At 40.1% G+C, this 57620-nt stretch overlaps 6 protein-coding genes and 1 long non-coding RNA gene across 7 annotated transcripts; 2 read left to right on the top strand and 5 right to left on the bottom strand.

Moving 5' to 3' along the window:
* The first annotated feature begins 1717 nt into the window (after positions 1 to 1717).
* Positions 1718 to 4936, top strand: LOC135643239 (uncharacterized). Its single transcript, XR_010498178.1, has 4 exons — positions 1718 to 1980; positions 2306 to 2418; positions 2583 to 2756; positions 3428 to 4936. It is a non-coding gene; the product is annotated as an uncharacterized LOC135643239 (long non-coding RNA).
* A 2098-nt stretch (positions 4937 to 7034) lies between these two features.
* On the bottom strand, positions 7035 to 8727 carry LOC135642752 (WRKY transcription factor 71-like). Its single transcript, XM_065159155.1, has 3 exons — positions 8112 to 8727; positions 7551 to 7694; positions 7035 to 7473 (listed from the first exon to the last, which is right to left on the bottom strand). The coding sequence occupies exons 1-3, from the start codon at positions 8690 to 8692 to the stop codon at positions 7116 to 7118; spliced, it is 1083 nt and encodes a 360-aa protein (XP_065015227.1). The 5' UTR covers positions 8693 to 8727; the 3' UTR covers positions 7035 to 7115.
* A 6614-nt stretch (positions 8728 to 15341) lies between these two features.
* LOC135642316 (uncharacterized protein ycf23-like) lies at positions 15342 to 19065 on the top strand. Its single transcript, XM_065158359.1, has 9 exons — positions 15342 to 15587; positions 15658 to 15723; positions 15804 to 15878; positions 16719 to 16781; positions 16870 to 16929; positions 17620 to 17709; positions 17804 to 17911; positions 18244 to 18366; positions 18708 to 19065. Exons 1-9 carry the CDS (start codon positions 15357 to 15359, stop codon positions 18834 to 18836), a joined length of 945 nt encoding a protein of 314 aa, XP_065014431.1. The 5' UTR covers positions 15342 to 15356; the 3' UTR covers positions 18837 to 19065.
* A 5891-nt stretch (positions 19066 to 24956) lies between these two features.
* LOC103992814 (large ribosomal subunit protein eL20z) lies at positions 24957 to 28081 on the bottom strand. The gene is made up of 4 exons (XM_009412668.3): positions 27734 to 28081; positions 26811 to 26889; positions 26545 to 26659; positions 24957 to 25171 (listed from the first exon to the last, which is right to left on the bottom strand). The coding sequence occupies exons 1-4, from the start codon at positions 28017 to 28019 to the stop codon at positions 25112 to 25114; spliced, it is 540 nt and encodes a 179-aa protein (XP_009410943.2). The 5' UTR covers positions 28020 to 28081; the 3' UTR covers positions 24957 to 25111.
* Positions 28082 to 28998: 917 nt separating this feature from the next.
* LOC103992813 (persulfide dioxygenase ETHE1 homolog, mitochondrial) lies at positions 28999 to 35237 on the bottom strand. Its single transcript, XM_009412667.2, has 9 exons — positions 34741 to 35237; positions 32516 to 32644; positions 32201 to 32308; positions 30813 to 30947; positions 30018 to 30059; positions 29871 to 29930; positions 29746 to 29799; positions 29479 to 29503; positions 28999 to 29374 (listed from the first exon to the last, which is right to left on the bottom strand). The coding sequence occupies exons 1-9, from the start codon at positions 34987 to 34989 to the stop codon at positions 29286 to 29288; spliced, it is 891 nt and encodes a 296-aa protein (XP_009410942.2). The 5' UTR covers positions 34990 to 35237; the 3' UTR covers positions 28999 to 29285.
* Positions 35238 to 36747: 1510 nt separating this feature from the next.
* Positions 36748 to 40005, bottom strand: LOC135643011 (uncharacterized). The gene is made up of 2 exons (XM_065159507.1): positions 39211 to 40005; positions 36748 to 37012 (listed from the first exon to the last, which is right to left on the bottom strand). The coding sequence occupies exon 1, from the start codon at positions 39929 to 39931 to the stop codon at positions 39263 to 39265; it is 669 nt and encodes a 222-aa protein (XP_065015579.1). The 5' UTR covers positions 39932 to 40005; the 3' UTR covers positions 36748 to 37012; positions 39211 to 39262.
* Positions 40006 to 42824: 2819 nt separating this feature from the next.
* LOC135643010 (auxin response factor 3-like) lies at positions 42825 to 50915 on the bottom strand. The gene is made up of 11 exons (XM_065159505.1): positions 50347 to 50915; positions 50187 to 50243; positions 49730 to 49912; positions 49481 to 49565; positions 48843 to 48933; positions 48596 to 48760; positions 45611 to 45730; positions 45452 to 45527; positions 44216 to 44378; positions 43974 to 44120; positions 42825 to 43865 (listed from the first exon to the last, which is right to left on the bottom strand). Exons 1-11 carry the CDS (start codon positions 50668 to 50670, stop codon positions 43159 to 43161), a joined length of 2118 nt encoding a protein of 705 aa, XP_065015577.1. The 5' UTR covers positions 50671 to 50915; the 3' UTR covers positions 42825 to 43158.
* Between the last annotated feature and the right edge of the window lie 6705 nt (positions 50916 to 57620).

The following is a 57620-nucleotide window of genomic DNA, read 5'->3' as shown; positions in this document are numbered from 1 at the left end:
TTTTTTTCCTTATCCATAAGTTGATGAACGAGTCTTGTTATAATATTTTTATACAACAATAACTTAGATTAATTATTTATGAAAATTATAAATATTATATTAATATCTTTTACAAACTCATATGTACTATAACAATATAGTATTTTAGAATGTTTATATTGTATATATTTATTTAGCTCAAATAAACTAATACTAACAACAGTATACTGACGTACGTCGAGTCGTTTACTGTTTGGAGGGATATAATGTTATACTAAAATTTATAATTGCAAGGGATGTAAATATAATGTATGTAAAAGCTTTTCTTTCATATTGCTTCCAAAAACTAGTCCATAATCGGCCCCGCCCGGCTTGCAATTTGGCCCATCCAATCCATGAGAAGGTCTGAATCGAACCCAAATCGATTCGAAATTGGGATTGATTTTTCAGCAAAATATGAGAAATTAACTGTTCTATTTCAATGCCTAGAAATTGAAATCGAAATCAAAATTAACTGTTCTAAACTGGTTAAATATGAAAAAAATAAATATAAAAGATAAATATGTGTCACGGGTTAATACTTCATATTTGGATTTAATCGGAATTTTAGTTGAATTGAAACTAAGCTAGTGATTTCAAAACCATTATCACCCCTTATTTTCTTTAAAAATATAATAACAACATTGAAACCCAAAGCGGTTGGATTGTTAATTTAAATTTTTTTATAATTGTTAACGAACTCTCGAACCCCATGGTTCGATCTGACCCTCGATGTGCAAAATTGTCTATGCGGCTGATTGTTGGATGATGAGCATTTGTCGAGTCGGGTTGAGTTTGCGCCTTATCCCATGGGCACGATCTTCTTCCTTGATTAGTGGCTTGCTTCTTCATAACTGGGTTCCTACACACATGCCGAGGTTGGGAGGAGGATTTTCCGACTCAACCCCTTGAAAGTTAAGTGAGTACGAAGTGAAGTTTTTTTTATAAAAGGAAAGAAACACCCCGACCCCTCGCTTGATGTTGATCATGAGGCTTTTATACTTGTGCTCGAGGGACGATCGTATATGATCTGACGACGGCGATCGACTTCTCGGGCGATCAACTTGTACCTTTGTGCGAGCACCGATCGACCTGCACTGAACGACATCACCTCGCACCGTTCCGAACTTTTCGAAGTGACCTTCTACCGTACGACGCTGTCTTGTGCGACTTTGGACAATACGAGAAGGGGCGACCGTCGTCCCGAGTCTGAGGTGGTACATCCGATGTGACGCTATATCTTAGTCCCGAGGCTCCATGTCCGCACTAACGTGTTTGCTGCTGATTATATATCCACGAGGATGATACCAGAATATGCCTTATCAATAATATATAATAAAAGTATGATTTGAAGTATGAAGTCTAAACATGAAGTAAGATTTCTAAGTTATGCCTTGGGTAAGTATGAAGTCTAAACATCATTTTCATTAGTTGGATGTGGATGCAAAGTAGAAAGCTGACAAAGCAATTACTAGTTTGAGCCAAATGGTCTATATCTTAGTAATCAAAGTATAACAAACAAGAAGAACAAATATATAATAGTAGAATCCACTGATCAAATGAGACATGATGGCCACCTTCTTAATGATCAACCAACCACTTTAATCAAGTAAAAAGCTTATTAAGGGTTCTGATTAGTCACTTTAATTGTCTTTTTCTAATCAAAATAAAGTTAAATTAAGAGAGAGAGAGAGAGAGAGAGAGAGAGAGAGAGAGAGAAGAGAGAGAAAGAGAAAATGAAGCCTAAGGTTAGAGGGCACAATAAGAATCCAGCCCTTAGGGTTTAGCTGTGGCCTCAGCTTAAAAAGGAGGCCATAACCTAAGCCTGGACTCTAGTGGTGGCCTTCGTAATCTGGTGCTGCGCCTCGGCTGAGGAGCTCTTCTTTGATTTCGTCCCTAATTCGCTGTAAAACTTTGGATTTTGAGCTCGCCGTCATCGTTATCGTCCTTGGTTCGTTCTCCGTAAGTTTGTAACTCGGTATTCCTAACTTTAATGCCATCGCGGCATGTTTCCTCTACTTCTTATATCCATCTGTTCGTCGTTGTTTTCTTGTTTGTTTCCTTGGATCCTCTATGACTTTTTATTAAAGGTTCTCTCTTTTTATTACTTGGAGATCTGGATGTCCTTCTCGATCTCGCACATCTTTTTTATCAAATGTAGCGTATGTCTCGGTTTGTCATCGAATTATGTGTTTCGTCTCTGTTCTTCTGTGAATTTTTCGTGGCATGGAGGGTCTGGTTTTGACTTTATTATAATACGAGGATCTTCACTTTGATTGTTGACCAGAATTGCTGGAAAGACGTGAGGTCAAACATCATGCCGTGGGTGTCGTCCCTCCCGATTCATTACGACGGCAATAAGAAGCGTGCTTGCCTAGTTGTCTTTTCCCGTGCTATTGTGTATGTCCCCGCTTCTTGCTTGTTTTGATCTATGTTGAACTTTTTTGCGGAAGAGGATAAAGGTTGAATTTTGATTCTTTGTTCCTTCTCTCCAATTATCATAAGATTTACGTTGCTATTGTAAGATTCTTTCTAGTCGTATTTTTATGCATACTTTTGTGCAGGTAACACGAACTGAAGCCAATTGTTTGGTTTAATGACTCAATTATATTGGATTTGAAGTGGTGATAATGTACATTGAGCTCGACTTAAAGAGATACTGCACTGTGGAGGAAGTTGGGGAAATCATAATGAACGTTAGAATCATTGCTTTCTATCAATTGATGCAATTTTGTCAGGTGATTCCCTGTTTTTTCATACTCCTTTGCTTTGGTTATACTTTATTTTGTGCCCATTGCAAACTGTAGTATGTATCCTTTGGAATTGTCCTATGTTATGCATCTTGTCCTGTCAACACAAAATGTTATTAGGTTCTGATCCATTATTATGATTTCTTCTCCACTTTTGATTCCTTTTAAGGGTTATGCTGATCATTGTATATATTAATCCTTCATGATTGAAATTATTGACTTCCTCTTAATTCATATGAGTATTGTTCTTCTATAATCATAGGCAAACAAACTAAATAGTATGTAGAATTAATTATATTTCGTGATATATCATGTCTCATGACAATTTCGGCTTATATTGCTGAAATGCAGACAACTGTTTGCTTTTTTGTTTGATGATAGTTTGGCCAAAATGAGCTTATTTAGAAATCAGTTCATTAGTGAAATGTGCTTATCCTTACAAAGATATTTTGATTTGTGCTATAGTTTTTTCTATTCTTTATGTACATGCTATATATTACTATTTTTATATTTATAATGTCTATAAGATGATCCTTGTCTTTTGTTTGGATGTCTGTATGTATTGGATAGTATATTTTCTTGGTTCGTACTCTTTATTTCCTTCTTATTTGAGCTCTTATATATTATAACTCTATTGATCTTGTCCTTCCAAATGCTAGGCTGAGTACTTCCGCCAGTTGCTTAAGCCTGTAACGTAGTTTCAAAGTAAGCTGGGCTATAATATCCTCTTTAGTCATCGATCTGCCATAAGAATAATGATAGATGCAAGATTGGGAAGATAATACATTGGTGACATATAATTTGCTACCACACAATCTTTTCTAAAGTGATAATCTGGTAAGATATTCGGAAGCACATAGTAACTTTTGGAGACACAAAAGGTGTCAACTAGCTTAGTTGATAAATACTTTGATAGTCTATCGCAAGGTCTTGAGACTGAATCCTGTCTTGGTCACTTACTCAAAAAAAGAAAAAAAGAAAATTGGAGACACATTTGAAAGCCATATACTTCTGCCTGCTGAAGACCATCCAACCATCCCCATTTCGGCAGCAAAGGATCCAATAATCTTTTGTCTCCATGCACGGAGACCCAAGATATTTTGCTGGAAATGTACCACCCGCTCATCCATATGAAGTGGGTGGCTACACCTATAACATCTATACCAATGGTGTTCCTACCCTTACCTTTGGTGCTGCTCAACCTGGGAGAAAATATGAAATTCCTGGTACATTTAGTAGATTCAAGCACCAACTCTCTGAAACCTGCCCCAAGAACTTCATTTTTAATCAGATGGACAACACAAATCGGGTCATGTCCCGCCCTGCTCTGGTTCACGAGTTTGGTTCCTCAAACTTCGATGTTGGTGCTGCATGTGTTGAAGAATATGGCAAAATCATTGGCAGAAATACTGATATTAAAGAAGAATGTTCATCATCTTTCAAAGAAGACACTGAAGATATTAATGCACTGCTTAGTTCAGAAGAAGAAAATGATGAAGATGACGATGTAATCAGCACCGGTAGGACTCCTGTCTACAACCAGGATGACAATTTCCCAGACTCACCACGCTTCATGGAAGATCTGGGATGTCACACATTGGGAAATGCTTCCAGTCACAAGTCAACTTTGAACAGTGCCGATAGAAAGAGGGATAGGATGAAAAAGATGGTCGAAGCTCTCAGGGGCATTATACCTGGAGGAGATCAGATGGACACGACGGTCGTCCTTGATGAAGCTGTTAGATATTTGAAATCCCTCAAGTCAGAAGTTGAGAAACTCGGAATACAGGACCTTGATGACTAAATTCATCGGAATTCTGATTATCCCAGTTCCATTGCTAGAGAATAAAAGAAGATGCATCGTATTGGAGTTCCATATAACAAAGTAGCCATATTACTATTCTCTCTCTGCAATGCCTATCCAAGGAAAGGACCATCTTTTTTTTACTGTGTTGGTGGGCCTTTGTTGTTGCCCATGATGTTATGATTCTGAAGTGTGAGGTTTGTGTTCTCAGAGGTGTCTTTGTGTCTCCCTCCTTTAATATGTCTTTATGTTCTTAGGATGTTGTCTGATGTTATCATGTTGGCAAGTACTTTCTGATGTCTGGTCATAGCACTCCCTATATTTATAGCTCCACTTCATTTTAAGTGGGCATCCTTTTCATTCATGTTATAAGTGGCTTCCTTGGGAATATGGTATCTTTGCCATTTCTTTTCTGCTTATCAATATTATGGATTTTGGTACTCGTATACAGGTATTTTAAGATTTGAGATCATCAATGTGTTTTGTTATGTGAAATGTGTATCAGTAGTTGAAGGAAGGAAGTTGATTATGATATCCGAGGAGTAGCAAGCTTTGCCTTCTGTTTCTTTCTTTATGCTGTTCCAAGGGCTCAAAAGGAGGAAAGGATGACCAGGAACAACAAGCTTTTCAGAAGCCTGTGCTGTCTGCTCTGAATTCTGAATTCACCCTAATTGTAATTTAGATTCCCTTGGTATTTCTTTTTCCCTCTCCAAGGGTTTGTTTTCCAGATGAGCCTCTCACCTAGTTCTGTTGTTCCTTTAGCCAGTCTTCAGTTATAATTATGAGTTGCTTTTTTGTCATGATATCTGAAGTGCTATTTTTCTTGTTAAGATCATAGGGTATGTGATCTTTGAGTAATTTGCAAACTAATCATACATGTCTCGAGCCATGTGAACAGTTTTAGGATTAAGTTAACATATTCATTACTTTTGCTTGTCAAATGAGAAGGCAAGGTGGATGTTTGATAGTTTTGTTTAATCCAGAAAGCTACTCGATGCAGAAGAAATGCTGTATTGTTATGTTTGTGTTTTGGTTCTTAATTTACATAGTGAAGCTGTGGTGAAACATATGAGGAACATTAGTGGATTCTCTTTATTGTTTTCACACTTGTTTCCTTATGCAAGCCAGCTTTCCTTTATTCTTTACTCAATGTTTCCATTAATATGCTTCATGATTTTTCTCCTTTTTATTTTTTTGAAAAATAAGATCTAATACACAATAAGTTCACATTATCTAATATAATTAATATGTTGATAAGGGACATTTGGTCCCAGTCGGCCATTGGTGCGGCTCTCGGCCATTGGTGCGGCTCTTGGTTTTCGTATTCCTCAACAAATGTGAGATTAAATGATTTTATCAGTATATGGCTCGGGAGCTAGTTTGCTCAGTCGAGGTATACGCATTTAGGTCGATCGATCATTGGTGCGGTTCGGAGGTTCACGCATTTAGGTCGATCGATCATTGGTGCGGTCCGAAGGTTCTGAGCTCCAAAATGTACCTTTGAGAGTAAGGGAGATATCATTGACTCCGGATCTTTTTATCATCCAAATATAAAGGCTGTGACTCAGGTTTTTCACACAACCAACCATGTGGGTCCACTTTTATTAAAGCAAAAACACCCAACACACCAACCATGTGGGTCCACTTTTATTAAAGCAAAAACACCCAACACTGTGCTGATTCCAAAGTGGTACCTGAGTCACCCGACACAACACTCATGAACATTTCCACTCTCTGTCAACAGTCCCTCTAGTGTTGTTCAGCATCCCAATAACAGTCTAGAGAAAGCAGCCTTGTCCATGGTTTGCACTGCTGAAATAATTGCATGTCTTCCTTCCATTGTCATCTGTCTGAGTAAATTATGGGCCTCCCCTTCTCATGCTAGTGCTACTTGAGAAAATGGAAAAGAGGGATGCCTATTTGGCTTTCATCAGTTCTTGAGATAAAAAAAGACTTGTACTTCATGGTAAGTAGTAAGAATGGTGGCTTTTACAGTGATAGCCAAGAAAACTGTGGTCGGACTGACTGTGTTTCGGATTCTGTAACATATGAAACTCAGAAGAATATGATGTGGAAACGATTTTAAGTGGAAGAGACAGAGTACTACTAATCCTTGCACTTGCAAAAACCTTCAAGAAATTGCATCTGCATGGTCACAAAAACTAATTAGAATTAAATGGATTTTTAGTTTTTGGAGAAAGTACAATCTTTCCAAGTGTCACTGCAAAGGCCATTTGTTTCCCAGGGAGCTCTTGACTTGTCCTGTCGTGGAGACCACTGACCGGATCGTCTTTAGGCTTGTGGTTGCCATCCTCGAGGCAGACGTCGTCGAATAGCATAAAATGCCTTCTGTTAGAAGCCTTGAAGATGAAGCTATAACCTCAAAATTAGATAGGCGTTCCTTTCACGGAGGGATTCTACTGGTGCATGAGGATTTCATTTCACATGCATGAAAGTTACTCTCAACCCGAACATCTCAATGCACTTCATGTCCGACAAAAGTTGAGACCACAGAACAAGAAACTGCATGCGACGAAGCCATATCATGGTTGGCTGCCGTCGACCAAGGAAGGAACGATGTCCTGCAGGAGACCGTAGTCGGGGAAGTGAGACTGCTGGAGCGAAGGCAGTAGGCTCGCGAGGAACACATTAGGGTTCGTGTTCCCTTGCTGGGTGTCGATCCTGTTAAGTTGCGGGATTTGGTGCATCATGAGCTCCTGGCAGAAGCTGGTCGACATCGTGGGAAGAGATGCTATCAGGTGTGTGCTCCCTCGAGCTGTTGCAGGGTTCTGATGATTGTGTTTGCCTTCGTAGGTGGTAATCACGATCGTGGGATCTTGATGGGACCTCTCCACCCTCTTCTTCACCGGGCACTTCTGAGTCGTGCAACGATAGTAGCTTCTGTACATATATGTTGATTCGGCGGTAAGGATGCGACCAAACATGGCACGAGCTCTCATGCCTACGGTTTGACTTACCTCGGATAAGGGTTGTTCTTGACTGCTTTCTGGCCATATTTCCTCCACCGGTAGCCATCGTCGAGATGATCAACCTCGCTTTTGGTCACGAAGGCGAAACGGGGCTGCCTTTGCCTTTTCTCTCCTTTCTTCTTGGTTTTATTCCTGTTGCATCCAGTTTCAAGCGATCAGACCGTAGGAAGCGAATGATTCAGCTGCTACAGTATCGGAATATAGTTGGATGTTCATGCATTGATGATCCCCGGTTGCGCCCCGAAAGCTAAAGACCTCAAGGGAAAGACTTTGGGATCGAAGAACAGAAACAGGCAAGACCTTAAGGCTGGCTCGAGTCAAAAAGCTTAATGTGTCGAAACATAGAGGTCGAGATCACACAAGTGAGAGAAAAAATCCCAAAGAGATTAGGATTTTTCATCATACTAGTAGAAGAAAGATCTCTGCCAAACCAAACCCCATCTACGATTGAAGTTGCCAACGTCCAACACAATCAAACCTTTAGGCAGAGCAGAAAGTGAAAAGCAGGAAAAGGCAAAAGGAGACTTTTCAGTTTTCATGAGAACTCACACTTTCTTAGACGTATCGCCCCCTTCATCATCATCCTTGGCTTGTTGCTCCTCCTCCTCCTCCTCCTCATCCTCCTGCTTCAGCTGATCCTTCTTACACCGTTCTCCGTCCTCTTCGCCTGCTGCCTCAGTGGACGATGAAGAGACCGAAGAATTCGGTGTCAGCGGGGTCGCACCTCCACCGCACCCGTAACGAGCATTGTCGTTACCACCAGTCATCAGCTCACGCGACGCCGTCCCACCGGAACCAACCACACCTGACGGCGCCGAACATGACAAACCCAAATCTCTACCTAGCGAGTCGTAGTCCATTGCCGGGCCATGCAACAAGTCGGTGAAGCTCAGGAGCGGCGACACTGCCTGCAGGTGGAAGCCGCGTGGACCAGGGTCTGCTGCGCCGCCCGGTGGCTTCTGGGAGAAGAGCGCCGACAACTCGTCATGGAACAGGAAGTGGTAATGCTCCCTCCCCTGATCTCCAGCCATGGACAGTGCGCCAGAGACGTGGTAAACGAAGAGGAGACGAGGTTGGTCCGAGAGAGAGAAAGAGGAAGACTCTTCCGTTGCTCCCTTCATACTAAGCATATAAATAAGCTTCAATCCATCGCTTCCCTGCGCAATAATTTGGCTGGCGTTTTACGCAGGCGACGAGGACTCGTCCACGATCACAAGACGAGCTCGTGGTGGGGGATACCGATGTCAAATTCCATGGCTCTTCGGACGCGTGCCAGTTGTGGAGCACCGGCAATTGACCAGCCCTCAGCTCGTGGGAGACCGGGCGCTGACCCGGCGCGCGGCTGACGACGTGTGGGCGTCAGATCCCCCCGTCTCGGTGGTGGGAGGGTTGACCGCGGGGCCGCAGACGTTAGGATCGAGGCGAGGAAAACATCAGACGGTCGGTGACGGCAGCCCCGGTGGTGGTGTGAAACCCACCGGCTTAACGGTGCGGTTCACGTGCGGACACTGTTGCGGTCTCGGGGCCGGAGTAACGCGTTTTTTGTCTCCGGCTCGGTGTCGGGTTGGCAACGACCAAAAGAGAGTGAGGCTCACGTTTGGGTGACGCGCAAAGAGGCTGGGAGACATCGGCGAAGCTTCTCGGTCTCCGACTCGTCGTGTCTGGGTTCGTGAACAGAGCCGTGTCACCCGCAAGCCTCAACATTTGCCACGGATTTAGAACTGCAAAGACATGTCTTGGGCAGCATCCACGGTGGCATGTAGGTGATGCGGCGAAAAAGAATCTCTCAATCAAAATCTGACACGTAAGGTAAACGATCATGACTCATCTCATCTTTTCTAGATCACAATCCATGCACGATCAGCTTAGATCTCAGCCATTTCTAGAAGAAGATGATAGAGAAATACAAGGGTTCCTTTCCCACGGCTGGACTCGTGTCACCGTGCTAAGGTTTGAATATAATTGATGGATGTGCGTACCTACCCCGATCATCATAGTTGATTAGAATGCGCTCTATGTATTGTATAGTTTTGGTTTGGAAAATTATCCTCAAATTTGTTATATAGATTTATTTAAGAAGGGCTAAATTTATAGATAGGTAAGCTGATGATTGTTATTAGAGAGTTTGAAATAGAATGATCCGAAAGTTAAAGGAAAGAGAAGAATAATATATTGTTTATAGTTGTTGCTTCTCGATAAATTCAACACAAAGGTCATTGACTTGATCATCTAGCTCAATAATCATCGATATGACTAGTCTAAGATAACAATGGTTGACATGGCATATCTAACATGATGATCGCCAAGGTAATCGACCTAGCATAATAGCTATCGGCATAATCGATTCGATATAACGATCGCTTATATGATCAATTTTATCTTTTGAATTACGTTACATCATGCTTATATCAACATGTCAAGTGGGTGGGGGGAATGATTTGGCCTCTCCAACTAACACCTCTATTATATCTTACATTTATGGGAGCAAACGGTAGTCTTACGGTATCCAAATCATTTCATAGTGGATTATGCCATTCTTATCACACCTGACATCCTTTTTCTTTGTGTCTAGAATAGAATCATGGATAGAGTATGGTGTTATTTCCATTGGGGAAGAAAAGGAAGGTTGGATGTGATCGATGACTTGGGTTTAGAATAATGACACGAAAACTGAATTGATTTGATTGAAACCTAACGACATCGAGATGCGTCTAAATCGAGCCAATCATCACGACAATTGGCTCGACCAAATAGGATGGTCAAAGGGCATCAAACATCGTGTGCCAACGTTTGTGTCTAATAATCATACTGCTTTCTTCATCACTCATATAGGATGGATGTTTACACTACTCGTTAGATTTCAATTAGTGTTATATTATTATCACATCTTATAAAAATCGATGGTGCAAGTTTTTCTGAATTCTTCTCTAATGTAAATAACATTTGACAATACGTACTGTTCAATCTACGTAGATTTGAATGAAATGATGGAGAGACATGGATGGAGTTTTCAATCACCTTTCTATCCGTCCAATGGATAGATTCATCATCGGCAACCTGTTTGAAATTGCATCCACGATCGACTGCTGGAAACATGCGGCAAATGAACGAGAAATCATCGGTGTGACAACGTTGACGTTATTGCGGTGTATTCATTGTGCATGGAGCAGTTGCGTGGGCTCTACGTCTATTCTCTCTCTCAGACCTTTAGAGAGAGAGAGAGAGAGAGAGAGAGAGAGAGAGAGAGCTTGAGATTGTTGACTGAGTTGGAAGAGTCGCCTGGTTGGTGGGGTTTGGTATTTGGTTGGGGGCCGTCACCATCGGAGGTAAGGTCAGCACAGGGACGGCAACAGTTAGTCCTTTGCGTGGAGGAGAAGGAATGAGAGGTAAATCGATGGATTCGACGTCAATGCCACCTGCTCTGCACCAGTATCGTGTGGCTCCTCCAAAGCCAGCAATCTCTGAGACGGTTATCAGCTGCTCCGTTTGTCTGCTCTTCCTTCCCATGCATTTACTGCTGCTAGTTACATCGAAGCTTAGAACTGAAGCTGACACAAACGTTTCTATTTTTTTGGGGATGTCAATGATGCTTGGACCACATTGCAATCAGAACAGACCGTAGTTAGATCTTAGTTTCAAGTAGGCTCTTCAAGATTGGACTGATCATTTGGCAGGTGAATTGGTTTGGATGTTCACAAAACCTTTGCACTGTTGTTCTTGCTGGAGACTGGAGATGCCTTTTCTCAGAAACTACACTCTCTACTCCAAGAACTGAAGGCTTGGTGTTCGTAAGCAGTCATGGAGAAGCTGAAAAGAGAGAGAGAGAGAGAGAGAGAGGGGTGGATGCAAGCAATCCAACTGAGCTATACAAACGTCCACCTCTTTCCTAGGGAACAGCTGAGCCCTGACAAGAGCAAGGTGGATGGAGTTTCCTTTCGTCTTCTTCTTCTTCTTCCTCTCTGTCTCTCTTTAATCATTATAGTTGACATCATTTGCTGCATGGAACCAATTGGCACAGGAAACGGGGCCCTACTTCATGTGATTCATTCATATAACAAGCCATAGGCCATTTCTTTTAGGGATTTGGTAGTCCATCCATTCATCGGTGCACAAGCTTCCATAACGCACGTCAAAAGATCGTTAGAGACATCAATATTATAAGGATAGCTGGTGGTGTGCTTTTTGACTCGCTCGTCTTCTTCTGACGATTGGAGGAAGACAGAGACTCACTGCAAGTCTCAACCACTGATTTCACACTGCACCCCCCTGAATTATGAGCGTTCAATTGTGTACAACATCATCGATCAATGTGCATGAAAGTTGAAATGCTTTGGTGCCATTTGATTTCACATTTCCTACATTGGCAACAGAAAAGTTGGGTTCATTACAGGACTCAAACTCATAACCTCATAATTGCGTACGATGTGGCTTAATCGTTAGGATGTCTATCGTCTCGAAACTAAGCTTTTCTTTTAGTTTTCACTTCTCGAGACTATATTTATTTTGCACACTACTAAACTAGTGTTTGAGATATAAGCGTTGCCATCGTAAGAGCTACAAGTTTGGGTCGTCACGAGGCAGATGGGTGCGAAATTGGGTCAATCGGTTTGACGAGGCCTAATGTGGAGGCAATATGCTCAAAAGCAACGGATCTCAGCCCATTTAGCTCCGGGTTTATTCGTCCGATGGGATCACAGCTTGGACATCTTCTTGTGAGAGTCCCAAACTGCACCCTGCCGCACTCACAGACAAGGTTTATCCTCTCCATTGAAAGCTTCGGGGCCAGTTTATAAGCATCTAATGACCTTACCAAGAACTCTACTACCATTTAGATACATTGGCAAACGATACTGCAGCTCACAATGGATGAAGAGAGAGAGAGAGAGAGAGAGAGAGAGAGAGAGCACATGCATATGCAGATTCCATCGCTCATGAGTGCCGGTGGTTGGACTTGGGGCTGCAGACTGTTGCTTGAATCCGAGACAAGAGGCAGCGAAACATGGAGATGAGTTCGTCTTTAGACGTTGTCGTACATGACCACCAGAAGATCTCGAGAGCAGCAAAAGCTACTCCATTTCCCTCCGTCTTATCAGGTAAATATTAGCTGAGGGGAAGACCAGAAAGCAGAGACGAAAGAACACAGCGGCGGTTGCTTTCGCCTCTTCCTTTCACAAAGTGACCACTTCTTTTATGCCTCCTTGCTTGGCGTTCCGAGTGCACTGAGAGATCGCCCACTGTGGTTGAACGTCGACGAAGAATGGAACAGTGGGAGACACAACACGATGAGATTTATTTAGGGAGCTGACGAGGGTAATAATTGCGATAAGACTCACGTGACATAAGCTGCATCAGGTGGTGCATCACGCCTACCAAAGCATATTAACATCCTGCTCAGGCTCGATCCCCCATATCACGCCAACGGCAATGTCAGATGCTATCAGAAGTACGTTCCTGCTCCCCGCGGGCAGGCACATCATGCAATTGTAATTCTCACTATAAAAACCCTCGCGCATGAGAGAGAGAGAGGAGGAGAAAAAATTCCCGAAGACCATCCACTAACTTGATCGTCGGAGGGGTCGGGTCGAGCTCCCTGATCCGACCTTTGTGCAGGTGCGAAGGCGAAGGTCGTCCACCAAAGGCGCAGGCGGGGGTTCTCTCCCGGTGGAAACGACGACCTCGTCCTAATCGGAACATCATGATCGGCAACCTCAGCAGTCGAGAGGAGCGTCCCAGGAAGATCTTCGTCATCCGAACCCGAACCAAGCCGCGTCGGTCCCGAGGCCATGAAGGCAATAGATTTTTTGTGAAACAATATTAGATTGTTAAGAATAGAAAAATAATAATTGAATCATATATATATATATATATATATATATATATATATATATATATATATATATATATATATATATCACATCACTAAAACAACTCAATTTATTATAATATTCTATCCCCTTTCATAAATTCGATTATAAGAAAAAAATTTATAATGACATCATATAATGATCTTAAATAATTTTGATTTGATTTGAAGAATAATTCTTCATATTCTTGATTGATAGTCTTTTATATTTATAAAAATGAATATTTCATATATACTGTAAAGATTTTTAATATTCAACCAATAATTTTTTTCTCTTTTTTCTGTATTTATTTATTTCTTCCTCTTCGATATATCGTGTGATAACTTATTATATGTGTAAAATATTTATAGACTAATCAATTTTATTCAAATACAATGCAAACTAGATTGTTCATGCATCAAGAGGACAAGAATGATTTGGGTTGAAGTGAAATCAGTGGATTCCTTAAATTAATTAGTACTGTGTTTCTTATAAATTTGAAGGCGATTTGGCAATGGTAGACATTTGATTAAAAAAGGAATATTTTGTTATGACACCTATTTTTTTCCTTATTTTATTTTTATTAGGTTAATTTACCTAAAGCAGCCAATGTTAATTGGTTTTTATGGGATGACACCTTTCTATTTAGAAATTATCAGAGGATTTTTTTTCCTTCGTAAATGGATAAATATGGATCTATTGATTTCGTCATCAAAATCGATTCACCGAATCGATTTAGAAAGCTTTGAGAAAATAATCGGAAATATAAAGCAAAATTAGAATCTAAAATTTTTTCCAATATAATTAGTGGAGGTTTTTTTTTAAGGTTAATTTCCCTATTAAAAATATATACACTCGTTTGGATGACTTATGTCCACAAACAATGTCATCATCACCGTCAAAACAATATCGGACGACTTATAATCAACCATCTACGCTCTCATTCTCTGTCACCGCAAACCAAACCAACGGATGCGTACTTCCCGACGCATCCTCTGTTCCTCTTCCTCTAAATAGACTCCCGCCCCCAACAACTCCTGGACGCCGTCCTGCCTCCCATCCACTTTGCGATTCCTCGGTCACGGTGAAAAGGGGAAGAGAGACCCACCGCTGCTTGTTGCGAAAGGGGAGGATGGCGGCCGAGCCCGGCGGAGGAAGTTGGCTCCGGAAGCTGAACGGCGGTAGGGGATGCCGCTGGCCGTGGAAGCTCCGCTTCGCCAACTGCTGGCGGTGGAAGCGCCCCAACCTCCGCTTCTCCTTCCTCGACGACCTCCTCTTCCGCATCCTCTACTGCCTCGAGGCCGTCCTCCTCGTGGGCGCCCTCTGCTGCTTCTACCTCTGCTGCGGCTGCCACCTCTAATCCTTCGCTTTGAGCATGACTACTGTCGTGTATTCATTCCTTCCCTTCAACACAAACTAAATCTTCTCTCTCTTTTTCCTCGTCTTTTTGTGTTCTTCGCCGAAGAGGGAGAGGGACGTGGGCAGCACAGCGGACGGAGCAGCGGCGCGATCGCAAACCGAAACCTCCGGCATAAGCCGAGCGGTGGAGACTTCTTACTGCGTCTTGTGTCCGTCCATGTGTTCGTTTGGTTTCTTGACTTCACGTTGCACTCTTTTACGACGGAGATGGTAATGAATCTTACCATGTGTTTGTAAGAACCGCTTGCTCCCCCCATAAGCGTGCCTAATGTTGAAGAAGATGTTATCTTCCTTTTCTCTCGTCACGAGAAACACACCATTTAAGACGAAGCTAAAGCACATCGTTGAACGATCGTATTGTATTGGACGTGACAGCAGCCAACGCAGGCACTTCCTTGAAAGCGTTTTGGTTCTGTGGGATTGCCTGCACTAATCGTAAACGGTATAAAAGGGCTTCAAGATTCGTGCGCCATTCATTTGATGATGTTTTCCTGGCGTATAAGTAGAGGCGGAGAGCCTTATCTCCAAGGGAATGGCGCATGGAGCAGCGACGGGAGTCCTTCCGATGCCATTGTGCCCTAGAGCCAAACAAAGCGCCTCTGGTCAGCTCCATGGCCGCGCTGACCCCGTCCTCCATCTGCGGCAGGCATCACGCGCTGGCCGACGCCAACTAAAACGTTGGCCTTCGTTCACCACGAGAGCCTCGGCTTCGACAGTGAAGGAGTCCGTCCTCAGAGACTTCCGCCAGAGGAGAGCTCTGAAGGTCTGTTCTTGAAGCCTCTTCGGTGCCTTTGTTCTCTGTGCCGAGTGATTTGGTTGGTTCTCTTCTGCAGATCATCTCAGGACTCCAAAACTTCGACAAAGACAAGGTGGCCTCCGTGGTTATAGCTGCAGAGAAGGTGTGTGTACTGAACTATCTGGTCTCTCTTTGCCTCGAACCCATGTAAATTATATGTTCTGTTTCCTGCATAAATGACAGGGGGGTGCTACGCATGTTGATATAGCCTGTGACCAGGAATTGGTGAAGCTTGCTTTGGGCTTGACCTCTCTTCCGGTAAATCTTTTGGAATTTATAAGCAACTCCTGCGGCTTAGTTTTTCTACTTTTCACCTGTTTAGGATCATTATCTTTGATTTATACTTCTTTGTTTAGATCTTGAAAGAGTTGGTGGTTGTTGGTAGTCTGATGCATGAGTATATATGCACATTGATGTGTGCCATATCTTAATTAAGGAAGAAAAATCAGCTCTCAACTCTCTGATCTTTAGTTGTAGGAGTGTATTGTTCTGTATTATATTTATGAACTGGGAAGAATGTTCTTCACTTGCATAGGGGCTCAGTCAATGCATTTGTGAGCACTCTGGACTTGATATTATTGAGCCAATTATAAATATTTCTCCTTCCTTCTTAATGAGCATTAAGTGGTCTATTTGTCATATAGGAAGCCTGAGACAAATATGGTAAGTATACTTCGAGATTCTTGTGTCCATAAACAAGCTATAATGTTTCAAGTTGGCTGTTGAAATTGCTAGTTATATTTTAACATTGTTCTTGTCAATCCAGTTTTATTTGAAATTAAGTAAAAGTACAATACTGTCCTAAACAAGACATAGATGAGTTGATATTATGAACAGAGCAATTATAAGTAAATCCTCATAGTGAAAAATTAGACTGTCCGATTTCCCTATTGTTAAGTATCAAATTGCACTGAAATGTTCTCCAGGTGCTGGAATTTGGAAAGGTAAAACAAAAGGAGAATTTGCAAATAGGTTAAGGAAGATTAGATATGGAATATTTGCTTAATGGATGTAATATTAATGTACTCATTCTGCTATGTGAAATATATTTGATCAGCTACTTCAACTCTTCTTTCTAAGAAAATTATATTTTGGCAGATCTGTGTCTCCTCAGTAGATCCTCTAGCGTTTCCTCCTGCAGTGGAAGCAGGCGCCCAAATGGTTTGGATTATTAATTTAGAGACCAAGCTTTTGCAAAAAATCTCATCTGTTTGTTTCTGATATAATTAGAAGTTTCTGGTGTACACAGGTCGAAATTGGTAATTATGATTCGTTTTATGAGATGGGTATTCAGTTCTCCTCCGAGCAGGTATGCAGAACCATCACCATCGAGCATTTGTTTCCATGTTTTCTTTCTAAGCTCCTCAAGGTAGCATGTTCAATGAAACAATCATTAGGATATTATTCTTTTATTTTTGTTTCGAACAGTTTGAACATGACTTAATATTCAACAATCATAAGTAATAAACTTCGTGTATGCTTAACTTCTACGTGAAGGATTTCTTTTTGCACAAATTATAATTTTATCCGGCAGAATTTTATAGGCACCGATATGCAGACTGCTTTATGCCATTCTGTTTTTTTTATAATGAGATCGATGCTTGAAGAGATGTATAATTCCAGGACATGAATGATTTGTATCGCATTTGCTCATTCCATATCAGATTATTAGTACCTCATTACGGTCATACTATGTAAGAGAGTCAAATTTGCTAATCAGTCTCAACTTATACTTAGAAGCTAATCAGTCTCAACTTATATTTAGAAGCCACACTGCTGAAATGGAGGATAATTGTCTATTGGAGTCAATTTGTAAGCTTTAAGCTCAAGTTTTATGGTTTAATAGTGACTAGTAGCTACTGATTTTACTGTAGTTTCCTATTTTCTTTCGACTTCTCTAGAGATTACATGGGTCCGTAAAAGATAAGTTTCTTACTTTCTCAATATTGCATTGAATCTGTTTTTATTTCCTTTATTATGCTTTCTGGTGAATTGTCAGATTCTAAAGCTAGCAAGGGATGCAAGAAGAATTCTTCCATCTGTTACACTATCTGTAACTGTGCCTCATATGCTAAATCTCCCTGATCAGGTAGCTCATGCTGTGCTATGCACTTAAGAAATCAGATTTTAACATAAGAGATATATTCTTCTTACATTTTTTTTTGTTTTTGATTATATAACAGGTGAAGCTAGCTGAGTTACTGGAACAGGAAGGTGCTGATATAATTCAAACCGAAGGAGGGAAATACTCTAGTCCATCGAAACCTGGTGTCCTTGGTCTGATCGAGAAGGTATAACAGTATTCTCTCGGATATGCACTGCTTCTTGTTGATAGCTAGTCTCGGTGAAACCGGGTGACCAATGTTTGTCACCGCTAAAGTTTGAATTCTTATTCACATACTGTAGTAATTTTATTCTTCAGATTCGCTGATTTATTTTTTATCCAGGTGTATGATCTTGTCGATATATGTCTTTTTAACTCATAAACAAAATTAGAAAGGATTTTTGCTTATGAATGAATAAAACATTTATAGGTTGGATGAAGACTAGACTTATTCGATTCCATGACTTCTCCGTTATTGTATTAACACAATTTGATTATTATTTTACTGTTTGACATTAGGCAACACCAACACTAGCGGCTGCATATTCCATTTCTCGAGCAGTCAAAATTCCAGTTATGTGCTCATCTGGATTAAGTGCTGTTACAGCACCGATGGCCTTAACAGCAGGAGCAGCAGGAGTGGTATGCATATTATTTCTTTCTGTTTTTGTGATAGTTTTGAGTTTACCGTGCTTTTTCTTGCTTATTATTTCCTGAGAGAGTGAATGAATTGCATACAACCCAATAGCTTTTTAAGTGTTTGATAAGCAAACAAACATCAAACATCTTATTGTTTGAATCAACTCAATTTGAGTTTTGGAATAGGAGATTTGCTTTGCCTGCTCTGCTAAAGCTTTTAGACACAGCATTCTTACCGAATAGGATATCATCATGGGGAAATTTGATGAGACTTGATCTTGTCTAGCAATGAATCATCTGAAATGTCATACATAATGGGAGACTGCTATTTTCTCTGAGTGCAGGGTGTGGGTTCAGCTGTGAACAAGCTCAATGATGTGGTTGCGATGATCGCAGAAGTCAAAAGTATTGCTGAGTCACTAGGCCTACTCTCCAGATGTGCATCCGAGGAACTGAGCTCGGCTCGGCAATAGTGTTATGCCATTGATACACAATATGAACATCGATAGTTGCATTCCATGTGACCATCTCTCGGATCATTACATAAGTTAGAATCGACAGGTAAACAGCTCTTCCTTTTCATCTCTGGAAAGACTCTTAGTGTTGATGTGGGAGTTGTGTTTTAGTGATCGACATTGATCTTTGTCATAGTTTGCAACCTTTTCCTAGCAAACAATGTAGAAGAAAATTACTGTTCGGTGAGTGCCAGGAAACACAACATTGTTTCTTCCTCATGCCGGCAGAACTATAGAAGCAAAGGCTCAAACACTTGCACAATTATCACAACTCTGCTCCTGATTGATTACAAGGGCGAGCATAGGAGATGCCGCTTGCCGTGAAATTAAGGGTCGAAAATGTTGGCCCTCAACCTACTTTCATGGCTAATGAACATCATCTTCATTGCTACTTTCATCCTCTTTTTCATCACCAGTTTCAAGGTAAAGTTACAATCCATATGTAGTCTCTGCTTTCCAACACTAATGCTGGTTTTCTAACAACATAGCACATCATAACGAGTATCACTCGTTCACTGTTCACTATGAAGAACACCAAAAATGATCCACCGAGAATAGAGATTAGGTTCCTAAGCTAATGTGTAGAATTTCCATTGAAGAAGCCAAATGGGCAACTACATTCCTATAGTATATAGTACACACCGATCGAGGGAGTTCCAACTAAAGAGTTTGGAGTCACACAACCTCGAAGGAATCATCAGGGAACGTTTCTTCTCCCAAGCATTCTGTGCACGTATGAAACCACATACATGGCTCTTCTGTCGCTGATTGAAGTTGCCCAAAAGAATCACCACCAAGAACAAGAAATTTCATTCATGGAAGCTGCTTCAGTATGGCCAACTTCAGAAAGTTGATGTCTCAGGCATGCTTTCTCCATCTAGTCTTCCTCTTTTTCTTCTTTTCTTGAGCAAATATGAGAATTTAAACACCTCTCATATGAATCTGAATGATTAAGAACAAGCTGAACTTGACTAAATATGAATCTGAACGAAACCATAGCACATTTCTTGTGATGACATGATTCATGAACCTGGAACATCTTTCCTTCTCCATCTGCCTTTCGATATAGGATTTGGTTTCAGGAAGGAAGAACCAAAGGTTTTCTACTCGACACTTGATCGAAACTAACGATCGGTGGAGAGCAAGCTATAGAAGACGGTCAATGGAGTCGCTTTCAGCTTCCGAAAGCATTGCAACATCAAAGAGCTCCAGGCCAAATTTGATCAAGAGATCGTCTACGTGCTTCTGCCAAAGCCTGTCAGTGCAAAGGATGGACGACCTACAAACGAGATGAAGCAATACGGAGGTGTTCTAAAGGCTCTGAGTAAGCGAAGACGACTAATTCCGACTGCAGTTGCGGCCATTCTGCTTGAAGCAGGACTTGGGCAGCTTACAAGCTCAAGCACTCATCAAGTATACTTGTGTCACTGATGCCTTTATCTCTGCAGTAGCTGCAGTTCCGAATGCTCTAACAAGTTTTATCTTTTGACTTCATATTACAAGACAAATAAATTAACGTGTAGAGTTGATCATGTGAATGAATATTCAGCAACCTTCCATCAGTATGGATTATTTGACATTTTCTGCTTAAAATCTACAAATGAGGCTGTTTAGCTGATTTTTTTTTGTTTGCATTTATTATCTTCAACATTTATTATCAACATGGATTTGTGTCCTTACCTAAGTAATTCTCATATGACCTGATATAAATTCGAGATCTGTTTTCATTTGTATTGGTATGTATCACCGTTATATTATAGTCCTTCTTATGATCGACACTAACTTCGTCATTCATTAGTAGTCTCTTATGATCGACAATCTTTGTGTGAAGATAGAGAGGCTGAGGAGAAAGAGGGAAGACCTAGCACTTATCGTTAAGGGAGGGGTTGAGGAGGAAGAGGAAAATCCTAGCACTTATCGTCAAGGTAGAGGCTCAATGAGTCGAGCTGGTGAGACAACTAGAAGAGGTCGAGCAATGTCTCATTGAGAGTTGAGTTCGATGAGGGCATGCAACTTTAAGTCATCGAGCAAGTTGCGAAGTTTCAGAAGGAGGAGATCTTTGTCTTATCTTATGAGGTGTTGGTCTTTACTAAGTCATCTACCTATATGACTTAGTCCTTATATCTTTTTCTTATTATATCATTGGGTTTACCCACCCGACTAGTCTTTACCTCGATAGGTCAAGGTCTTACTTTGAATATAGAGGTTTGATCGAGTTGACGTAGTCTTTTTAAAACTTTTTTTCTCACAACTTACAACACATATACCCTAATTTTTTTTTTTTTTTTACAACTGACACTAAATACATAGTAGATTAAGGCTTGATGCTTAGAGCATAGTCACCCTAGCCTAACCTCAAGGGATGCCTCAGAGGTAGAATCACTTTAAGTTTATAATGTGTCCATGTCCTTGGAGGCACCACCCCTTCTGTTATCCCGAGGTTATAGTTTTGGTCTTGGATAACCTTAATGAATCGATATGATCCTTTCTAGTTTGGCATTAGCTTATTTTAAGATCTAGTTGGGTCAAACTTCAACTTTCTAAAGCACTAACTTTATCTAAGGGTGCTTCAATCAACGGCTCCACCGACTTAGGATGTGGGATAAACTTGACGAAGTCATAAGGTTCCATAGGTAGCTCTTTGGGTCAAGCCTTCTTTGGTAGAGAGATCGATGTTAGGTAGCACTAGCGTAACTCTTTTTGGTTGTTTCTCAGCTCTCCAATGTCGATCCTTATCGAGAATTTTATCACCACGTGATAGGCCAATACCATCATCCTCAATCTATTCAGTGTGGGTTGGCCTATGATCAAGTTGTATGTCGATGGGATATTCATTACCATAAATTTAGACAATATTATTTTGGAACAAGTCTCATTTTCGAATGTGACATATAGATTCACTATCTTGAGAGGCGAAATAGAGTTGCTAGTAAACTCCATCAATAAAGAAGTAATAAGAGTAAGGTCATTAGTTAACGGTTTGAGTTTTTCGAAAGTAACAAGGTAGAGGATATTCTCATAGCTTTCTATGTTAATTATGACACTCTTCACTCAAGCATTGCCCATCCATATATAAACTATTAAGGCGTCGTCATGATTTGGGTCAAAGTACTTCATCTTTTTCTCCTTGAAGGTTATATCTAGATCATCCTTTATCCTTAGGCGATTTTCAATGATATCTTAGGCATAAGCCTTACGACTTAAAAAAGTTGTGTCCCCTTGAGGCGGTCATTTGTTCATGAGCACTTTTTAATGATAGTTTGGGCATATGCCTTACTACTTGAGGAGTCATCTCTCTCGAGCCAAGTCTACCAATATTGATGTCAATCTTCCTCTCTATCGACCCTTGATGTTAGGGCGATGGTTCTCGGTGCTTTCGTATGAACCACCCAAGGTGTTCTCGATATATAAGTTCTTCAATTTACTTTTTTTTAAGTCACAACAAACCTCCATAGCCATAATCCCAATAGAACCAATAATATTTGGACTTATCTCTTTTTGTTGATAGAGCATTCATTCAGTGAGAGTCTTTTAAAAGCTCTTTCTTTTTTTATTTGTGAAAAAATTGAATGTGGTAACTTAGGTCATCCGTTTCTCCTTCAATGCAGTGACCTTGGGGTCGAAGTTGATTATGACCACTCCTACTTTGGCCTCTTGTGTGATTCTTCACGCTTGTTTTAGACTATTGCCTTGGTGGTGATGTATTAATTGGCCCTGTAAAGTACATATAATACAGTTACTTGTGATCTCTCTATCAATGATCAAAATAGGCGAGAGGGCTTTCGCCCCATCTTGAAGGTCAGTATTATGGGTGATGGATGAACATTTAGCACACCTCGAATCTCGTTCATGAACCAAATGATAAAATCTATGAGTATTTCTTCCTTCCCCTACTTAAGTCTGAGAAGCATTATTGCTGGTGGCCATAAGCATATATACTTGCGAAAGTGAAGTTCGAACTCCCTCACAAGTTGGGCAAAAGAATTGACGGAAAGCTACTATAGGTGGATATGCCATTCTTGTATTGAGCCTCTTAACATGGTTAGAAAGGTATGACATATTAGGGTTTTTGAAGTATCGTACAATGTTATTTGGGCACAAAAACCTATAATGTGCCCCATCAAGTCGACACTACCATTGAATGCCTTTAAGGATGAGAGGTAAAATTTGTTGGAATCAATTCCTTTTAGATTTTTTGGGTGAACGATGATCGACCCAAGGTAGGGTCGACTAGTGCTTCCTCTTCTGATTGTTGGAACTCTCGTTGTATCTCCTCTAAATATCATTCCACTTGCCATAATTAGATATGTAGGGAATCCTCTATTGACTCCGTCGATTGGGTCTCAAATTTAGAAAAGGTAAAGTGGTAGTACAGTCTGCTAAATTTCATAGATGGGGACTAAAGTGCCCCCTCGACTGACAGTATAATGGGTCTTGGGCCCTCTTGGATGTTAGCACCATTTTAGGTCATGGAACCTCGATGGGTGTCAGTGGAGTTGGTGACAACGATTGAGCTGGTGGCACCGCCTATTGAGCTAACTAGGGTAAAAGCAAAGTGATAGCCTATAACATGTCTATTAGCATTTGCACTTGTTGAGTGAGATTTAAAAATATATCGCTGAGAACGAGCAAGTGGCTCAAGGTCATCCCTAGGGGTGACAAACCTTGGTCATTGAATGAACGTTGATATTGCATCGACATCTGCATCGAGGTAAATGCACCCATGTGCAGATAGGGTGGTTGCTACCCCCTTTTGATGAAATTATTATGGATCGAGAGAAAAGCCTCTTTGCTTGAGCGTTCATCGAGAGGGTCGATGGACGATCATTTATGTGAGATCAAACATTCTTAGCACTAAAAAAAATATTATAGGAAAAAGTTATTGACATTCTCATCAGCCTAACGTGGCCCGCGTAGGGTTGTTCAAAGTGTCTCTGAGGTGAAAACATCGAGCTTTTAAGATGCCACCTGTATAAAGACTAAAGTCAAGAAAGATTTCTTGATTTAATTCCTCTGATGTCTAAATTAGTAACCCGAGATATATGAGTATGAACGTGAATGATAAAAAAAAGTGATCTCCCTTGGTTGTGTTGAAGATGAACTTTTACGCATGAAAAAAATTATCTCTGACTACCTCTAGCAATATCATCTTAATCCTTTATCTACACACATGGGAAGAAAGAACCATACCGTCTATAATTATATATATTAGACTCTTGTACACGTGTACGGATAAGTGGAGGGTAGCCTCCCTGCTATGCTTGAACTACCATCTTAGACTCTTTTAATAAGTGGGCCACTAATCTAGTTAATTAAATCTAATAGAATTAGCTGAATAAAATTGGGTTGGTTAGGCGATTAGGATTGATTTAAACAAGACCAAGGCATCAGTGGACATATATGTTCTAAAACTTTTAATATGCTAAAATCAATATCGAAACGAGAACAGTCGAGATTGTTAATAATTGATTTCAATAACTATTAAAACCTGTTAATATGAAATCTTCCCAAACCGATATCAGTTAACGTATTTATCAATCACTATGGCAAGCAACCATACCTTTGCTGAAACATAATCTGAGTAGGCGATGAACTGCTTAAACAGCACAGAAAGACGAACGCAGTCTGAAACATTTCATACATTCTTTATTACGAGATCATTGTCACTGAGCTACATCGAACAAAAATTTCACCGTGACCTGATCATCGTGTCTTCATTCAAAACTGCATTCTCTGGTATTAGTGAAACCTTTTTCCTTACCTAAAGATAGTAAACAATCTGCATAATTCTAAAGTTAAAAACAGCCATCTACAACCAAACTTCAGCAGTCTCGAGTTATGCTGAGCTCCCAAGGAGTCAAATTTAGACCGGACAATCTGAAAATCCAATAGACTGCTTTGTTGCATCTTTTCTGTTGCAAACTGAGCTCATGCCACTGAGGAGAAATATATTCTGGTGGTCATATAAAAACTGAAAAAATTCAAATACTGAGAGAAAGCATATCATTATGGACAATTAATGTCCCTGCTGCATGGGATCGCTACTTGAATCATTTCCTGCCAGTAAGCATGAGAGGATGAATAATAGACATAAATAGTTTGATCATCAGAAGTAAATTTACAAGCCCAGATAAGAGATGTAGCATCTTCATATTTTGGTTGATCAACTTTGTCTATTACAAGGCTTGGACAAGGCATAGATTACCCAAATCCAGCTGAGGTTTGAACACCAATCACCATGCATCAGTTTCTTTTGTTAACCCAAGAATAACCGCAATTGCAAAAACAACAGCCTGCCCATAATCAAAGCGTTTGATCAATAAAAACATATGCTTCTCTAAAATTTATATAGGAAGGAATGGCTACGTTTGAGAAAGAACGGAGTACATAAGCACAAAGGATGCACGAGCAAAACAAATTCTTACAGATCTTTCAAAGTATGTACCGAGTTTCTAATTCACATACCAGAATGACCAAATTTCAAATCAAAACCTATTACTATGCTATCGCATTGTGACCAATAAGCCTGACAAGAGAGTTTATCGGGAACAGCTAAATTGTATGCCAAAACATTAAAAAAAACCACATGACACCTCATAACCGCCAATAACATTTCTTAAATTTTCACCACTGTTTCCTTGTGATTCTAAAACTTTAAAGATTAACACAAATTTTATCATTGATTACATGATGCTGCCATGATATCCATGAATTTATACACCCAAGGCTTGAGGCGCACTTTAATATCACTAAGAAAAGATTCTAGAAAATTTGTCCAGTTGAGAGGAAAAATCCTCCACCTCTACGAATATTGAATGTCTTCAAATGTACCCCCGAGTAGGACACGTGAAAGTTTTGTAAAACTAAACAATGCAGAATCTTGTCCAGCTTCAGCAATCAGTAAATTATTGCGTTTAGTCTGGTGGGCAGGATCTAAATGAAACATGGAAGAACGTGGTCATCATTTCCTTGGTAAACAATGGAATCTAAACTCTACCTTCAATCAATTAACAATCAGAAACAAGGATGGCTAAGTGAGAGGAGCATTATGATGGTTTACCAGGATTGGATGGATTCCATTGGACTTTTAGGCCACATGATTTCAGGTCTTCAACATACTGGTCAGTTGGTCAATCAAGTTGAGTCATGATACCAAATCTGATTTTAATACCATTATTTGATTCATCATGAAATAATTGAACCTTTTCAGGCATTTTTAGTCAAGATACTTCATAGAATCATTACTTCCACTACTGCACAGAGTATTTATTCCCATCATATCTTTTGAGAAAACAATTCTTCATGAAACTTTAAAATTTGAACTGACCAACACTAATCTTTATGAAGGAGCGCATTTCCAAGCTAACACATAGCTAAGTCCATCATCCTCCATGTCTTTCTAGAAATTTTAATATCACGTGTTACATGCACTATGCATAAACAAGATGTAATAACAAATATAAAAGTAGGCTAAAAATATACTACATAAACTAAGCGACATATATGGTGAGCAAATTCAGGTTCATGTATGTATATAGGCAAGCAAAATCCAACAACCAACCATTTACTACTTGCAAGTGTACAAAACAATCTGAGCATGCAAGCAGCAACCAAGGCATAATATGCAAATTTAACACAGTAACTTCTATTACTAATGATCACTTACTGCGATAGTGCAAGCAACAAAACCTGGCTTCTCTCGGTAGTCAACTCTAACAAAGAGGAGAAAGAATGCTCCGATGTACCAAGGAACAGCAGCAAGAAAGAAGCCAGTGATAAACCTTCAAGCATGATACATGTTATGATAGCCATGTTAATCAAAAGTAAGACTATATGTATCTTAATTATCACCAGCAAACACTGCTAGAATGCTACAGAACTTGAAAAATTAGACCCTTAGAGAGCACCATAATAAGATATATGTTAACTTACAGAAACCAGCCAAGACCCAGGCCACAACAGGGAAGACGCCGCAACCTTAATGGCCGTCCTTCAGCAACTCCAGCATAGCCTTAAAGCAATGGAATAATATGCTCATGTGCATCCAATTAAAAAAACCAAGTCTAACATATGTTACTTTCACATATTGATATAGAAAAAAACTTAAAAGCTATAACAACCGAGAGCAACATTTTAAAGATGCACCACAAAAAACATATGGTCCAGTTAAGTATCTTACTATAAATTTAAAATATCAATCTACACAATAAATACTTAACTAGCATGGGCATCACAGATACACCTAACGCTTCTACCCCAAATAAGACATACAAACATTGCAATGTATTTGTTATCTTTGTTTGGCATTTTGCGATCCATGAAATAGTGGCAAAAGATTCAAGCCCAACCTAAAATTACCATTTTGTCCAAATAAATCTAGATCATCTCCATCTAAAACATATTCTTTATAAAACACAATTTAATATGAAATTGAAATCGATTTATTTTAGTGAAGCAATTTATTAGAAAAGAGGCAATAAACATGGTAGCCATATTTTTCAGTGGAGAAACATGAAAGATCAATCATACAAACTCTCAGGAACAGATTGCTCTTGCTCAACTCAAATTTCATGGTGGGACTCGTCCCAATGGTCGACCTCAATAACCTAGGTTTTCTAGCAGAAATGCCCTCATTTCAAGGCCTCCCGTAATCAAATTCCATTTGACCATAAATATCAGCTAGAAGAATTGCATCGTATCACATCCGCAACGGCACAAATCTGTAAACCTAACCGATCCTCAAGGAAAAACATATCAAACTAACGCGACAGCAACATAAGATCAAACTCAACGTGCTACGGATTTTTACTTCACAGATAACAGAGATTCGGGAAGGATCATGAGAGATTCGATACCTGGAACGACTTGGTAGCCATGGGCGTAATACTGAGGGGCGGCGGAATAAGGAGGATAAGCTGGAGCGGAGGGGGCGACGCCGACGCCGACGCCGACGCCAGGAGGAGCGACCGGCTGCGGGAACCCGATCGCGGGCTGGGAGTAGTCGGGGACGCCGAAGGTGCCGTAAGGGGACTGGAACTGCAGGGGTTGGGGTTGGGGTTGGGGCTGGGGCTGGGCTTGCTGAGGGTGGTGGGACGAAGGATCGGCCATGGCTCCTCGGCTCTTCCCTTCTCCGGAGCTCATCGTCTTTCTCGCCAAAGGCTTCTGGTTTCGCGAAAATGGGAGGAACACCACCCCTGAGATCCTACATTTATGCGGAGCCGTTATGTGACAAGTATACCGATATATCTTCACCAGAAGCGTTACAATCCATCGTAGAAGTACCGTTATATCAGCCTATGTACGTCTCAAAAGTCGTGTATTCCTTGTACAGCTACATATACGAATGTTTATTCGTATATTTTATGATCGGTAGAACTGTCTTATTTGGCCCATATCCAATACGGGAGATTTTCCTCAAAAAGTTCTCTTTTTAGGCTTTTATTATTTTCTAAAGGTACCCTGTTTTCTTTTTTTTTTCTTTTTTTTTTTTCAGATGGTGTCATTAATTTTATGTAATACGTATATTACCTTTTATCTGTCATTGGTCCATCGTTATCATCGTGCTCTCATCCATCGCTACCGTCCTCGTCTTTGTTTGTCGTTATTAAAGTATCACAAAGATCCTGCCATGAAACCCTAGTCCTCACACTCCTTAATGCCTATGCCCATCATCAACATTAACACCACCTTCCATCACTAGTACGATGACAGCATCAACCTCCCCCTAGGGACATTGCCAATCGAGACATCAAAGGTGAGGGCATCACAATATATCAACAACCAAAGGTGAGGATATAGTAATAGATGAAGGCCTTAGCGACAACAACGACGGATATACTTGAGAGCACAACAATAACAACAAAGGAGAACGAGAACGAGAGAGGAGGTAACAAACACAAAATGACGAGCAGAATTGACAAACGCACAATGATAAGGGCAAAAACAACGAGAGACAACAAAGGACATTAAAGATATTATCGAAAATAGAAGTACCATCTCCGAAAATGAAAACAAAGATCTCTCTCGAAAAAATATCCAATCTTGCCCTTCTAGTAATAAAGGAAAAAAGCAAAATAGAAAGGATACATTGTCTCACGACAAGTAAATTAGACACGCCTAATAACAAAGAAACAAAGCTATTTACTGAAGTGGGAAACATGGGACAAGAAGGAAAGACCGAATCATGATATCCGTAGGTTACAACATAGCCTTCTTGAATTCTACATGGCTGCTCCATGATAGATGAAGGCCAACACTGTGTAACTTTTAAGGTTACATTTACCATTCATTTACGCATAGAATTACTCTTAAGCAGCTTTTTATTGATAAAGAAATAGGGGATGTTTGCTCCCATCCACTCCCATAGGATTTGAGGAGACTAATCCACCAGTCCCGTCTGGATGATGCTTAGGCCTTTGTAGGTAGATCCTGGAGCCCACAGACCATGTTGGCTGGCACAGCGACATCCATCATTTTAGGGTAATCCAACTTCAGATCTGAGCAAGAAGTAAAAGAAGAGCAACACTGAGCTCATTTAGAAGCTGAAAATTTGCTGCAAGAGGTCGTAAGAACTTGTGAAAAAGATGATCAAACCACTCACTTTCCATGATGCTTTTAAATGCTTCCTACAAAACAAAACCCAGAGAATAGTTATTACAGAGGATACGTTTGCTTAGAAGCAGACTATTAATGAAGTAGAATAATAAGTTTAATCATAGCACAATTTTCACTCTTCAGATGAATTCATGCAAATAATTTCATCTTAACAGAAGGTAAGTGGTATCACAAATATAGACCATCATTAAGATTTTGAGTGGTTTTCCAAAATAGATTAGAAGGGGAGGGGGTTGCTCGATTAAGAATTTACCTCATCCTTTGTTAGCCGAGGATTGTAGAGCATCTCCTCTCCAACTGTACTTACCTGCATCACAAAAGAAGCTGTGTGAATAGCTAGGAATACATCAGAGGCTGTAAGTCAAAGATACTGCTTACAGTGAAGCCTTTGTAGTCATGAGCGGGATAAATGAGAGTTTCCTTTGGCAATGTGAATATCTAAGATGTGCAGAGAAAGTCATCAGTGAACTGATAATACATGTGCAACATGCATTGAAATGTGCCACATAAACATTTGTTCCTTGCCTGTGAATGGACTGATTGGTAGAGCTGTCGCGAATTTCCTGCCTGTAAGATGGATCATGGAATTTAAGCTTCATCCATGAAATAGGATAAGAAGTGGAATGCACTGCTTCCAATAAACATGATACTAGGTAAATGAAAATATTGTGTGATGCACAAAATTGGATGGCCAAATTAAATTAACCAGTGAGATAACAGATTGCACTCTCATGCAATCCATCTCACGTGCTCTATATCAAAGCAAGCACTAGCATGACACGTTATATTTTTAGTGTTTCTAATTGAACTGTATCATAGTAATAGTTACCAATGAGATGTAACTAGATAACAACCATGTAATTCTAACCTAACCATCAAGGCATCAATAGCTAACTTAACTAAGGTGATACAAATAGATGGCCTTCAACAATTGAGTGGAACTTGAGAAATGGGCTAGTAAACTCTTCGAGAGAAACCAAGCCTCCACCCAGAAAAACTGAAGGACGATAATTGATGTTATCATTCATTTCATCTAAACTTTTGCACAGGAAAACAACCAAGTTTCACTAACAATTAGAATACAATAAATGGGCATCAAAATTGATTGTGCACCAGATCAAACTTCTCAAGACTCTCGACTACAATTTAAAGATTTGAACACAATGAAAATCTAATCAGTCATCTAGTTACTCAGGATAGTGCATTGTGTGATTATCATATTCAAAGTGCTTTTATCTAATATCCGAGATAAAAGTAAGTTATTCATAGACAGTAGATGTTTGGTGTCAGAAGAAAAGGAAGAAGAATGAGCCTATGCACCTGAAAATCTGTCCTTCCACAGCCATGAATCAGCAAAGCATCACCAGTGAAAGCCATCCTCGGATAAGGCTGATCAGGTCCATTTCCTGTTACATAGGTAACACAACCCTGAGTATGACCAGGAGTGGCACGCACCTGCAAAATTTACCATTTTAGAAAACATACTTTGCACCAAAATGATCTTAAATGTAGAAGCAGTCCGATTGTACTAATTCATATATGTCTAGAAGGATCTCTTACTGGGGTTATCATTAAAAAAGACATTTCTTCTGCTAGCATGATCAATTTAGATTAGTAATAAGCCAAACACTACGACAGCTTTTTTACACATGTTTGTGTATTCAGGTCCGGAAAGAGGCTATAACCTTATCTTCCAAGGCTGAAGGTGCATCCAGTCATTCGGTATCTACATGACAGGTTGTCCAAATGACAACCCACACTTTTCCATATTTGTATCCGATTATATGTGTTCCCATATATGAATTTGTTACACATTTTATACAATTTATATTAGCTGATAAATGATGAGTTTAAGTGAAAACTTGTTGGTAACAATTATGCCCAGATAAATAATGACATGTAAATGGCTTTATTTCTTCAAGAAACCTATCTTTTATGGCACAATTAGCATGCATACAATTAAATATTCAAAATTGGCAGCATATATATCTCTGTAGAGTTAATATTTACATGTAAACCCTTCAAAATGATGGATTATTGCACACTTACGTATATGCTTTAGTACATTACTAAAGCTAATCCAAATTACCCTTGTGGTACTACATACTCAAAGGCATATATATGCAGGAAAACCAAGAAAGATCATACGATTTAAAAGCTTATCCCACAAGAAAGACTTGGTGCATTAATCACCAAAAGCTACATGTGTGGTACACTAAATACTACTTGGACATGCTGCTCATTCATTTTTCTAAATTGTCTCTATAAATAGCATCAAAATACATCACTGGTTTCTTGCCACACATCAAGGTCCTGCTTTGTGATTTCCACACTATCTTGTCATAGTGCATGTCAGCTTAATCCTTATATGAGGAATTGCAATGCTCTTACAAATCATTAAAATTGTGCATTTGTGAAAAATGTGAAGATTTTATTGGACCATAATCATCATAGCCATACACTGTCAGGAATCTGTTGATTGAATCAAGATTAGCATGCAAACATCATCTAAAGTCCCTCAGTTACTCCATCATTGAACAAAATAATTCAGCATAATCAACCCAAGAACAGGTTAACATATATAATTTATTACACATATATCATCTATTGATATGTTTGTGAAGTCATATTCAAAAGGAACCAAACAAATTGACAAGAGGAGAATTGACTCAACTTACTAATCTGTATCAGAGGCAACATGGCCCTACCTCTAGAAAAAGATCACCAAAATATATTTTATCACCATGTTCAACCACATGATCTGCTTTTGCATTGCTAACTTTTGATATGACAGACTTTACCTCTGGCATCTTTTTCTGCAAGGAATATTGCCAATTAATACATAGATCAAAATTATCATCCTGTATAAAATATGTGTATGAGCATGCATCGTGCATATCAGTAGGTATACATCTGTACAAATATGTACAATACGTAGCCAATCTAACTTTTCTTTACGGTACAATATTCGTGAAATAACAAGTTGAATGTTGAAGTAGATTGATACATGAATTGTGATTTACCTTTATCAAACCTGTCCCTGTGACATGATCAGCATGAACATGGGTATTCATAGCATAGATGAGTTTTAGCCCCAGTTCTTTTACAAGAGATATATCTCGGTCAACTGTTCTGTCTACTGGATCAACCAGCTACAAAAAGACATGAAACCATTTAGCAGAGAAGGAAAACAATGTGAATATGAAGCAAATGTTTTAACTAGTGAACAATAGAGAGGTCCAACTAAAGTACAGAAAACTAGGCCAAGTCAAACACACAATAAAAGAAAGCACACAGATAGACCACAAATGACAATATTCAACAAAAGTTGTGAACACAAGTTATATGTAGATACAGGGAGATAGAATTTAGCTTCTTATTTAGTAAGCTTTTTAATTTAGTTAACCTCAGAACCAAGCATAAGTTGCAAAGAGTTCCTAACTTGACCTGGCGAAACATAAGAGCAAAATGGCAGAAGTCAGGTTATGTGACACGACTTATGCACAAGATACTTCCTTGAAACATAATTAACTAGATAATCTTTCTTCATACTAGCAATCGGTACAAGTTCATTGTTTTTAAGTGAAACAACCAACAAATAATCCAATTTACAACTTCATCAATACAAACTAAATGTTTTGCAAATATTCTTGCATAACAATCTTTATAAGTTGTGCGTCACATTAGATGCATCATCTACTCAAACGAACATCTAAGAAAAAAAAAGGACAGAGAGAGGAAAGACTGTCATCTAACCCAAATCACACAAGAAATGGTGAACAGATGATACCAAGGTTTCTCCATATGCAAAGATGTTCTAATAGCTTTCCAATTGCTAATGATAGTTTGGTATATGCTTAGAATCAGTTTATTTTCAGTGTACACACACACATATATATACACATATACATACATCAATATACAGATACATATACATATATATACACAGATATATACATATATATATATACACATACATACATATACAGATACATATACATACATACATATACAGATACATCTATATACTTATATATATATATACACACACACACACACATACATATATATATATATATATAAATATATATATATATATATATATATATATATATATCACACATCCAAATAATTATCACACTTTTCCACTCATCATTTAGTCCTATCTGCATTAAGAAGACACATTATCTAGTAATTTTAAGCTTGAATCGTTATGTTCATCAATTGGCATAACAATTAGATACAAATGATCAATATGCAGATGTTAAGATATGCTCCTTGTAAACATACTAGTCTGAATGACTACCAGAATGAAGTGATTCACAGTAGAGCTCTCTTGTGAAAACTGTATTATACAACACTAGTGCCTATTTCCATTTGCAATATCCAAGTTAGTGTCTAACCAAAGCAGTGGGCAATTGGCACGTGATTCGGTGCAGATCAACTATCTGTATTTAACTCATCTAAAACATTCAATATCCAGAAATACATATATTTTTTACATGATCATGATGATCTTTGCCGAAGCATCCAAATGCGTTTTATTTGTCACCCAAAGTGATCCACAATGAACAGTGTATATTATGCTCAAGTTAGCGCCTGCATTTACTGTTTCACTATGGATTCTTTTTCGGCAAAAAATTAACAACAGATTGGTCTGCATGTTTGTTGTGCATTCAATCGAGCTACAAATATAAGTAATCCAGAGAGCAGGAAAATAGATGTCTCAGACGTAAATGCCATACTTTGGTAACATGCAGCAAGGTTCTAAGAAAGAACTTAATTATCTTAAGGGCTGAAGATGTCCCAGATTTGACCTTTTAACTCTATGCAGCAAAAGGTCAGTACCACATAATATCGCACTATCGTTAATGTGAATTATCAAACAACTGAAAAGCAATCCAAAGCACATAAACATTGATGAGACTGAACAGCAACACATGAACTAATTATATTTTGGTATTATGGTATCGAATATATTAGAACACAGTTGAAATAAATTAGGAGATTGAAATGTGACTTCATCTCGATCGAAGGAAGACAAAAACCTTTTATCTAATAAACTAAAAAAAAAAGGAAATTGAAAGAGAATAGGAGATTAGGAGACGATAGTTATCCGGAAAAGCTAACACCAAATTTTCAATCAATTTTCGGATGATAGATGCATCAAGGATCGAAGCAACAATCCGAGTCGCCGATCAGAGAACCTAAAAACAGAAAAGGAGAAGGATCACAGAGCGGCACTCACCACGGCAGGCTTGTCGGGGTGGGCGAGATCGGCGAGGAGGTAAGTGTAGGTGCTGGACTCCTTCTCGAATAGCTGACGGAGGAGGAACCTCGAGGGCGAGGGCGACGCCGAGGTGCCGTACTTGGCCATGGAGCGCCGTCTAGGAAGGGAAGGAAGGGGGCTCCCAAGGGCACTTTTATAAGAGGAGACGAAGGCGGAGTAGGCGAGGCACCGAGGGAGGGGGAAGCGATGGGATCGAAGCAGAAGCATTGTCTTTTGATCTTATAACACCAAGGAGGAGAAGAAACCAAGGAAGCGGCAGTCGCGTCGATCGCGAAATTGAAGAAGAGAAGAAGCGATGTAATGGCGTTGTGTCATGTGGGGGAAGCGCGATGAGGACAAATTTGTTTGGAGGACCTGTGAATGGTGACAGCGTAGCACCGGCCGACGGCTTTGGAGTGAAGACTGCGGGCTGGGAATGGATAGGCAGTGCATCGGATCCACGCCGTGGTTTCCTTCCATTATTTTAGTTACAATGAAGGCCGCGTGAGATATGACCCTACGGACTCTGGTCACGTGTCACGCACGTGCTTCGTTATTCTTGTATTTTTTGGTACGCTGTTAGGTTTTATTCTCTTCCTCGAAAAAGAATGGGATGAATATTATCTTAATATTATTTATTAATGCATCTTAAGATTAAGGAGACTTAGTGCAAATAGTCGCAACAACGTGGCTCACAGGGATATCTTATTCTTGTAGATAGAGAGATTATAATTGTCGACTCGAGCAGTAAACACCATTACAAGATTATTATTATAATAAGAATCATCAGACAGAATAAGGCAGCCTCAATCACGTCTCTTTCACGATGAAGAGAACTGATTTAGCGAAACACAGACCAAAACACAGTGACCTTAAAAGGCGAGAAACTCTGCAGGATAGTGGGTGACGTAAATGAACCACTGACAACACAGCATAAGATATAACATAGTGAGTGATGGGCAATCTGTCATATCAAGACCTAACCAAACATAATTATCCTATCTTATGCTCGTATTCTGTGTTTGGAGATCCGCCACTGCCATGATATGGCCACAAGGATCCCATTTGTCTGTCCGTTTCTTATGCAAATCATACACACATACACGACAGCAAAAATTGAAGGAAAAGTTTCGATGGACAGACCTTATCCTTCTCTATTTGCCTTTTGCTTCTGTCTCCAACATTTCCACTGTTGTAATGCTCATGGCGGTGGCTGAGCTGATCCTTCAGGGAAAGAGACTGGCAAACATACAGCATGAGTGTTGATACCACCAGTGTTATCTATCAGCATTCAAGCTAATATGAACTAGTAAAGTTACTTACCATAGTATATAACAGCCAAACAAGTCATACTAAAAAAAAGGAATAGATAACAGCCAAACAAGTCAAGGAAATGTTAATTATAGAAACACTGTCTACAAGTTGCATAAATCAACGAGATTAAACGACTAGCTCACCTCCAGGGAATTTCTCTTGTAAAGTGGATACTTAGTGCAGATACAAATGCTTCCATCTAGTATCGACAAGGATATCATAAACAACTTCTTTTGAGTGCAAAGACAAGCAGACTGACTTCTGGTTTCACCATCAAACACGGGTGAACATCATAATTATCCATATTCATAAATATCTTCATAAAAACACCGACATAAGTATGAAACAACGCTGAATTGGCTAAAATGTCACATGCATGGGTTCTTAGAATTATCATAATGCAATATCTAACACCAACCCAAGAATTTTGGACCAACAGTTGGGTTTTACGACTAACGTATCAAATCCAATCAACAGGGAGATTACTCAGAAGTACTTACCGAACATGGAATGCTGGATATTAGATGACCAGGTACGCTGGCTGAAGATTTGACATGATAATTATTACAATCTGCATCACACAAGAAACTTTGTGGGTTGACCCTTCCCTGCTGTGCTTTTGGATCACAAAAGGTTAGGTTCTGAAAGTCGATCTCCTGCATGGGTTGCACATGTAAAATCTGCGTATACATTCACACCGGTGACAAGCTCAAAGGTTATACCAGTGAATGATTTAAGTACATGTAAGCGATTCTCAGATTGAATATTTTCAAGGAACTATTTTGCAGTAGATGCCTCCTGTCAGAAATTAGAGAATCCAGATTTCTCAAATCTTCCAATTAAACAAGTTTTTCTCTATAAAGCATAGTCTCTCACTAACTCTCATGGCAGCATTTCTTAAATAGCACCAAATGTAGCTCCAAATTAACTCCATGGTCTGCGGAACAAGAAAATGGTTATCACCTATTTGTATGCAACAAATGCAAAAAGGCAACAAAAATGAATATTAGCTTTATCATGCTGCCTAGACTCTACACAAAATTACAAACAAGCTGGCAACCAAAAGAGTAACATTTTGGTCTGTCATGTTATGATGAACACAACCAGAACAACATCACTTGTCTTGAGAAAATTGCAAAAAATAAATACATAGTAAAGCTTCAGTAAGGATGTTAATCCACATATCATATGGTATCTTCATATGGTATTTCAAGATCTTCCATAAGGAATGACCGATAATGTCATGTAGGACCATGTTAAACCTTTATGAATGATAAAGAAATGTTGACTTTTCAAGTATAGAAGCTTGAGAGTCCCATCTTATCAAATCTACAGAAGTTGTTAGTTTTGAGAAACAAACAAAGACCCCTAGGTTTCAGTGGCAGATCAACTAAAAATGAAACATTAAGAAACCAAGGGATTGGACCAAAGTCCTAACCAGAAGAGAATCACTAGGATAATACTCATCCCTCGTACTTTACAAATGAGAACTAAAAGCACAAAGAAAATATGAACTAAACAGAAGAAGAAACATAACAATGGACTAAATGACAGAAGATATGTAACAAACAAGTCAAGAAAATAACTCAAGAACTAGCAATGCACAGATACACAAGCATTTAACATATGGGCTTACTAGCTCAGTTTAGATTCAAATTTTAGAGAAATTATGTTTAGATTGGACTTGTCATCATTTCGCCAAATCCTTCTTTTATTCCTAACTTTCATTAATAGATTATCTAAGTAAATTAGATGATTCGTTGTACTAAAACATCAAAGGATTCTTTGGAATTGGTTGTACATTTGCATACAGGCTTCGATAGCACAAAATGGAAACGCAATCACCATGGTCAAACAACTATGAATCATAATATTTTCTTGGTCGATGCTATAACCATTTAGACATCTTTGAAAACAGAGCTAAACTGCTAAACTTTCTATGAGATGCTTCAATGATTGTGCCTGAACAATCCTAGCTAGCTTTAGTCTCACATAAAGAGAAGCATCTCTAAATGCTTCAACAAAATTCAGCTAAACATCTCATTCTTCAAGAACAACATGTTTTACCCACATTGAGGAACCAATGAACAAGGTACAGATTCACACGAACAATGAAAGTTAAGAGGAAATGACCCACAATCAGGAATTGGCAGGATAAAATAGATAGTTATATATATAATACATCTGGACTAGTTTACAGGGTTCGCGGCAACATAGGTTTGGGGAGGGTCAATGTTATTACATGAATAAAAAATTCCATAGCTCATGCACTAGATATACATACTCTCTGGACTTGTTTACAGAGTTCCCGGCAAAGTTTAGGGAGGGTCAATGTTATTACATGAATCTAAGATTCCATAGCTGATGCACTAGATATACATACTCTTATAGTGTTCTTAATGTTTAGTTGAAGCTGTAGGCCAAACCTAAATAGTGGCTCTATCCATATCCTCCAGTATAAATCAAGATCATATTACTAAGACACTAGGAAGAATATGCAGTTTGAGACAAGCTGATTGCTGAGTAGTGAAAATGCAGAAATTGAAAGTTCCGATACGGTGTTAATCCTAATAGTATAATAGTTTACCCAAACAATTAATATACATGATCGTATGAAAAGCCTATTCAATTAATGGAAGGCAGTTTGTATTTGGTTGAGAACATATTCAAATGATGAACACAAACTAAAGGTCTATAATATTAGAACAATTTAATATAACTGACTCATCATAAGGTACAACATAATAGAAAAGAAGAAACAGATTATGCAGAGACTGTTATGTCCACCAACATAAGCTTGGAACCTAAGAAGCATAGTTGTTTTACGGCGAACTTCACCATTCTTAGTGTACTAGTGTTTCTCACTTATTCCTAGTAGCATACTTCCTCACCGGAACCGATATTTAGACTGATTCTTGTAAGCTGCTACGGTAACTTCTGCTTCCTTCATTGCACAAAAGAGAAACCATGTTTGACTTGGCTAGTTTGAGTAATTCATTGCACCTCGTCAATCTTACTAAAGATGCAAGAAGGTGATACAACTAAAATTTCAATTTAAAATACACAAAAATTGATCGATGAAATATCATGATTGCGTTCAAATAAGAGATATCACCAAGATGAAAAAGAACGGACCTGTCGCTAAACCCGGAACAGATCAAATCACGACTGTTTTATGGTTGCCAATTTACTTCCTCTTTCTTAGTATATAGACATCCGTCTCCTCGTAGGCGTAATCTGGGTGAAGATCCTCATGCGGGACCTTCTCGATGGCCGGGAATGCCTGGCGACACAAATCCCAGAACACTTGGTGGGCGTCAGGCGACCTTAGCTGGTAACCCAGCAGCACGGCGCCGTCGTCCCCGACAAGAGCCTCCATGGCTGTCACGAGCTGCGCGGCGGAGTCCTCCATGTACACCACGTCAGCGGCAACCACGAGATCGAAGGGCGGTCGGAGGGCCCTGATCTGACCGGGGTTGTTCCAGTAGAGCTGGGCGTGCTTGGGGGCCCGAGGCAAGGCAGGGCGGTTGCGCTTGAGGTTGCGGCGTAGGGCGGGCATCACGGGGGCGATGTCGGTCAGGATGACGTCGAGGCCGAGGAGGAAGAGACCGAGGCCTGCGGGGCCGCATCCAGAGCCGAGCTCAACGGCCCGCTTGCCGGGGAAGCGGAGGAGGTCAGCGTAGGGGTTGGGGACGGCGGCGGCGGGGCGGGGGAGCCACCGCTCGACGAACTTGACGAGGACGAGGGAGCAGGGCCAGACGGAGGTCCCAACGTGCATGGAGCCGTTGTCCTGCTCGAAAGTGAGGACGGCGCCGCCCACGGGGAGTTCCACCACCGGCGAGTCGGTGAAACGCATCGAGCTGGAGAGGAGGGCGAAGAGTCTGCGGGGGATCGACGACGAGAATGGTCGATTTGGGTTTGCGCTCACCAGGTCGGGTACGAGGGCTAACGTGGCGGGTCGATCCCGGTCCCACCGTAGAAACCCCAATAAATTAAATTAAAATTAGGTTATTTATTTTATAATTTTCATGATCCATCTCATTTTAAATTCAGAATTATGATATTAGATTTTAGAAATATGTTTTGATTATTTAATCATGAAATTCTAGGAATTTTATAAGTTATAAATCCTCATTTTGATAATTTTGGCATGTTAGAACACTTGTTCTAAAGTTTCTAAGCAAACTGATCGATTCAATTGGATCGAGGAGTCGGTTGGATTGATTCAACCTGTTCTTACGTAGTCTTTATCTCGTAAGATTTCGATCGCATTCGATTTCATTGCACGGGAAGAAACCAAAGGTGCATCAGAAAACGTGATATCGATCATCCTCACACCGTGGCCGAGTTGTCAGTACGGTTCGATCCGATCTTAGTGCATAAGGCCATCAACATGGTTTCTTGGCTGGAGAGAGTCGATGTGATGTCAGGTTGGGACGTCGTTTGCCGAGCCGATTCAAAGTAGAGCTGGGGTTTGCTTTTCCTTTCTTGTTGGGCTCCTGCACAGAAGCCAAAGTCGGGAGAGGGAATCCCGACTCGACACTTCCGAAGTTTATGTTAGTATAGTAGTGATGGGGTAGATTTAAATGTCTAAGATCCGAACCCTTGGGCTAGCCGATAGGTTGATTTTTATATCTACGATTTAGGGTCGATCGTACTTGATTCGTTAATGGTCATTGACGCTCCTAGCGATAGGCTCGTGTATTTCACGTAGACGCTAACCGACCTGCATGGCTTTGCACCATGCCATGTCGCTTCACGCCTTCCCGAGCGACTCTTCACTGTGCAGCATCGCCCTATACAGCCTCGGGCGGTGCAGGCGTAGTCGCTTGTATCGTACGAGTCTTCGCTGATGACGCAAGTGCAGTATGCTATCTCACACAGTTCCAAGGTGCCACGTCGATGTGCATGTGGGTGCCATGTCAGCTTTTGACATGGTAGCTGAATGCAGTCGTGGGGGTGATGTGAAAATATGTCATATCATTCTCCTCCCCCTCCCCCCCACCCCACAAGAGCCATGCATCGGGTTCTTTGTAGAGGGGCAAGAGGCATCACTTGGTGCTTTCTTTGGCTGGGTCCACAGTTTTGTTGGGAGCATGAGTTCTCCTATCATAGTCCGCCTTTGAGCTAAGGGGTCTGCCTCAATTTCCTTTACTCGTTACTGTGAGCCTCTTTTCTGTCTGAGATTCAGAGTTCGAACACAAGTTAATTGAGATGGATAACTCGAGTATTGGACTAGTCGAGATGCATAACTCAAGCACTAGACTAGTTGCGATGCATAACTCGGGCATTAGATTGATCGAGATACATAACTCGGGCATTGACCAGCCATGATGTGTAACTCGAGCACTAGAATGGTCAAGATGCATGACTCGGGCAATGGACTAGCCGAGATATATGACTCGAGCACTGGATTAGCTGAGGTGCATGACTCGGGCATTAATTGGCCAAGATGCATAACTTGGGTACTGGACTGACCGAGATGCAAAACCCGGATTCTAGATTAGCCAAGATGCGTATCTCGAACATTGGATTAGCTAAGATGCATAACTTGGGCACTGGATTAGCCAAGATGCATAACTCGGGCACTAGATTGGTCGAGATTCATAACTTAGGCACTGGCTTGGTCGAGATGCATAACTCAGGCACTGAATTGGCCGAGATGCATAACTCGAGCACTAGACTAGCTAAGATGCATAACTCGGGTATCTGACTAGCCAAGATGCGTGACTCGGGCACTAGTTGGCCGAGGCGCATGACTCCGACACTAAACTAGCCGAGATGTATAACTTGGGCATTAGACTAGTCGAGATGTATAACTCAAGGGCCGAGATGCGTGACTTGGCCACTGGTTGGTCGAGATGTGTAACTCGAGCACTGAACTGGCCGAGATGCATAACTTGGACATTAGACTAACCGCATCGCCGAGGCGGGCCTTGTACTATTTGGCAGAGTCTAGAGTTTTCTTGGGGGGCTTAAAACCTTCGACGAGGAGTTGTAGGCAATAAATTTTGATTTTGGTGAGACAGCTGCCGATAGGAGATTTTACTGTTGTGTTTGAAAAACCTATGCTCAAATTGCCATAGTATGACAAGCCCTTTGATATCCATGCAAATTGGGGCGGACGGTGAGCATCACGGGGGCGATGTCGGTCAGCACAACGTCGAGGCCGAGGTCGACGGCGCGCTTGCCAGGGAAGCGGAGGAGGTGGGCACAGGGGTTAGGTACGGCGGCGGCGGGGGCAGGGAGAGCCACCGTTCGACGAACTTGACGAGGATGAGGGAACAGGGCCAGACGGAGATGCCGACGTGCATGGAGCCGTTGTCGTGCTCCAAGGTGAGGACGGCGCCGCCCACGGGGAGTTCCACCACCGGCAAGTCGGTGAACCGCATCGAGCTCGAGAGGAGGCCGAAGAATCTGTGGGGGTTCGACCTGTGTCTGTTGTTGGGCCCTGTGAGAGCCCGCATTCCTCAGAGGACTTCGCATTCCTTCCAATGCCATACAACGATTCCTGCGACAAAACTTCCTGGTTTGAGGATGAAGTCTGTATTAGTATTCTTCATCGAGTCCAGATTCATAGTACCACTCATCGATTTGACTCAACCATTGTCAGAATACCAGCCTCATAAGCATTTTAAGCGAGAAACAAAACCCTAAATATGAGATATCAGAAATATTAAAACATACGCAAGGCAGATTTTGCATTAGTAGGAATGGTTTTATGTCACTGAAAAATATGGCATTTCAAGTAGCAGAACATCACACACACCATTAAAAAGTCAAAGAAATTGAATGGCAACAGAGTCCAGGTCACTAGAATTCAATTCATACCAGCTAGCACAAATGCAAGAGGCAACCATGTTATGTTCACTAAACTTGGCATCACTCAGAACTTATGCTTTCCTCAGCATCATGGTTGTCTGTCATGACCTTGGAGCAACATTTCTAGAGGTATAGAGAACATGCCATTCTTTTCAACTGCAACCGTTACCATGGCAAATTTAAGACAGGTCCTAATTACCATCAAGCTTCCAGATATACCTTCTTACAATAATTAGATGCATGTGAAACACCAACGAAGTCCTAAAATGGAGCAGCACACATGGTGTAAGCTGCACTTATTCCATTGCAACTGCAACCGACAGGCTTAGCAGGTGTTTGAGCCACTGAAGTCAAGAAGGCAGCATCAAGCTTGACCTGAGTTGAGGTTGAAGAGACAGGAAGAGGTTTGCCAACTGAATCTGCTACAGGAATCTTCTCAGTCAAGGAAAAGCCAAAAAGTTTGCAACCATTTCGGCTGACATTCTGGTCATTTTCTGTGTCCAACTTATTATCCAAGATGGGAGCATGGACTTCAATCATTTTGTGTTGCTGATTGGCAAAATGAAAACCCATAATCGGAGGCCAGATTGGCAAGGTTGCTTCTTTTCTATGCAAGGCTTCTATGCCAGTTAAGTTGGCAAAACAGCTGCCACCGTCACCACCATCTTGACCATTCCTGCATGGCACAGGCTGGACCATTGATGTCTTGGAACTTGCTTCTTGAAACATCAACACCGAGGATGGGGATGATGCTTGAATTGATGGAGATGATGGTTGAACAATAGTGCCATATCCCAAAGATGCTGTAGACAATCTGCTTACAGCATGAAATGTATGAAGACCATCAAAAAGGCCATACACACCATTCCTTGCATCAGCATCAGAATGAGCTCCAAGGATTGGTGGATGGTTTGAGAAAACTTCTTGACCTTGAAAGACCTTGTGGAGTCCGAGAGATTTGCTAAAGCCTGTGGAATTGAACAAGAAGTCAGATTTTTCATATGGCATTCTGACTATTCCTCCAGGAACAGATTTATGAATAAGCCTGCTGTTTGCATCAGTGGAATATCCCTTACCCTCTGAGTGCTGACATTTTTCAACCTCAGAAACATGAGAGGCTAGTCCACCAACACTACTTGGAATTCTAAACCTCGAAAATTCTTGACCTTGCAAGACCTTATGGAAACTTGCAGATTCCCTCGAGTCCAGACACTGATTTCCATCTGCAAACAATTGGACACAAGCATTAGAAATAATGCAAGAAATGTATGGTTGTCCTTTGGTAAATGCAAGTTTCCACAACATATCAAAAACCTACTTGGAATAGGGAAATCCATATTGACTGAGGGAAGAGTAACTTTGGCCCTCTTGCAACCTGTTGTCGACAAGCTTCCAGAGCTTAAAACTGAACAGGTTGGTTTGATTTCCCATGGTGATAACCTAGTTTGTTGATTAGCATTTACAACATCATCCCAGTTTACCTGCAAGAATGAGCAAATATATATGATATCAGCAACATAAATACTAATGAATAAACAACAAAGTTGATGTCTCATAAATGCTATCCCAAATTGATGCAGAATGTACGGTTACTCAAGCAGAGAATTGCTGTATAGGCCCAGTTAATCAACAAACTCCTTTGCCTCTTACAGAAGAACACCATCATGTTAGTGAGGTTCATGCAACTTAAATGGCAACATATCATGCAAATGAAACATATGGACTTCTTTCCAAATAATGTCATATTAAACTTGGAAACAATGTAAATATTTAAGTTAGTTTAACAATGATAAATTTAACTGTAGAGAAAAGAAATTTGACTTCAATATTATATTTTAACAGTATAGCACCTCAAGCCAAAATGACGGCAGCCATATAACATAATAGATCTTAGCACATGCTTTGCACATTAGATGTCATATTGTAAGAAATAACATGAACGAAGGTCAATCTTTTGAAAGAAGTATGACTAGTAAGGAGTCAAACAGTTAATAGACAAGTACTGTAATCTTTTAAGGTTTCTCAAGGAAAGAAAAATGCAATCTTGTTTTGGACAGATGACCAAGATTGAATCTGATGACGACAAAACTACTCACATGAAGCCTCTTAACTCTCTGACATGAGCATTACATATATAGATGGACAAATACTGTACTTTTTAAGGTTTCACAAAGAACAAAAAAATGCAAGCTTGTTTTGGATAGATGACCTAGATTGAATCTGATCATGACAAAGCTACTCACGTGAAGCCTCTTGACTCTCTGACATGAGCATTATATATATAGATGGATCAGAGAAGCAGATTATACTCTATTCTGTTGCATATCACTATTGTAATTTTTAAGCTGAAAAAACACAAATAACTCAAACAGACTAAAAATACCACTACAGTAAGGCCTCAAAATGAAAGGATAGGGTAATCCAAGATGGTACTGAATTATATGACCTTTAAACAGAAGACTGCTTCCCCAAAGAATCTATCCAGATTATTTTATATGAAATAGTTTCGGCTTTTAACATAAGAACAAAATTGGGTTTGAGAATATAAGTATACCAAAAGACATCTCCACTTCGAACCAGGCCATCTTACAGGGTCCATGTCACTGATCCCAGTTATCAGTCCTGTGGACCTATAAAAGAAAATGAAAAAACTAAACTTCAGGACATCTAAATTTAGATTCCAGATGTAAATGTAAGAGTTGATGTACCAAACCTTCTGTCTGTGGCATCGTCACCTTCATATAGCAGTTTAAACCTCATTCCCACAGAAATGGAATTAGTTAAACTTTTCATAAATTTCCGATATGGAATTATGAACTCTGACGAGCTTACCCTGAGTTATGAACTTGGTTAGGAACCATTTTAACAACAGCAACATGATACGTTCAACACCAGTGCTATATAACATCAAAGAGTGCATAAAGACTAGTGATCTGATAATTAGAGACTACGAGCCAGATCATGATATCACTAATACATTAGATAAATCATTAAAAAAAAGAACATACCAATGCACGAGGCTCCCGCCAATGCGGGGTCTGAGGAGGGTCAATGTACACTGCCTTACCTTTGAATATTTCAAAATACTATTTCAATGACTTGAACCTGGTCTCCCAGGTTGTGAAGAAGCAACCTTACCGTTATACCAAGGTCCGCCCTCATACATTTAGAGAAATCATTAAAAAAAAAAAACTGCAAAGCTACCACAAGATACAGGATTGAGGCATGGCATACTTGGACAATTAACCATGAAACAACTAATTCACTAACTAAATTTATTAGATTTACAAAGAAAACTAGTTCAGCATTTCTGCCTTGTATCAAGTATCAACAATCAACAGAACAAGTGCCTATCTACAAAGGAGTATTTTCTCTAGAAGATGAACTTGTATGTTCAATACTGTCTTCAACTAAAATTATCTAGAATAAACTTAATAATAAATGAACTGAGTAAAATTTGAACAATAATGGCATCTATTAAAATCATACCTTATTTTATCATTCCTCTAGAAAAAAAATCACATTAACTATGGATGTTATGCAAGGAAGACAATGAAGAAGCTTGTGTGTTGAAGGTATTGTTCATTTCAAACAGAGGAAAGGAGTACATTAACGGGTTCTAACTTAGTTGATTAAGTTTACAATTGTACACGAGCTTTCCGTCATTTTAAGAGATGATCTAGAAACTCTTTAATAAGTAAAGGAAGTTCAGATCATGACCCTACAACCGGTAGAGTTCCACATTGAAACAATACCTAGCATAATACTATGCAAGTCATCAGTTGTCAACACCATTCTCCTGTTTTGGGGCTTAGGATTGGCAATCAAAATGACCTAACAATAAGCTTAGACATGTAAAGTATTAAATAACGATTACTATAGGCTACAAATGTGACACCCAATTTGGTCACATAATGGAATTAGAAGAAATTTTGAGTTGTTTTATAAGGCTAGATGTGTAGACTAACATTAACTTGGGCTTGAACATTTAGGTTTATAAAGCAAAGCTAGTGTAAAAAAGGATCCAGTACTAGGTCTACAAGCACATCATGGAGCTATGGCTTAGAAGTGGGAGGAGCATTGAGTTGGTTTATGAAGTTAGATGAGTCTTCCATTAATTAGATGAGTCTATTGTGAATCAGTAAAATTAAACTTATCAAGTTAATAGACAAGTTTTTTCATAGGTCAATTGTAAATACCAAAGTTTCACTTGTCAATCCAACCAAGGACCAATATTGCACCATATAACTTGATACATGTCAATATTCGTTATTTTATTATCTTGGCGAACAATACTAGACAACATTATTATATTGCATCGCACACCAGTATTGCACCTATCCAACAAAATGTTAAAACCAGTATCTGACCAAGATTTTACTACAACAACTTCGGCTTGAGAAAATTACACCATATTTTTTAAAGTCCTTATAGGTAATCAAGCCAGCAGGATATTCAAGTTATAATATTAAACTACTACTAATTACTTGAGTTAAGCTTTTTGGGCAATATTAATTAAGACTATTTCTACATATCATGCTGTGATCTTTGGATCATAACATATATTCTCAATCAATGATATAGGAGATAAAAATGGTCACAATAATATGACAAAAACATGAATCCAAGGGTCTGGTTTGACAAAAAAAAAGAATAGAGATACAAGGACAGTTAATAGATGTGTCTTGTATTGTTGATAGAAGGGACATATTCAAAGTTCATCAGAAATTTTACAATTATAAAAAGATTCACTTGTGTCTTTTTATATCTTTATATACTTTGATATTGGAATAGTATAAAAGAAGAGTCTGGTAATTGTTTGACTAGAGGACAAATGGATATGTGTACAAGACTTGTGGGAGCAGATGTGAGAGACAGTGTGATGCTGCACTCGGTTGCAATTACAAAATTTATATTCATTGAGCACGCAGAGTAAAGATCCAAGGATTGGCATTTCCATAATATATTGCCAGTTGTTGGCACATCAACAAAATATACTCAGACCTCGAGGAAAGACAGGATAATTTTTTCCAAGAAGAAAATAATCTATAAAAGCACAATTTGGACTTAGGCTAACAAAATATACTCAGACCTTAACTACTTCAAAATGCAATTCTAGGATGAAAACCTTGTGATGGGATCAGCAGAAGAAAAAGAACATATGCTCAACAAAAATGAAGCAATTCTGTATTCAGAGCTGTGAATGTTTCAGAATAAAAGTTCAACAAACACATAAACATTTCAGTTTTCCATAGTGATGGTTGGATTCCATGATAATTGATATCATTTATCTAATAATACAAAGTTACTAAATGTATTAGTACAAGTATACAAGCAATCAAGGGGATAGTGCTTACTAGTAGTTCAACATAACAAATCTTATATCATAAGCACAAGCAATACCAACTTGTTTAAACATCAAGTAATTGATATTCCAGCACTACCAGCAATTATACAAATACAAGAGTTTAAACCATAATTTTGAATTCTGTGTATATAGAGTGAGGAAGAGTAGAGTAGGAGACACTTAAAAATTTATGGGAAATTTCTTAGAAAGTTTTTCACTTTGAACACATAAACCAGTGTCGAATAAGATTAAATAGGTTTTATTTTGCAGAATCTGCTATTATATTTACAGAAGACAAAAGTTACATCACCTGCTATCATACAGAAAACACAACTCCACAAACAAGCATACCTTGGGTTATAATAGATGTCAAAGACATTTTTGTCAGACACAGCATTTGCAACAACAGCAAACGCGGCTAAGTTCATATTTCCACTTTGATGTTCCGAAACAGGACAGCTGGTTTTAAATTGAGCTGCTCTCCTGACACCCAATCTGAGCATCCCATCATTTCCCCTAAAATATCAATAAAGAATCTCATTTATGCAAAGGATCTTGATATCTATGTTTGTGACTGTGCAACATTGATAATGCCTACCGAAGAAAGAGCACCGCATCCCCTGAGATGAGCTTCTTCCTATTTACAAATGCACTCCATCCAGTTGTAAGAAGATGCCTACGCGGTTGACCTAAAAATAAAAAAGAAGTAAACATCCATCAGCAGCCACTGTCAACTAGTATCTTTTTAAAGCCTATGGTAATTTAACTAGCTATATGATTCGTCAATAATGTCATTCCAACTACGGTTCCAAAAGATAAGCTGATAAATGACTAAAGTATCAACCCAATGGTTTATTAGAATCTCCAGGAGAGAAAATGCTTAATGTGTAAGTGATATTATTTATCATATGAATTGACCCAAAGGTATATCTCCAAATGAGATCTTCAAATGAGCTCCTTCAGCAAGTAGTATATGGTGGAATAGTGCAAACAACTTTTGGAACTAAATAACCTGGATTAATAACAGAACTAATTAACTAAACAACCCCAAGAAAATGCTTTTAAATGATCAATTTTCCATCCACCTAAGATAAAAAACAAAGCTAAGATGTCTATAAATACATGATAAGAATTTCAGCACAAATGAAACTATAAGAAAGGAACAAATGACATTACAAGTTTTATAGCCCAAAATACAGTGAGATTCGTCAAACAAAGTCTGGCTTTGGCCAATACCTCTGTAGATATGTCGAAACCTCCATTCAGTGCCATGCAAATCTTTTGTGATAAGCTCCTGCGAAGGCCTCTGCTGTTTATAATCCTGATTCAAAGAGAAGCAGCATCACAAATAATATGTCGAAAAAAAAATTATTTGCATCGCAAATTGGACATGTTGCAGAGAATCTATTACAAAGTAGAGACTCTAGTTAAATGTCATCAAAAGCTCCAATCTGGAATAGCATAAGTTCAAGAATGTCTAGTCACCAGGGGAGGGAAACAGTCCTCAGCAGCTCGGCGTGGCACAGAGAACCCTCCATGTGTGCTCGTGTCAGAGGCAGTGAGGGTCTTGCAGAACATATGGGGAATCAGCGACTTGCTTATTGATTCATCATTTTCTTCTTCCGCATTTTGTTCAACCTCACCCTTCTTCAATCTTGCTTCATATTCCTGTACCAAAAAATGTGTCACCATATCGACGGCAACAAAAAACAGAACCCAGAATTGATGACAGTCATGACAGGTTTGAGAACTTGAATATATATAAAATTTGCTTAAATACTCGTGTAATCCAGGGTCCTACTTCTTGATTCAAGAACAGCTGCAGGTGATCAAGATCCTATATTTAGAAGAGATAAATGGAACCCCGGCCTTTAATGAACACTAACACTAAAGAGCTCAATACAACACAAAACGAAAAATCGGGAACAAGCAGGAGCCTAACCTCGTTTTCAGCGACAAGAGAGAGCTGAGCATAGACGTCGTCCGTAGCCGCATCAGCCTGTGTCCAACAGATCCCAAAAGAACAAAAGATAAGGCGAAAACCCCCACCTTTGAAACCCTAGCAAAAGATGGGACAGAGCAGAACGGGACGATGAACGAACATGGAGCTTGACGTCAACCACACGGCACAAGACATGAGGCGGCACATCGTAGCCGCCGATCCCCCCTCTCCCCCTGCCGCCGCCGCCGTCCCTCAGGTGCTCAAGATGCCCCTGCGGCAAGTACACGACCAAGCTCCCCTTCTTCGGCAGCCAAATCCGGGGCCCGGCACACGCGTGCCACAATTCGAGGCACACCGACGCGGCCCGACAAGCTTCCTCCTCGGCCGCCACAGCGGAAGCGACGTGGTGGGCGGGCTGCTGCTCCGACTCCTCGTCCTCCTCCTCCTCCGCCTCCTCCTCTATCGTGTTCAAATCGATGCCCATTCTCTCCGAGACCAAAGAGAATAAGCAGCTCGACAACCGAAAGGGGAAAGGGTGAATAGCTGCAGGATCCGGGTTGAGACAAAGCTTAGGGAGGGAATGGGAGCACAGGGATGGTGAATCGGGGCATGATGGCGATGGCAATGGCGGCGAGGCTCGTGACGGGAGGGGGGTAAACACTGTTGCGAGAGGGGCGGGCGTCGAGCAGAGCAGCGAGAGGAGCAGTGTCTTTTACCGTGCGACAGACACACGCATGTTGTAAGGGACCCTTTCGCCCGCGGTATGACGATTGAGTATGAACTGGCCGTGCATGTGTCACATCTTTATTATTATTATTATTATCATTATTATTATTATTATTATTATTATTATTATATATATATATATACATATATATCTATATATATATACATAAACATATATATATATACATATACATATACATATATATATATGTATATTATATATATGACGATTTTTCTGATTTTTCTTTTAAGGTATTATAGTTTTCAGCCTTTTTCATTTGATATCATTTATTTTTTTAATACCCGAAATACCTTTTATCAGCATCGATCTTTTAAGATGGATTACTGAAGCTCCAAAGTAAAGCCTGGGCTCTTGCCATCATTTTTATCGACTCTTATCAATCTACTTTGATGAAGATAATGATGGTTTTACCATCAACCTTTCCTTATCGATCACTAACACCATCTCCCATTGTTGTCGAGGTTTTCATCAATGTAAGCATCATAAATATCGATAGCTTTTCATTGTCGATACCGTGATAAACGACGATAAAATGAGCATTTAGTTTTAAAGATGAAGGCTTTATTGAGACGAGGCTATCACCCTACGTGGAGAGGGCCTTGCGATGGATCGTAGGCGATGAGATATCACGATGAAGCCTCGTAACAAGAGTAGGATAGAGGCAACAACGAGTATATTATATATTTTTTCGTTGACCTTATCTATTTGAAATAAATATGGCTAACTTATTTAGATTTTCTTTTCATAATTCTCACACATAGATAAATATAATATTAATCCTTGTAATAAGATATAACATGAGTATAATATTTCGTATCTTTTACTAGCTTCCATGTAGAGTACAGTATCACCCTTTTAACTTGATATCTGTGAGACAAGGAGTCATGGTGGAAGGCATAGTATTGGGGATGGTAGGCTCAGAAGTGCTACACTTTGAGCTAACCTCATGCATGGTGCTATTATACACACCAAGAAGCTACAGCTGAGACAGAATTCATTGTTGTTTCCTGCAACTTTCCATTGATCTTTAAAGTGAGTCATTTGCTATAATAATAATAATACTAACTTTCTTGTGATGAAGATTCTTCCTTCTGATTCTGCCTACTACATTTGGTAAAAGACACATCCAAACAGTCCATCCATCCCACTGATGGAATCAATTTTATGATTTATATTTTCTTATTCGAAATTGATTTGAGGGTTGGGATAACATTGTACATGAGGAATTGAGGGTGATGCAGAAGAGGCCTCGTTCCTCTTCATCTTAGAGGGTGAGCTCTCACACACAGTCCCACTCGCTGGCTGCCACTCTTTATCTTTTCCCGGCACACTCGACGACGTCGCATGGGGCGATGGAGGAAGAGGAGGAGGCTAGCGCTGGTGTTGAGGGTCAGGTCCGTCGGGGACTACTCTTTTCACGTTACCCCTCCGTTGATGCACCGAGAAGTGAACGGCAGCACTTGGTTCGCCCCCTCCACTTTGCTGCATCCCATGCTTCTGGACGTCACTCATCAGCCTTGCTTCAATCATGGCCGTGAGCTCGGAAGCCACGACCGGGAGGAGCACGAGCACCATCACCGCCACCGCCATGGCCATGCTAAGAAGCCCGCTCGCTCGATCGATGATAGTGCCTACAAGCTCAAATCCGCCGTCACCTCCTGTATCTGTGGGCGCAAACCTCAAAGTAATGGTTCACTTCCTCTGCAAGCATATGTCATGGTGATAAGTATTTATCCAAATGTGATTTATATCATCAAGGTAAACTTGATCAATGACCATAATGAAAGAAAAAGGACCGTATATCAAATCTACTATCCACCTCAACCTCTTCTACTGCTTTCGAATGTCGAGGACTGGGATGAGACTGGAAGTGGACATGCTTCGATCATCTTAGCATGTTCACCACAATCTGGGGTATGGGCTGAGTAGAAATGATAGAAAGAAAAAGATACTTGATCTAAACATCTAACAACATAGGATGTGATTAAGAGGCTCTTTTAGCTGTATTCTGATACATCGATCATTGCAAGTGATTAAGAGGATCTAAACATCTAACAACATAGCTGTATTAGGATCTAAACATCTAACATCATAGGAATTGGACAACATTTTCAAACTCTTACGTGCCAAAACGGCTGTGTGATGAGACTTTCCTGTGATTCTTATGTTAGTAACCGAGATAATAGGCAGCATAGAATGTAGAAATAGAACAGATTGAGAACGGTAGATGAGAAGAATTTATACCTTATCTTAACATCCGTTTACTCTTCCTACATATGGAAAGGTTTTGCAGATTCATTGTGATGATCATGGAGATGTGTTGTGGAATGTGGCCGATTAATAGTCAGGTGAGGACTATCAAGCAAGCAATGATGTTTTAAGATGTTGATAATGACTCTTTGCATGTTGTCTTTATCGATGAACGTAATGTCTACAGTCGAATCAAAATCATTGGTTTTTTAACCTCGACGCTTTCCTTTTAGATCCGAGGAATTGAAGTTAATACCATTTATGTTAGAAATCGATAGTGATGATGTTTAATAATAGTTTTCAGTTTAAGGTTTCTCTATTTTCTTCTATCATATTTATTTATATGATCTGTTTACGTCCACCAAACTATCGAGATAGGCTTCTGAATACCTAAAGTGGAAGTATGGGTTGTCCTCAGTGAGGCATGACAAAACCTATCACCTGATGGTGTTAATTTAACATCAAAGCTGAAGAGAATTGAGAAGTGAGGGCAGACGATATCTCATGGCGGCTGTGGGAATGAGGTGGAGCTGTTTTCGACTTCAATATGCTCCTATGTGGAACGGCAAACATGAGAATCTAGTCATGAACTCTACGCAGGAAAACATTTGAGGTGGGAGTCACAAGATATTCATTCTCCACACGTCAAATCACAGCAATCTTACATGCTCTTCTTCTTCCTCTCCTATCGTCACAAGCATGTTAGTGGCACGAACACATGCGAACTTCGCGAGATCAAGTTGCAGCAGAAATATTGCTATCAAATCCACACGAAATATATAGATCAATATCGTTTAATGTTCCATGGATCGAGCTGCTTCTCCAATCACAGTGGCATCAAGTTTAAAGATCACCACTCTTCCAGTTCATAGTGATACAGGATCTGATTCGTGTACTACTACCTTTCGCAAGGACTCGTCAGCAGTGTAATGAAAACACTACCATTTTGCTTCAAAGACAGTAAACGAATACATGTCTGATACATCCCAATGTATGCGCACAAGAAAAGTAAATCCAGCAGCTGATCGATTGACTAATTATGCAAACACAAAAAAAGGGCATTGTCTACTGTTTAAGAGACTGTATTTTAGGCGCAGAGTGAGGCCTTTCGTAGCCGCCATTTTGGATGCAATCATGCAAGGATGAAACAATTTTTTTCTACCGTTCAAGGATTGGCCATTTAATGTCTCTGCAATTTGGACCTCATTGGAGTTCTTCCTGCATGTGTTATCGGCCACAAAGCTGCCTATCTTTGTTGAGAAATAAGAATATCCATACTGTATGTGACAATAATTCGGCGAGGAAAGAAAATGACGAACTCTTTTAAGAACATAGACGTTCTAATTCGAATATCGTATCATTCCTAACGTAGAGCGTGTAAAGATAGGAAATTAGATCCAAATATCTATATGGTTCGGACTCGGTTTCTAATCCAAATGCTGTATTTGCTGTGAGTAGTGTCGTTCACCTGCGTAGAACTCATGTCAACAACGTCGGGAGCAATTGAGTTTTGTTTGGAGAGTCCGGATTCATGCCCTCACCTGCTGTCGTCTCAAACGGTACCACAAAAGTCAACGCCTTGAAGCTCAAAACCAGCAGCACTCAATGTCACAAATTATGATCGCAGTTGGATTAATGTCTCAGTTCTCACACTATATTTGTACTGCGATAGTAATAAGTCGACAGATGTTGAGAATGTTTAGGGAGTGAAACTGATAAAGTAGAGTGTGATATCAAAGTGGAGAGAGGATTTCCATCGACAGGAACAGAACAGCGAGATTTCGATTAATGATGCTTAGGGTCTGGTCCGCCGGGGCTAAGCCTATGTTGCTCGTAAACAGCAGGACTCCCTGTTCCAGCCGCCGTCTCCCCTCTCGCTGATCCTACTCTCGAGCTTCCACGGCTCGTCGGCAGCGTTCGATGCAGAAGCACCCGTGACTCCGATCTCCAACACGTGGATATCAACAATACGAGACAGAAACAAAACCTTACGATGTTGCTTGCCATGAGAACCCTCCTTGTCCGCAGACCCGGAAATGAAAGAATGAAACGAGGAAGATAACGTTCATGACGCTCCCTATTTATATAGGTTAGGAGGAAGACTTTTTCTCAACGGAACAGCGAGATGGGAAATCTTAGTAACTATCAGCGACAACAGTTACGCAAAAACCAATAACTGTCGCGTTGTGCGCCATTAGTTTCTGAAAGCCATTTATCATTGTGTAAACGAGCAAAGAATAAAGTAATAGCCAAGCAGCTCACGTATCGTTCTCGAGTACAAGCAGCTCACGTATCGATGGGGATCTTTTCATGCCGAGAAGCGTTGCGGCTTTCGAAGACGACGGAAGGTCAAACGCCGCTTACAAGACTCACAGGACCAGGTCACTCACTACTCGTCCCCATGGCATGTTGACATGGGTGACTTACGGGTGAATTGGGTGATGATGTTATGCGTACCATTGACTCAAGAGTCGGTGTGACTGGTCGCTGTCGAAGGTGCAGACTCACATCTTCCTAATTGGCATAGGAGAATCGGTGAGGTGAGACCACGTAGGCGGTCCGATCAAAAGTCATTTTGTTGGGGAAGACCCGGTTCAAGATGATCGGGTAGACAGTTTGAGATCTTCCTTGTTGCATTGTTCTTCCTTAGGGCTAGGTCGTCTGGGTGTTCTCGAGGTGATTTTTTGTCTCGTAGCTACGTGGCTATATTCTGACAGCGGGATCACCTCTTGATCGTCGATGACCCTACATGATAGACCAACACCGGGGGTTACCCGGTACAACCTCTCCGATACTTAAGTCAGCAAAAGGGAGAAGATAACAGTGTAAGTTGTATAACTAAGTTAGTGTGTAGAGAGTCCCCCCCTCAGTATGAGCCGATGTGTTTCTTTTTATACTTGATTCCTAAGCCTTCTTACTGGCTGGCCTGAGATAAGACTAGGTGAATCACTTGATCATTCTCTAATATTGATAAGGTAGGACAGTTATTATCAGCAGGGCACATCGAGATGCACTGCAATGCCATTTTGGGGTTGGTGACCTAGAGCCCTACTTAAGTGTCGACCTTGGTTGTAGGTGAGCTAGCATGAGGTAAAACGATGGTATCATGAGTACCGTCGACTGATGAGTCGGTACGGTTGATCCATTGCCAAAAGTACAAGCTCACCCAAGTGTCTCTTCCTGACTAATGTGGGAGACTTGGTGAGGTAAGACTACGTAAGTGGTCCGATCAGAAGTCGTTATGTTGGTGAGGACCCGATTTGAGATGACCGGGTAAACGATCTGGGATCTTCCTTGTTGCAAGGTTCCTCTTTAGGACTAGGTCATCCGGGTGTCCTCAAGATGATTTTTCATCTCGTAGCTGTGTGGCAGCATCCTGACAGCGGGGTCGCCTCCTGATCGATCTTACATGATAGGCTGGTGCTGGGTGTTGCCCTCCGATACTTAAGTCAACGAAGGGGAGAAATTAATTGTGTAAGTTATATGACTAAGTCAGTGTGTAGAGAGTCTCCCCTCAGCGTAAGCTGATGGATTCTTTTTTATACTTGATTCTTGAGCATTCTTATTGACTGGCCTAAGATAAGATTAGGTGAACCACTTGATCATTTTGAATCAATTGATTATTTTATGATCTTAATAACATATAACGATTATTAGTAGCGGGGCATATCGGGATGCGCTATGCCCAATATACTCCGCTAGTAATGGTGGTAGGTGAACCGGCATGAGAGATAAGTAGCTAATTAATGGTGAGTAAGGGATGATTCATCCAGCAAAACCAGCACAGCTTTGCGTGTCCACTGACTTTTCCCTATGAATCAATCAATGAATAGTGCTTTTCAAGGTCACTTAATAGCGCGGTGAGTAGTACTGCAAATGTGATTGTAGGCAGAAAGATTATTCTAAGTTGGTTTGAACTAATCACAAATCCTTATACAATTGGTTTGAAATCATCTTATATTTGATTAATTTTAATTAGGTCAAAGAGATTTAGATTAGTCAAGTTGGTTTAGAATCAATCCAACGAGCTCAAACTAATAAAGATAAAAGAAATTAGATTATATCGCATAGTATTAATTCAAATTGAATCGACTCACTTATGGGTCACATATATGTCGCACATACCTATCCTATCATAAGTAACAGGTTAGGTTGAAGTATATTGGGTTAGATAAAAAGGTGATGATATGTTTAATGCTAATTATATGACTATACAAGCCTACCTTCATGGATTAGATTGAGCCTCATTCACTAGTTGGATTGAACTCTACCGCTAACTTAGGCTACACTACTTGTGAGTTGGGTTGTGCTTTGTCATATGGTTTAGGCCATGTCTTACCATAGCCTAGCCACATGAGATGAAGTTGTGCTTGGCCATATAGGTTATATTGTACCTTGCTACATGGGTTGCATTGTACCTATTCACATGAGATGGG

Source organism: Musa acuminata, chromosome BXJ3-7, assembly GCF_036884655.1.
Source record: "Musa acuminata AAA Group cultivar baxijiao chromosome BXJ3-7, Cavendish_Baxijiao_AAA, whole genome shotgun sequence".
NCBI lineage: Eukaryota > Viridiplantae > Streptophyta > Magnoliopsida > Zingiberales > Musaceae > Musa > Musa acuminata.
This window is presented reverse-complemented; position numbering and strand designations above follow the sequence as displayed.

Coding starts and splice junctions, on each gene's coding strand:
- LOC135642752 (XM_065159155.1), bottom strand. CDS start 8,692: ATGCTTAGTATGAAGGGAGCAACGGAAGAGTCTTCCTCTTTCTCTCTC. Junction 7,695..8,111: donor GGCGATACGTCTAAGAAAGT/GTGAGTTCTCAT, acceptor TGGATGCAACAG/GAATAAAACCAAGAAGAAAG. Junction 7,474..7,550: donor AAGAACAACCCTTATCCGAG/GTAAGTCAAACC, acceptor ATATATGTACAG/AAGCTACTATCGTTGCACGA.
- LOC135642316 (XM_065158359.1), top strand. CDS start 15,357: ATGGCGCATGGAGCAGCGACGGGAGTCCTTCCGATGCCATTGTGCCCT. Junction 16,930..17,619: donor TTCAGTTCTCCTCCGAGCAG/GTATGCAGAACC, acceptor GTGAATTGTCAG/ATTCTAAAGCTAGCAAGGGA. Junction 18,367..18,707: donor CAGCAGGAGCAGCAGGAGTG/GTATGCATATTA, acceptor CTCTGAGTGCAG/GGTGTGGGTTCAGCTGTGAA.
- LOC103992814 (XM_009412668.3), bottom strand. CDS start 28,019: ATGAGCTCCGGAGAAGGGAAGAGCCGAGGAGCCATGGCCGATCCTTCG. Junction 26,890..27,733: donor TGGCTACCAAGTCGTTCCAG/GTATCGAATCTC, acceptor CATTGCTTTAAG/GCTATGCTGGAGTTGCTGAA. Junction 25,172..26,544: donor TTGTTGCTTGCACTATCGCA/GTAAGTGATCAT, acceptor GATTATGGGCAG/GCTGTTGTTTTTGCAATTGC.
- LOC103992813 (XM_009412667.2), bottom strand. CDS start 34,989: ATGCTTCTGCTTCGATCCCATCGCTTCCCCCTCCCTCGGTGCCTCGCC. Junction 32,645..34,740: donor ACCCCGACAAGCCTGCCGTG/GTGAGTGCCGCT, acceptor GTCTTTTTGTAG/CTGGTTGATCCAGTAGACAG. Junction 29,375..29,478: donor ATTTAAAAGCATCATGGAAA/GTGAGTGGTTTG, acceptor CTTCTTGCTCAG/ATCTGAAGTTGGATTACCCT.
- LOC135643011 (XM_065159507.1), bottom strand. CDS start 39,931: ATGCGTTTCACCGACTCGCCGGTGGTGGAACTCCCCGTGGGCGGCGCC.
- LOC135643010 (XM_065159505.1), bottom strand. CDS start 50,670: ATGGGCATCGATTTGAACACGATAGAGGAGGAGGCGGAGGAGGAGGAG. Junction 44,379..45,451: donor CGAAGTGGAGATGTCTTTTG/GTATACTTATAT, acceptor TCATTCTTGCAG/GTAAACTGGGATGATGTTGT. Junction 44,121..44,215: donor TATGGATTTCCCTATTCCAA/GTAGGTTTTTGA, acceptor AATTGTTTGCAG/ATGGAAATCAGTGTCTGGAC.